Source organism: Sander vitreus, chromosome 21, assembly GCF_031162955.1.
Source record: "Sander vitreus isolate 19-12246 chromosome 21, sanVit1, whole genome shotgun sequence".
Lineage (NCBI taxonomy): Eukaryota > Metazoa > Chordata > Actinopteri > Perciformes > Percidae > Sander > Sander vitreus.
In genome coordinates, this window is record NC_135875.1 from 10,050,963 (window position 1) to 10,123,051 (window position 72,089).

Genomic DNA, 72,089 nt, shown 5'->3' on the forward strand with positions numbered 1-72,089 from the left:
CACCATAACTCTCCTGACAGAGCCCTCCCTTCAATCGAAAAGGATTAATATTCAACTTACAACCAGTGGTGTCAGCTCCCCTCTGCAGGGAAACTCAGATCGATTGGTGACGTTGGAATAACGCGAGACAACCAGCAGAGACTACACGGGAGGAGGAAGAAAAACAACAACATAAATGACACCTCTCCCACCTCGAGAAATAAAAGTTCTTTACCAGCACACAGACGCCTCCATCATCCTCAGTTGCCTGAAAGTGTGAGCTGATGTTAGGCGGGTGGAACTGCATGCTGGACCCTCGGTGCTGCTTCTTTCTTACCTCCTCCTCCTCCTCCTCCTCCTCCCCTCCATGCCACCTCTCCTCTCTGCACAGGCCATTAGGAAGCGGGGCAAAAGATAAATTGCTCTCTGTCAATACATAACACCTCTCCTAATGGGTGCACCCGGGCTCCAAAAACATTTTCCAAACTCTTGACATGCAATGGCATCGTCTTAAATACTGCAGTTATGTGTCAGAGTGGAAATGAGTCAGTCATTTTAGATTTCAGTTCTTTCAAAACAAACCTTAAGAAACGGATACATTTGGGCTGTTTTGTGGCTGCTGCGGTCAGGTGACTACAAGTATCACTATTTAATTATTAAAGGTAGAACTGCAAAAGAAAAGGTGATAATTGATTCAGCTTTTGTGTTGTTTAAATGTCTTTTTAGGAGCTCTCTGACCCCGTGTTGTAGCAGCTGAATGGAGCGGCCCCCCCTCCTAAAAAGAGAGGGGTTACAAGGCCCATCTGAGCCGTCAAACACACCGCACCGCACGTGCTGTTCAAACACAAACCAAACAAATCGTCAACAATGGTTCGGATATATGTTTAAAAAAAAACAATATCAGCATTTTGTTTGACCCCATCGCTCCTTCCCTCTGCTTAATTTTTGCACAGAGCTGATCAAATTGTGGGGAGCAGGAGGGCACGAGAGAGAAAACTGAGGGAGGGGGTGATGATGGTGGGGGTGAGGGTCTTATAGGGGGGAGAGGGAAAAAAAGAATGTAGCTTTAAGGGAAATGTGCAGCCGGGTGTGAAATTACAGCCTATAGTGCTACATATTGTACCAGAAGCTCACTCCAAAAACAGTAACAAAAAGAGAAATCATCCCCTAACCTGACCAGGAGGCAGAGCGCGAGATGTGGCCGTCTGCCCCTAAGAGATGCCCCCCCAACCCCACCTACCTACAAGAATATATATATACAAATATGTGGCGAGAGCGCACACATAAAAAAATAACAAGGAAAATTAGACAGTCACCTGAAATGAATGTTTTTTATTCTGAAATTGTATTATTATTATTATTATGATTTCATTATGGGTTTTATATTATTATTTTTTTCGTTGTCACTTCAGGCATGCAGAAATAAAAAATGAATGAATTGAAATTCGAGCAACATAAGATTTTAATTTATTAATTGTTAATATTTGTAGTGTATTTGTGTATTATTTTAAACTTTTTGCTTTTATTGCTATTGTGTTTCCCTTGTAAAACACGTTGTAACTTTGTTAAGGAAAAAGCTGCACAAATTGAGTGTATTATTGTATATTTATTTATTCTAATGCAGCTATTTATCTGGTGAATTAAACGGCGATATATATAAACACGTAAGAATAATTTGAGATTTTACAAATGTCTATGTAAAACGAAGCACTTTGACTTTCACATGACTCCATCATGCATTGTTTAGTTTAACTTCCCATGATGATAACTTCATACTGCAGCTGTGTTCCAAGTCGTATCTGCTGTTTAATTCTTTGCATCACCTTATATGGATCTATAGCGTATTGATTATTGTTTCAGAAGAATATTTTTGACCTCTCAGTTTGATCACAAGCACTCAAGTGCACCCCAAGTTTTACTTTTGGACTACTTTGACAGGGCCTTTAAATTTGAGAAACTAGGCTATACAGCGCCATCTACAGAAGCTAAGCGACACTGCTGCGTGCAGATCAGTTTCACCTCCAACCTCCAACCACCACCACTGTTCCCAGTTTGGACCACTGCAATCATCACACCATCAGCTGAATGTAAAAAGGTCAATACATCTGCATTAACATATATTAGCCACCAGTTTTAACATTGTATAGCCTAAAGCAAGAAATAAAGCTGTAAACAAATGATTTAGGCCTAATTGGGTTCCAAAGCGAACATAAAGACAGATGAGGAAACAAATGAAATAAAAAGATTAAATTCTAAGAAGGATCGAGCTAAATCCGGGTTGTGAGGGCACATAGATATACCTTGTATATTTCCAGAGACAGGCTGTTAGTCCGTGTGATAAAGTGAAAAAAAGATCAGAAAGATATACACAAATAAAAAATAAAAAAAGAATCTCTATTTCATTGATTCAAAACTTCCAGTTAGCGAGCATATAATTCACAGCTGTTATATCTAATAAACTGATATTTCTAACTCCAAATCCATTCCTTATTTATCTCCCTCCCCTTCCTGCCGGTGTGTCAGACCCAGGGACCTCCTCATTTGGACCCCCGTTTTTTTTTGTTTTTTCTTTGCGTTGGCGAATCACAAAGTGTTGGCATCTATTGCCTTTGTCATCCATATAAGCAAAAGGGGGGTCTGCAGAGGGGAGTGGGGGAGGGGGGGGAGGGAGGGGAGGTTTGCAGCTTTTAGAACCACAGACACACAGAGAGGCTTCATTCCCAGCCCAAAGACCCAGCCTAACGCATCCAGCGCTGAAGAGAAACCCGATGTGTGTGTGCGCATGTTTTCTCCGCCGGTTTGACGCGTGAATCAAGGCCACCAGGATTGAGGAGATACCGGGCCCTGCACGCTGGACCTCAACGTTTCATTTTCAAGAAAGCTGCTCGCTGGCATGCTGTGAGAATTACCTCTGCTCACCCAAGGCTTTTGCAAAACACCGATAAACTAAACACAGGTCGTATTACTGAAACAATCCTTCGGTCATGCTGCGCACCTGCCAGACCTCGGCTCCCGGACCGGACTGTTGAAGAAAAGACAGGCAACTTTTGGGGAAGAAGTTGCCATCAGATCGGTTGTTGAAGCAGGGGTGGAGGGGCAAACTAAGTCCCTCCATCGAGTAGGCTAGAAGCACCTTTTTTTCTTCACATTTTCATCCTTGATAGGAAGGCGAAACGGCGACTTCAGTTGATTATCTGTCTTTCCTTTGCTATCCAATGGATATTCACTGCAAAGCAGACCCCTTCACCGCGATGCACCGTAAGTAGCTCAACCCGAGTTTCTCTGCAGCTTTTACACGTATGCGGATAAAAAATAATAAGAATGTATAATTTCTACATTTTACAAAGGCCTGCAGCAGAGAGCATATAGCGAGTTGTATGTGCCAACAGCATTTTGGCGCATACAAGCAGGCTAATAAACTGACATGCGGGCAAACATGGAAACATAAGGATCAGTGGAGTAAATTGTCTCCTCATATCTTATGCGTGCACATTTCAGAAAATATTTTGCTTCAAAATTATTTAGAAATATAATAAATGACAACAATACTTCTGTGTACAAAGTAACGATGTGCAGGAATTAAACTTGTCATAGTAAACAAAGAACATGAGTTGGCAGGCACTTTGTAATTTACACGTGTATCACCCTCCAGCTTCCCGCGCAGTGTGTGTGTGTGTGTGTGTGTGTGTGTGTGTGTGTGTGTGTGTGTGTGTGTGCGTGTGTGTGTGTGTGTGTGTAGGCCTAATAAGTCAGTTACACATCTATTATTCAAATAATTCAAATGACATCTAGGTTTGTGACTCCAACTTAAGTCCACATACAGTGCTTGTAATTTGGTGAATGTGTGTAAATAATTGATGACCTCTTTGTTTACTAAATAATATGTAATATGAGTAATCAAAGCTCGTTCAATTATTTAAAATTACCGTGCAGGGAAAATGAGGGAGCTTGTAACTTAATAGCCATAACATGAGCCGTGGAGCTGCTAAGAAAACACGAGGTCTGTGTTTTGACTGTGACAAACTTTAAAGTAGCCTAGTCTAATAATTTCTTTCTTTTTTTTAATTGTTTTCAGAATTTAAATAGCAGTTATGACACAGACCGACATATTTATGGGTCAAGGCAGGTTGGACTTACTGTAATAATCTGCACAATAACAGTGTGACAGATGAACAATCATGTGTTCAGCACTTGAACCTTGTGTTTTATTTTATAATAAAAAATAGCCCTACAATAAAGACATTATTGTAGCTTCGTGATTTAAAAAAAGTTAAAGAGAAAATTGATTTAAACGGAAATAGGACATTTTAAGCTGCAATGTCCACTTTTGTTTCATTAAAAGAATATGTAGCCTATATTCATTATGGAAACTTGGTTTACAGTGTTGTGATGATCTACTCTTTGCTTTCTCCTAAATCACCAAAATATCCAAATCCTATTTTACCCATTCATTATTTGGAATAATAACTATATATTATTATTTGGTCAAATATTATTGTTTGGTCATTGTGCTGTATTTATAAAACAGAAAATGAAGGCGCCTCCATGATGGCAGTTAACAACTTTCAGATTCCATGCAATTCAAAAATAATAATATAGGCTATATGTTTTATATAAACAGGAATGTTTATGTGTAGCATTTGTGCAGCCTTAAAGGCTTCTTCATAATACCACGAATGCATGTAAATTCACCTGCTCCATATGAACAAGTAAAGGAAACTGTCCTTGTGTTATTTAACCTACTCCGTCATTTCTGTCTCCACTAGCTATTTCATTGCAAAGTAAACTCACCTGCGCCTTCCTGTCCATTACGACTTTATGTAATGTTACGGTTGTGTGTGTGCTGCTGTTGTATCCCACGTAGGGCACGGAGGTGTGAACCAGCTCGGCGGGGTGTTTGTGAACGGCAGACCCCTCCCGGACGTGGTGAGGCAGCGCATAGTGGAGCTGGCCCACCAGGGCGTCCGGCCCTGCGACATCTCCAGACAGCTGAGAGTCAGCCACGGCTGCGTCAGCAAGATCCTGGGCAGGTGGGTGAACACTCTCCGGACAAGCCCTGCAGCCAGGTACACTCTGCTGGGTGCGACGACGATGAATATATGCACGATGTATATACAGTGGTGGAGGTGGAGGAGAGAGCTCAACCTACAAAACTCACGCTACGTTTTTAATATCTTAAATAGGTTAAATTCTATTTTTAGTCGTCCTAAATTATAGATAAATAGCCTATTTTGAAGTTTACTAGAGTTCAGGTGGGCTTCTCCTCCATTTTTATATGTATATTGGTGTGTGTTGAAAGGATGCAATAGGGATTTTACGAAATGAAATCCTTGCCGTGCATTTATGCATGCGTTAATGCGTTTTTCTTGCATTTGTTTTTTAAAGCAAATATGTATTTGTTTTGAGACATCATGAATATTGCAAAACGACTCATAAAACCCTCAAGTTTGATGTACTGCTGAAAAGTTGGACTTTTGGAAACTTTCTTGTTAAAAAAGTAGTTCTCAGAAACAATAACTCTCCATGCTTGTAACATATCATTGCGTTTAAAATTAATTTAGGCAGAACTACGTCTTCAGTATTGCAAGCTATCATTGGGGAATACTATTGTTATTATTGCAGATACTACGAGACTGGCAGCATCAAACCAGGGGTGATTGGTGGCTCGAAACCTAAAGTGGCCACGCCAAAGGTGGTGGACAAAATCGCAGACTACAAGAGACAAAACCCAACCATGTTTGCTTGGGAGATCAGAGACAGACTGCTGGCAGAGGGCGTCTGCGACAACGACACTGTCCCCAGCGTCTCATCCATTAACAGGTAGGACATACAAATTAAAATATAACCGAAAGAAATAGATGCAAAATTTGAATTTTCAGGTTTTTTTTTCCTTTTGTAAATTGAGTTGGTTTAAACACCGGGGCTGCGGGATGTAAACACTTGTTTACTAATGTATTCACTAATGGATAAATCATGTATCACAGTGTATCTGTGCTAAGCGCACCACCCACAGCACAATATTGTTAGACCAACTTTGAGCTTCCCGGCACGCCGAGGCTGCCTGCGGTCTCAGAGGTGCAATTCAATCTTTCAGACCAAACTCCCTCAACAATCAGCAGTACATCCAGGACTGAGTGAATCTGTCGAGATGAAAACCGATCAATATTCGGTGACCAGATCCCGTGGCGCTATAAAGCAGGCCAATTTTCTTTAGCACATCTAATGTGCTGGAGTTGCTGCACAGACAGACAGAGAGAGAGAGAGAGAGAGAGAGAGAGAGAGAGAGAGAGAGAGAGAGAGAGAGAGAGAGAGAGAGACACTCATGGCTATGCAGGATTTTTTTTAAAGAAAACGCAATTAAGGGGAAACAGATTTGCTGTCATTTTTTTAAATATTGCATCACGTGAAAATAAGGTGATAAATAAAAAATAAAAACATATTGTAGCAAAAACAAAAAAAACCTTAAAAACCACTTCCTGTTTACAAATAAGGCTCCTGATTTAAATCCTAGCATTACAATTCGAGCTGATCTGTTGCTGTAGCCTAATTATTATTGACGTAACATTATGGCAATGCATAAAAGTGCAGCATCAATTTTGCCTTGATTGTGGCTTTAAAACGTGACTATGACAAACGATCTGGAAAAATACCCATATTTAACATTTCAAGAATCATTATTTATGCCACAAATCTTCAGTTTCCTTGACGAAATTCTTTAGCACCACCACAGTCATAGAGTGGCAGATACAGGAGGACCCAGGACACCCCACCCTCAACCCTTCTCACCCCCACCAGAGATCCCTGGTGATGAACTTTGGTTAAGAGGCACTGTTCCATAGAGCCAGCATCAGCATTACATTTTAATGAGCTGATGGGAGAGCATGGACAGCTCCACACAAGACATCTTTTAAATAGAGAAAAGGTTGAAGAAAATTCATTTCATGCTTCGTGGCTGCTTAAAAAGCCCCATTTAAGGAGGCTCAGACACATGTATGTGATAAATTCAAAATGTACATTAATATCATTAAAAGAGCTCTATAAAGTTTTTTTCAATTCCAATTAAAGCTTTCTATTTTGGACCCGAGGGGGGGGGGGGGGTCTTTATGTGTCTTTGTTTATGTGGGAAATTAAATTGTGAATACAAAGAACTGTAATTCTATCAGCCAAATATGAGAGCTACTTTGAATTTCTATTAAGGCTTAATGCTGAATATTTTCTTCTTTTTTCGAAGCAGAGGATTTCAATGACTTGCTCTGTGCCACACACACACACACACACACACACACACACACACACACACAATGGAGCACAAACACACAAATGAAACACATTTGTTTTGATTTAGCTGGAGGTTAATATTTCAATACATTTCAATGAATTTCTGAAGGAGCAGTCCGCAAAAAAAAAAATCTATGAAAACATCCTTAGTGCTTCAATCACTACAGCAGACTTTGCTCCAGATCATCTAATGCTACTTCAAGTTGTCTGAAAATCCCTAGAAAAAGCATCTTAAAATGTCAAAGACAAGTTTTAACTCCAGGTGTTAAAACAGGGGTTTCCCCAGTTAAGACAATTCACAAGAAAAATAAAATGAAAGACTGGAGCCAAAGTCTTTTCCACTTGAGTGATTCAGTCGTGGGTTTCTGTGGCAGACAGTCTGACCTCAGGACTGTTGACAAAAGAGGATGCTCTATTTAAACACCTTTCGCCTGCATGCATTATTAAATGCTACACAGATAGTGTTGTACTACGAGTCAGGGCCACCACAACCAACAAGTAACGCTACCCTGTTGGTAGACATTTAAACCCCAAAAAAAAAAAGATCCTCAATGGCGCTCGATATTATTGATTCAGAAGGAAAGCAATTTTAATATTTCTTCAGGGGATTTTCAGCAACAGCCAGGTCATTAATTCATTCTCCCAAATTGCTTATTCAATATCAAGAACATGGATACCAAATAAAGTCTTTGAATTTATGTAGCACACACAAGTCAAGGGGTCGAATAACTGTTATGGGGAGAAGTGAAAAAAATTAAAACGTCAATATGCGCTCTCTGGAAAAGCTTGTTGTTAGGTAGCTTTGCCTCCAAGGGGAGTTTTCTTTCTTTTCTTTTTTTAATTTGTGACAGTGTTGTATTTATTCCTCTGAAGCCTTCTGGCACCTACAGTAACATCAATATCCAAATCAGCTGATGCATTTCTGAATAATGTGGAGAAAATATATAGTATTTCGGTTCAAAATTGTTATCTGTGGAGCTTTATCTGAGCGGGTGAATATTTCCATTCTGAAATTAAATATGCAAAGGAATTAGGAATTCAATCTTGAATTGTGCAAAGAAATTAACCCTTAAAGGCTCCATAGTCCTTGCCCAACCTTTTCTCTTTGTGCTTTAACATATCTCACGTGGCATACATGATAAATAGTCTTAAAGTTTACAAATTATTGTGACAGCTCCCATTCTCCCCAAGTGCCATTCAGATTAAAGGAATCTAATGCTGGCGTAAGCTTGTGCAAGGCAATAAGGAACTATTGCTTTCCTGTCACATATAATTTATAGCTTTCTATTTGCATCTGTTTGCCTGTGTGACTAATCCCCAACTTTTTCTCCCAAAGCCCCGATCAATACAACCTCATCCGCATTGGCACATGGGGGCCGCTGGTTCTACAGAGATGTTTGATCTGGGAAGCAAAGGGCTACTATAGGGCTGCGTTCAGCCCCAGTGAAACCCCCTCCACAGTGGGGGAGAGGGAGCGAGGGGGGAGAGAGCTGATTAGTGTGGGCCAGGTAGAGTCAGTGAAGCTGATCATTGAGGTGAATTGATGTGATTTCATGCTTTGTTTGCAATATCACTCAGACCAAAAGTGCAATGAAGACTTTTCTCCAGACCTCACCTTTAAGGTAGAACCACTGATCCCTTCTTGCGTATGAGTTACGTTTGATATCTTAATCACACAATATCTCCATAGTAGCTGCTGTGAGGGGCAGTTTAGAAATCTCCAGGCAGGAAAGTCGGTTATAGAAAATCAGCAGTGACATCTGCTTTTCCCTTTGTTCCCCAGGATCATCCGTACAAAAGTCCAGCAGCCTTTCCATCCATCTCCTGATGGGTCATCCTTGACACCAGGCCATACTATAGGTAATACTGCAGCTCACAGCATCAGCTTCAGCAGGGGCATCATTTGGCATCACAGCACGTATTGTACTGTAACATGCATGTATTCATTTTTTGTGTCATTTTTTCCCAGTACCAAGCACGGCCTCTCCGCCTGTAACCAGCGCCTCCAACGACCCTGCAGGATCCTACTCCATCAATGGGATTCTGGGAATTCCACGATCCAACGGTGAAAAGAGGAAAAGAGATGAAGGTAAGAGATTTTTTCTGTCTTGAGGAGAGAGAAAAAAAAACATAATCTCAGCTCAGGATTAACATGCAGAAAATATATAAAATCCTACAAAAAAAAGCTACAAAATTGAATAGATTTCTGTACAGCGTTATGCTATAAAACCCACTTTGCTGAACTTGCAATTACAGTATTAAAACCTGCTTCAGTTCCAGTAGATGACCCTTATAAAACACCTATGTCTGAACTCTGTTACACCGCTGTGTCAATCTGCCAAAGAGTCTTTTGATTTGAAGACACGACCTCCACTGTTGTCTCCTGCAATTAATCTTTATGGAAGTGATTAAAGGGCTTTAGATAATTACATGTCAAGATGATGTAGCCAACCACCCAGGTCAGTCAAGAAAGCCGCTGTAGCTCTGTGGAGGGCTTTTTTTTTCTTCTCCCTTTAACAAAAGTGGCTCCACTTCTGCTGCTGAAGTAGTAGTTTAGTGGATATAAGGGGGCTTGAGGCGATATAGATTATTGGTTCTGTAAGCAATAGGCTTCCTTAATGTCACTACATATGTCTGATGAGAATAGCTAAACAGATGCACTCATGGTACAAAGCATGTATAGGTATGGAGGGATGATGTGGCTGCTGAAAAGGGGCAGTTATCTCAAACAGGGTGGGGAATAAGTGCCTTATTTCTGCAGTGCTCTGGAATGAGAGCTAATCAGAGCACGGAAGCAGTTTACATAGCGTCTTCTTTGTTATGGCGTTTGTTGAGAAGCACGGGGGTTTGCGGGATATTGAGTGGAATTGATGTTTTATGTGCGTGCAGGGAGGGAGGGATGACTAATGACCTGTCAGAGGTAGATTTCCTGGCAAAGATATAAAAACCAGCATGATGTGGACATGGCAAATGACATAATCAAGTCTTTCCCTGTAAGAGATGCAATCGCGGAGGCATAATGCAAACGTCTGGTATTTTCAAGGGTTCATTTTCTGTCGTTCGAGGACCTCTCGTATTAGCCAGGGTGTAATGTCTAGTCCCTGAATGATAGAATGCACACATTTCTATGCAGATTGCTACTGAAGGGCAAAGAGGTATTAAAGGGCATGGAGAGGAATAAGGTATGTGTGTGTGAGGAGGAGAGCTGGCCTGTTTTGTGGAGGTCTTCCAGGTGACAGCGCCATGTTTCTATGGCTATTCAGTCTCAAATGATTCCCCTGATGTGCTGCCATTTCTGTGATTTAGGTGCTCGGCCAGCATTACGGTGAAAGAGAAGAAAGCTGTGTGGGCGTGTGTGTGAGGATGTGTGCGCTTGTGTGTGTGTGTGTGTGTTTGCATCAGGGTAGGACTTGTACTGAGGGTGACGGAGGGAGCTGTGGTTCTTATATACTCTCTCAACAGCCAGCTGGTGCCTACCTGGAACCACAGGGTCAGGGATACTTTATCTTTCCAAAACATAAACCCCAGGGCTTGGCCGCACACACACGGTTGCAAAAGCAATGTCTCGCCTCGAGCCACAGTTTGTGAGAATAGTATATTACATACGATGTTACCCTGTAGACACTATTGTCCTGTTGCTGTCTTCTCTTAAAGTGCACCTTACCCCACCAAAATAAACTAATGAATTTCAAGATTTTGCAGCTGGTAGGCTAAAGTGTGCTTAAAAAAAAAAAAGGGGTGTCGATGTCATTCAGGACTCTTTTATGTCCTCAGTATTTTGGATGTGAGGTTGTTGCAACCGTGAGTAACTTCAATTTTGGTGGAAATTTTGGGATGCATTGTTGAAAGAAAATCATCACAGATGCCATATTTTGCCATAATTGCCATCAACTGTTTTAAGGGGTCTTCTTTCTTTGCTTCCATTCATGCATTTGTTTTGTAACATTTACATTGAAAACCCATCACATTCAGTCACACAAGAAATATGTCTGGAAATGATCAAATGCTATAACCATTAGCCTACTGTTAGTCTTTTTTTCTAACCAAACAAGGCAATTGATTTCCAAGAATCTACAGACAAACCTTAGTATTGGGAAAATCCTGGCTCTGAAATCAAACAAATAGAAGTGAGAAGCATGTGTGTGTTGCCATTGTGGTGTTTTATAGTCATTTAGGTTAAAGCAGTGTTTTTTTAAAGTGCTCATATTATGCTCATGTTCAGGTTTATAATTGTATTTAGAGGTTATATCAGAATAGGTTTACATGGTTACATTGTTTTTAAAACACCATATTTTTGTTGTACTGCACATTGCTGCAGCTCCTCTTTTCACCCTGTGTGTTGCGCTCTCTGTTTTAGCTACCAAGTGAGGCATCACACTTCTATTCCATCTTTGTTGTGAGTCGCACATGCGCAGCAGCTAGGTGAGCATTATAACGTGTGTTACAAAGTGACGCACGTTTGTCACGGAAGTAAAGGCTGGACTACAATAGAGCTGTTTGGAGCAGTTTGTGAACAGTGTTTTCTGTTAGAGATGGTAAATCCCTTTGGGGTGGACTTTGGGCTTTTTCACTTTGTAAACCTATAAACGTGCACAAAAAAAAGATATATAACACAATAAAAGAAAGGGGTAAAGCCAAAAAGCATAATATGAGCACTTTAAGTCAAGGTCTATGTTTCAGCGTTGCCTTGTTTGCTATTCAGACGTATTTTGCTTCCCTCAGTAGGCAGTAGTCTATAGTCAGTTAATGCTTGGATTAAATTTCCTCACAGCACAGTAGCTTGCCTGAGCCCTATTTAACTTGGTAAGCCCCATAATGATTGTGGCACAAACAGTCATTATCAAGGGTTGAAAACATGAAAAAAATGAGCGAAGGAAAGGAGGGGAAGGGTTACAGAAGAGAGAGCGGTGTGCTGAAATGGATTGGCTGTGTAGCCCAGAGTATTTGTTTTAGGCAGTAGTTGTGGCTCTCTGCCAAGAAGGCAGACAGCTCCTAAGTTTCCAAGTCAGCAGTGCCCTTAAAAAAAGGCCCCCCATTACAGGAGGGATGTAGAGATAATGTAGTGTGACACACGTTATGTACACTGGGTCTCGGCAAGAGGAGCTTCAGGGACACAGGTGTCATAAGACCCATTAATCTGCTATTGTCACGTGTTATTGCAAATTAAAAGTAGCATGTTACACTTGGCAGCCATTGTTGCAGACGGACAGAGTTGGGGAGAGCGAGAGAGAGAGAGACCCCTGGAGATGGTGTCTTTGGTGACCAAGGCTGTCCGCACCTTTTACAAAGTGACATATATTAGAATTTGCAATTCTGCAGAGAAAAGCTATTACCTCACAGATTAACATCCAAGTACCTCACATCCCAACTCCTCCACCCCCACTACTTCTGACACTGAAAAGACAAAAGGAGAAACTGCTTCTCTCAGGGTCAAATAAAAATCTGCCATACAGTGTCTTATGTTAAAGTACAACTCTGCTTTCATGGATGTTTTTGTTCACCTTCTTGTTATTAGTGAGCGTTTGAGTGAGCTGAATTGACCCGAGCAGACAGCTTGGAGGTCTGTTGAGAACATGCAGCGTCCGTGAAGTGTGTCCGGTTTTTAAAGTCATATCACAAGTCCTTTCAGAGCGGATTGAACAATCAGACCTGTAGATGATTCTTAATTTCAGCCATTCTGGTCGCTTTCTTGCTTTGAGTCGGGCTTTCTTCTTGATTTATGAGAGAAATACAGAGAGAGAAATATCATGATAAGATGATCATCATATATTTCAAAAGCCAACAACAATAGCCAGTGGCAGTCAGAATGGATGTGATTCTGTGCTTCAGTAGCTGTTGAATTAATTATTTCTCATCTCTGAGCGTCATGAGGACTGAACCGATGTGTGTGGATGGAGATGAGTGATGGAGCGGGCCGCTGTCACACCCTGCTTTGTGTATCAGCATCTGTTATAGGGGGAGAGGAAGAATCAACACAGGAACTCAGAGCGCAACAAAATGTCAGCATCTATGTGCAACCTCCACATTAGATTAATAAAGCCTTTAAAAGCTTAGGAACATCAACACAGTGATGGCCGTCAGTAAGCAATGTTCCGAAATGTTCCCCTCTGAGTATTATGCGGGATCAGACGCTGCAAATAAGAAATATCTTAATTAGTTTAATTCATTGTTTGGCCTATTAAATGTCAGAAAATGTGAATACCACTTCTAATTTCTTGGTTTTGTTTGACCAACACCCATAAACCGTCAAACATTACAATTTACAATTAAATACAACTGAAATTATCACATTTAACAAGCTGCAAACGGAGAACGTTTGGGCATTTTTAAATTGATCGATTATCAAAAATGCTGTTGGTTATTTTTCATCAATTTACCATCCAATCCCTTTCAACACTAATCACAGATCTTTGGTGATGCAGAACAAACGTATCACAGTATTTCATTTATGTTTACATAATCAAAACATTTAATTAGAGAAAACAAAATGCAGCTGAGTTCATCCAATTTGTTTTAATTTGATTTCATTTAACCGAGAATTGAATCAGGCGGGAAATTATAACGGTGTATTATTGTGACATACATAACAATGTGTTAAGGGAACGAGAGTGTATGTATGTTGACATGTTATTTAAACAAGGAGCAGACTGAGACGGGGAGGGGTGGGGGGGGGTAAGCTCATTCATTTGAGGGTGGCTTTCATGACCTCAAGGTGCCAGCTCACCTCCCCGTGCCTCAACAGGAATTTAGAAACTCTATTTTATAGCATGAAAAACTTTACATTTTTATTCTGAAATCATTCTGTTCCTCTATTAAAGTCAGACTATTATTAAAGCTATACTATCCATACTCAACCTGCTCTTCAATCATGATAATGATTCTGTTTTCGTTTGGCGGGCAGTCAGACTCAGACTCCAAGTCCCAGAGTTGCTTTGGCTAAAGCCTCCTGCTAGGGGTTGTGACCTCTGGGTGCCAAACCCGCAGAGAGGAGTCTGCTTTATAGAGCCGGTTATCTGATCTGATAGAGGCTGCTCCCTCGTTACCGGAGTGTTAATACAGACCGATGTCAAGATGAATACTCAACTCCAGCGATGATCAATAAACGACCATGGAGCGGGACAAGCGTGTAACGCACCGACAAAGCCACTGTGGTCAAAGATTAGTATCACCGCCGCTGCATAATGGGCAGAATTCAAAATGTCCAAATGCTGACTCTGACTTCTTGTAGTGACGAGAAGTGCTTATAGATATCTAACAGCACCTGAAAACTTTTTCAAATTGTAAATATTTCTATTTAACATAGAACAACATTTAAGCAAAAAATCAAAGTGAAAGTTGGAAAAAAAAACATAATTAGGTACAAATGAATAAGAATGTAATGCCCAAAAACTAATCTGCTTTATCAGGTCTGTTGTTTATTATTGAATTCTGATTTGTGCATGAAAATACCATAGCAACAGGTTTTTCTGCCAAGTTCGAGCAGAATCATCAGAGTCATGAAATAACCAGTATTCTTCTGAATATGGAAAAAAAAACATTGTTTTTTTATGTGTTAATGTAAGAAAATGACAACAAGTCCTTCAAATTGAAGGAAAAAGTACGCTGTTTGGAACTACATAGAAGCGTTTTCGGAAGACAAATGGGAAAGGAAGGAAAAGAAAAGAGCATGGTTTGGGTTCAATTGAGTACTTGGTTAAGGTTACTATGGTAGTCATGGTTGAAAGACACAAACGTTGACTGTCGGACGAAAACGGAAACAGTTGACTCGTTTTGTTGACACTACGTGGCTCTATAATAACATCACTACTTCCTCCTTTGCTCCCGACAGAGAAAAGAGTCATAACTTCTACACGTTTTTTTGGGCGACTGATGCTATGGCTTTGAAAATGATTAATGATAATTCACTTGATTTATGCTTGACGTAGCGTACGGCAACATAAACTTTCTAATTGTCACCAGATTCAGCGTCATTACCAAAACACATGTTGTTTCTGATTTGTCAGCTGGGAGTAAGTAGCTGGGAGGGAAGATGGGACTGTCCTCAGTCTGAGTGGGAGGACGAGTATGTAGGTTGACCCAGGATGGTTTGTCTTGTGTGTGGGAAGTGTATTCCACAGTGGTGAATGAAAAATATGGTGGTGGTGGTGGGGAGGGGGTATTGATTAGGTGTTGTGGCTTGGGCCGGCTGATGGAAAGTAATTAATGACTCTATTTGCTTTGGTAGCAAAGAGAACAATGGAGTTTGATAAAGTGACAAGCACCAGCTATAGTCGGTGAGGGCCTGAAAAAACATGCTGAATATTCACCTGAATGGACCAAATGTGTTTTTATTTAAATGTAGCAAGGAAAAGTTTAACCTATTTGCTTTCTTCCAAAGAGTTGGATGAGTCATTTCTGTGAATTAAATATTAAGCTACAGTCAGGAGACGGCTAGTTTAGCTTAGCTTAGCATAAACTAGAAGCTGGGGGGGAAAGTGAGCTTTAGAGGTGCTGGAAGGAATATGCAGAGAGCCAGGCTAGCTGTCTCACCCTGTTTCCAGTCTTAATGCTAAGCTAAGCATCTCCTGACCGCCGCTTCATATCTGACAAACATGATTGGTATTGATCTTCTCATCAAACTCAAGAAAGCAAATACGTGTATCTCCCAAAATGTCAAACTTTTTTTTTTTTTTTTTACATTCTAATGAACCCACCAGTGTCCATTTTATGAAGAATAAAAACCTATTTAAGCTAGATGAAGTTTTGAGATAACATGGTGGATTTTTAAAAAGTTAAGGAGCAACCAGCTCCGACAAAATGTAAGAGTTAATTGGTTTTCACTGGAGAGTGAAATACTTTCATACAGTGTGGAAAATGTTTGGGTTTCAACCCCCATATATATAGAGACATAAGAGGAAATGTTGAGGTAAAATCAAGCGTTTCACAAGCTTAACGACATTACAGATGACACTGTGAGGGGGAAATGATTGTGATGCACCGATCCAACTTTTCTCTCCCAATACTGATACCTCAACTCAGTGTATCTCTCGATAGCAGACCAGTGATCTCTTTTTCCCATATTTAAGACATGTTTACCTCACCTGTTTATATTACCTTTATACCCTTATGTAAGGTACCATGAGGACAGGAATTACTGTGCCACTAAAAACTGATTCGGCAACTCGCTATGACTGAATGAAATGATAGCAAAAGCCTTTGATTTTTATAATGAAATCTGTCACATCGTGGCCAAAACCCAGTCGACCTAATGAGATCAGTATCGGCACCGATAACGATCCAACATACTGTATCACATCGGTGCATCGCTTGTAAATAAGTCCTACATTCATCTGTGCAGTGAAAATAGAATAGTTAACAAGATATTGTTAGCAAACTCGTGATATTTATTGCTTGACATTTTCGCAGCCATCAGCACAATTCCAGGTTACACACACACACACACGCACACACACACACACACACACTCCCACTCTCTTTTATAGCTCAGAGTCGGGTTCATCCTCTGGCCTCTGCCGGTAAAAAAAAGGTCAAGCAGCAGAATAGAATGGCAATAACCCTCCCAAATGGTACTATCACACAGACATGATTGATCAATTGAATTCCATGGCAGAGAAAAATGTGGGATTAAGTAGAGTATTATACGCACAATGAGGTGAGGCATGATGTTCATTTCAAGTTCATTTCAGCTCCCTCTTGCCACCAGATCAGGCAATCAATAGGGGCCTTGCATATCATATATCACCACTCTCCCACTGAGGGGAGAACATAATCTGCCACAAATTTAGAATGACAGATTTGTAAGGGAGCTGAAGCTTTCTGGATCCAGGGAGGAGACACAGCCACTGCAGCCAGGATACGTGGGGGGGGGGGGGTGATGATGGAGGGAGGAAAAAGGGAGAGGGAAGGAGGTATGGTAGGTTGGTCTGTAAAGGCTTTAAAGCGTCGCACACAAGTGACAACGGGAAAAGCTAAGGCATCCTTCTCCCAACTGCCGGCTAATCAGGTCAGGAGTCAGGAGAAAATTCCTGTGTTTGGAGAGCAGGATGATTGAACCAGACTGCACGATTTTATTCAGCCTCTTGTCCTCCGCCGCTGTTTCCAAATGAAACCACCACACTCGCAGAAAATGAAAGCAGTATTGAATTGTGAAAGGGAAATTGTGTTAAAAAAAAAAACTGCTCTTGATTTCAGCGAGCACCAAGAGGGTTTTGGCGAGGAAAGGAGGGGGAAAAAGGCACTATAATGGGCTAGCTCCTGCTTTCATTAATATACATGCTTGCCACAACATGTATATATTTGCAAGTGATGGTAATCCATCAATTACTAGAGGGCTTTCAGATCATGATGGTGTTACTACTGTGGCGGGGGGTGGGGGGTGTAGGGATGTAGCCAGTGGCTCACTACAGCCATTAAGGAGTGGGAAAACCTGCACTCCATCCCTTTCTGTCCTCCTCAGATCCCCCACAGTAGGTGGTGCAGAAAATACATGAGGAGAATATAAAGTGCATAGCTTGAAGTAAAGGCCAGCTTCCCGGGGTCAGTGTCTCGATTGTTGCTCTTTCTTCTTGTAGATGGTTCAGATGGTTCTGGCCCAAACAGTGATTCTCAGGGTAGTGTGGAGAGTTTACGGAAACACCTTAGGGCAGATGCCTTCACCCAGCAGCAGCTGGAAGCTCTGGACCGGGTCTTTGAACGCCCCTCGTACCCTGACGTCTTCCCCACATCGGAGCACATCAAACCTGAACAGGTTAGTAGCACTGCAACTCACCACTTCTGCTCTTTCTCCACATACTGTACAAGTAAATACACCCAAAGTGTGCATGCGATGCTGATTCAAGCTCAAAAAGAAAAACACCTTTGTCACAAATATTCCCAAACCTATACCTAGAAAGCTAATTAAACAAACGTCTGAGGTGTCCAAGCACTGGATTACAACCCAGCATGTATAATGCTGGAGGGATCACCAGGAAAACTCCCACACATTATTGATTTTCTGATGAAAAACACATTCCCTGTATCCCCTATAATTGAGAATAACAGTAAGGCAACATGAAATTAATCAATACCGAGATTTTTCTTCCATTTTTGCTGTGTTATTCAATGGCTGCTTCTTGCCTTTGTTGTTCATTTTCCATTTCAGTGTCATATTTTGATGTTTAATGACTGATGCAGTCTCGAAGGCTGCCTTTATTGTAACATGTATTCATGAAATGGATGTATGAAAATGTGTAGTATTCCTGCTCCTTCCTTCTGATATTTGAGCCACACTGGCCATCCATCCTCATTTCAAAAATTAAGAGGCATTTGGGGACCAGCCACCCCCCACGCCAGAACGACAGCAAGAAACCACCGCTTATTAAAAGCTCTGGGCTTATTACAATGGATAACCTTTATTTACTTTCATTATACTATTAAACAACAAGAGACTATTAATTTTTCCCACCGAACTACAAATCGGACCCATAAAGCAAAAGCACTCGCCTAATTGAGTTCATTTTAATTTCTCTCCAATCGGGGCGAATTACGCAGGTGATAAATCAGTGGGACAGGCCTCACCTCCAGAAGAGGGCCTAATTTGCAGCTAATTACAAAACTGATTTCTACTGGAAGATCAATACCAAAACGAATTGGAAATGACTTGCAATCACAAAGAACGTCAGGGAGAGTATTAAAAGGCAGAGGGAAAAGGGTAAGACTAAAAAAGAGGGCAAGTAAAGAAAAAAGAAAAAAGGAGGCCAGGAACAGTCTAGAAAAATCAGGTTTAATTTAATGCAGTATTAATCAGAGCACTTTCCCTTTCATGGGTGCCTCATGTTTTTTTTTTTTTTTGTGGCCCTATTAGCCAGTGTCTGGGTTCTGTAGCGAGACATTAAAAACCCATTCTGGAGATGCAAAACTCAATGGATTCACCCCTCCCACACTTCTGCTAGCCATTTGGTCATCCCTTTCAGACCTATCTTTTCAGTTTTCCCCCTTCTGCCCTTTATCTGCATGATAAAACGTCTGTTTGGCGTCTGAAGCCTCCGAGAATAGAGGAAAACATCCGACATTGTGCCAGTGAACAGTTGTAGCAGACAATTAGAGTTTGTCTGTGATAGTGGCAGACAAGAGTGGGGTCACGGGCGTCCCCCTGTGGGAGCGCAGCCCACTGAGCCACTCAGGCTCACACTGGGCTTTGGACAAACATTGTCAACACTCAGACTCCGGAAGTCTCATCTCATTAAAAGAACCTGCTAACATCTGCCATGAGTGTCTTCTAGTGGATTAACAAAAAGAAACCTGACAATGAGAGACAAGCTGGAAAGAGATTATTTTTAGATTTAGTATTTTTTGTTAAAGGGTCAGTTCACCAAAATTACAAAAATACACATCTGGTTTTATTTCCATCCAGATAGACTTGGCTGTGAATTCTTTTTACTGGAACTACTTTCTACTCAGGAAGCAGTCCGTATTAAATCAGTTTTTTGTTGATTATCCAGAGTAACCAGGACATTGTTTCTGGAAAGACATACTTTTTGGCACCAACTGGCCCTGGGTATTAAAAATCTCAACTACACCGAAAGTTGGCATCAAATGCCTGGCTTACTTTAAATCCATAATCTTACTTTAAATCACACACACACATATATATATATATATACACATATATACACACACAATTTAGGGCTTCAGCTGTGTTTTGAAAACATCCAACATTTGAGTAGTTTGTCTTAAATGTAGTTTTTTTTTTAAGCATTCTTTTGGTATTGGTACTCCGGTAACTCAGGTATCACATTGCCTCCAGTATAGAACATTTTCAAATGGCACCAAGTTTTTTTAATTAAAAACATAAATGTTTTTTGGAAGAAAAAAAAAAGCAGCACTAACGCACTGATTCCCCTTACCACCTTTAAAGTGGGGTTGAGATGGAATTTTCAAAAGGTGGACATTTCAAAATCTGAGCACATAAAATTATTTGCATCGCAAGATACTACTAGCATTAAAAACGGGTGTTTTGCTAGTGACATGGGTGAACTAGTCCTTTAATACAACGTCTGAATGCACACAAGAAGCAAAAACTCAAACAACTAAATGTTAACAAAAAGTGCAAGTTCTACATGTGATTCTATTCAGAGATAAGTGGTAATGAAATTTAAAGGTGGTTTAGACTCCAAATTAAAAGCAAAAAGCAAAAAAAAAATAGGTGAATGGTGTCTCTCAAACAGGGCCACATGGTGAGCCTGTAACAAAGCAGAACTGCTTTCTCCCTTGGCTGATCAGGGGTAGGACTGCAGTCAAGCACAAAGGGCCAGCTGACGCCTTGGCTTTTCACTCATCTCAAAATCCCACTTCCTCTCAGACAATACCAAAATACATTCATGATATGCTTGAACTGCCACCCTGCAGCAACACACACACAAACACACACACAAACACACACACACACACACACACAATGCTCTCATACAAATTTATAGTTGCACAGGCCTGTGTGGAGCGCTTAATGGAGGAGGAGAAGGGAGGATTTCCATCTTGGTATTGTTTGGTTGTGTAATGATTCAACTGTCCTTTTCCCAGGCTAATGAGTACTCGCTCCCTGCCCTGAATTCCAGCCTGGATGAAGTCAAGCCCAGTTTATCCTCTAGCGTCCACCCAGACCTGGGCCCCAGTGTGTCGCAAAGCTACCCTGTAGGTAAGATCAAGTGCCATACAGTACGCCTTTATGCTGCCGCGCCACAGCTTCAGCTGAGGGGGTTTGAACAATGTAAAAGAACAAGAAAAACAACTAAGAATGCTTGTGCAATTGACAAAAAAAATGAAATGTGTGAAAATAAAAGCAAACCAAAAAGTTAAGTGTGAAGACTTTTTTAATACCATTTCACTCTGAGCTGAAAAGGTGGTACAGTGATGCGATAAAAGCTTAGCAGCTGTCCTCTGCCTGGTTGTTTGCTGAGCAAGCAGGGTGATAAGAGAGATTGTGGGGTGGGGCAAGGGGGGGTGAGCTGTTCAGTCACCGCTGGACAGACAAGGACCTTTGGGTGTCAGCACATCACAACTATGACTGTGTATCAGAGCAAGGTCTCGCAAAAAGGCCACCATGCAGGACTGACTGCTTGTTGGCTGCTGCTGTGTTGCTCCTGTGATTTGTTCGCCGGGAGACAGTTTGTGTGTCTCAAAGCACGAGTAATGTGCCTCTGTAAATACGTTCTGGCATTTCTGCCGCCTAACTCTAACACCATGATCATTTATTTCACCCTCCTATTTCTCCCCCCCCTCCCTCGGTGTCTCCTCTCCTTGTCACAGTTAATGACTGCCTTGCTAATTGAAATATTGTTTCGTTGTTGCCGTGTTATTACCAAGAAGAAGGTTAAGTTTACTGAAAGTTTACTATGACTGTCAGGGCCTGAGATTTATATACAGAGCTTTTATTAAAATTCATATAATTATGCAGCAGCCATCAAAGGCAACGAGTTCTGCGTGGGGGAGGACAGGGTGATTGAAAATTGCTGCAGCCCCCCTTCTCAAATGATAGCCAAGCAGTCTTATGAGAAAAGAAAGGGCCCTTTTCTCATTAATATGTGGGAGGTAGATTTCCCCTGTAAGGCAGGCCTCCTGAGAAGAAAGGTGTGTGTTTGTCCTTTGTGGACTGATGGCCCCGTAGAATGCAGGCGGCTTTGTTTGCACCTGGGATATTTTAGATGGTCTCTGAAGAGAGGGTCTCCTTACTGCTTTACAGGTGCAAAGAGACATGTAGAGGAAGAAAGATGGGATTGTATGCATTTCAGCGTGTGTGTGTGTGTGTGTGTGTGTGTGTGTGTGTGTGCTTATGAAAAGCGCATTACTTGCTTTTGTGTTAGTAAATAAGTTTATTCCATGCCCTTTTCTGGTGGCAGATCTCACTGGAGGCAGAGGAATAAAGCATGCGGAGGTCAAACTAATGACACAAACATCACTCTGACTTCCACTTGGTAATTAGTATTTGGTTAGTGGCTCCTCTGCTTGGTTTTCCCTCAGTGGCTGCCTGTGTGGATATTAGGTGATATTCAGGTGTGTGGTCTCTCTAATGGCTGAGCATTACAGTTTACTTGCAAGCGATAAGCCTACCAGAGGAATTTTAAGCCATGCAAAAAGTAGTAAATTATCTGCAGTATTTAGGCCGAGATCCAATTTCAAATTAATTGTGTCTTTACGGGAGAAAGAACTGGAGATTATGTTCATCCTTAAAATGTTTTCCAACACCAATTAAAACACTGCAGTTATTGATCTTGTTGATTTTATGTCCTGGAATTTGCATAATCTATTAAAAATGAATGATTCATGAAGTGCTCATTGCCAGAGATCGGGATTCTCAGTGAACTGAAAGACTTGAGAGATAGAAATCTTTTGTGTCCTCTGCTTATCCTATTAAGGCTCAAAAGTATCTGAAAAGCAGGCTCAAATAAGAAAGGGATTTAAGGGCATTGTGCACATCATCGAAATTCAGCAGCAAGAAGCCACTTCCATTAAAACAGCTTTTTTCTCTCTCCCTCTCCTCCACATTAATGCTGTACTACCTGCTAAATAGTCCCTCTTACCCCATAAAAACACCAAAGGGTTCCATGAATATGTGGATAGGACAATTGCATATTGTGAGGTAATTTCTATTGTTGATATGGGAAGTCATTTCTTTGATGAATTCCCTTCGAGAGATGGATTTCATCTCAAGTGCTTCGTATTCTTGTTCATTCAAACTGCTTAAAATTCAAATAGTGTGAGTCGTCGCTGAATTCATGAATAGCAGAAGGAGGAGCTCTGAACTTTTTTGTGTATTTTGAGAAATAAATGGAGAGATGGCCTTGATACAGCCAATTGTCCAATATTTCTATATAGAGTTTCTGTATTTCCTGAAATTAGTCAGAGCCCACCTGTTTTCTTGATGGTGCTTCAGGCTGAAGAGCCGTCTTTGAGCGCTGAGCGGATTCCCTTGAGCACTCAGTGGGAGTTTTACACATCTCCACTCAGTGACTGCATACTGAAGACTCTTTAAACATATTCCCTGCTGGGCCTGTTAATGGAGGCCTCCAAAGGCTTAAAGCCCCCGTGTCAATGACACTTCTCCTCCTCAAGCAGCTGCTCCAGTACGCTCCTGTCAATTCTCTAAACAAAACTCCATCCACCAAATACAACAATCCACATTCAATTAAGGTGAGTGAGTGCTCTCAGGGTGAACTACACAGAAAGTATCAGGACCTGCCGTTGTCCAGTGAGCAGCGAGCAAAGATCAGACAGCGAACCTGCCGTAAGTGATGTGTGGACTCATGACAAACCGCTCGCCCGTCTCCCCACAGGGGGGACAGGCAGGCCCAGGCTCCAAAATTAATGCTTATTTCGTCTTTACAAAAGCAAACTAACCTTTGAGCACACATTTGATAATGAATGACTTTCAGCCAGTGTTTGGGGAATTAAAGCAATTTGGCTCTCCAAACATTCTTTACTTAGTTGTAATTAATTAGGGTGCTGAGATTTTTTGGCTTGTGATAAATTGCCCCATTCTGCATATAGCCTAGAAAACGGAGGTCAAAAGATTTTTGGTTGTTGTTGTAGCAAACATGAAGGTGTCCCTGTCATGCTAAATTTAATACTCTTGCAAGCAAAAGAGTCATTCACAAATGACTTTGTTCCCATGCCAAATAAAGAGAAGGTCATCTTGCTTTTTCGTTTGTGTTTTAAGGAACTGAGTTGACGTCAATGAAAAAAAAACACACAATAGTTTCTTGTCACGTTGTTGTGGGTTGATCTTTGTCTTCTCACAGTGTTGACAAAATAATTTAAAACTGTATGATGTTTTCAGTCACTCTGTGTAGTTCATATCGAGAAAATCACCAGTAGTGCTGTCAGTATGCTGTCATTTGTTCCGTTTGTCGAAGACTCAAACAATCTTGTCTGTAAAAATCTGATATTTCACGGCAAACCAAAAGCAGGAACTACTGTATTCCCAGCTCAGCAGCGACCATTACAAGCCACTACTCAAATTAAGACAGAATCAACAGGCTTTTGTAACAGCAAACCAAAAAAAAATCTTTGAATTGATTTTCGCAGGGAAAGAAAAAGAGGGCAGAGGAAAATAAATAGCTTGATTTGCTGGCGTTCAATCTAAGGGGACTGTCAAAGGAAGCAGCAATATACAGAAGCCCATCTTTTAATGAGAATCTGGACACACATCTCTGTTGTAAAAACAACAAAGGCTAGGAAGCAGCTAATGAGGCTATCATTGCTGTACAGAGAGTTCTCCGAATTGGCGCCTCTCAGAAAGAGGGCTTTAAAGGGGACATAGAGCAACAGTCACAGAGCTGCTGGCAATTACTGCCAACTGTATCCTGGAATACACAAAAGCAGGATTCAACAGAGGCTGTGATTATTATTATTATTATTATTATTATTATTATTATTATAGGAGTCAACATGTGATGGAAAAAAGACTGAAGTTGATGGCAATAGACTCTTGTTAGCATTCATTACAAACCTTTAAGAAAACATATTCTCCACATCTCCAATCTTTTGCTTTCGTACATTTGCACATTAAGATAATAACTCCTACTCTTACCAAAACACTCGTCTACTCCCAAAAATGAAACAAAAAAACCCCACCAAAATGTGTGTTTTATTGTTACCATTTAGATTAGGTTAGAATTAAGATTAGGTCAGAATGAAGTGTCCACTGAAATTAAGTTGAAAGTATTGATGCCCTGATTCGATACACTGGATCAGTATCAGGGCTAATATCGATCAGGTATCGGCTACAAAGTACCGGCCCACATTAAGTGCAAGCCTTAGAACCATTCACTGATGTTATAAAATTGCAATAACAATAAATTGAAATTTGGTGTTTTTATTTGGGTATATATATGATATTTGGGTTTTCATTTACAACCTAAAAATTGCTCAGTTCCACCACTGAAACAAACCAAATCTGATTCAGAATCTGAAGAGGAAAAAGCATGATTGGCATCTCTAGTTACAATAACTGCATTTCTTGCATTGCAGTTTTGCTATATCTTAAAGAAATTAAACTGTTCCCCCATCAGACTGAACAGTAAGGCAGGGATCTGGTGCTCATAATGTATTTCATCTCTTTGAAGCGAGATAATAAAGAGATAAGAGTATTTACTTTTATTAAACATGTACGACTGCTGTAGCTGCTGAAATAATAATGAAGAAAAGATTGGGTCAGTGTTTGCTGAAACAGTTAAGACAATAGTAACCAATGTCTACACAGACACACACACACACACACACACACACACACACACACACACACAATGGCCTCACCCCTGCTGGACCCCCCACCTACAGTACTCCCACAGCTCCTTTTGACGTATGTGCACTGGCTTGTGGCTAACTAATTCTTATTATAAATGAAAGGTCCGGCATGACCTCACTCTTCTCTGTAAAGCTCTTTAACTCCGCAGCCCTCCAGCCTCGGCGCTTTAACCAAAAGTCACATCTCAGCAGGCCTCATACAATACAGCAATCAGTGCTGAGATTTGCAAATAATAGAGAGCAGTAAGACCGAATCTTTTCTTTACTGTACAATTCATGATTACATTTTGGCTTTTTACAGAGAATCCAGTTCAAAATAGATCTCCCATTTGTATTTTCTGTAATATTGTGTAATATAGTGACTTTGAACAAATCTCTCTTTGGTTGAGCAACAGACTGAGAAACTTGGAGCTGCTCCACAGCCATCCAATAACAACTCCTAGGACTCTATGACAACAGTATGGTATTTTTTATTAAGATACAACTACATTTTGTAATGCAGAAGTGGAAGCTCTGCATTAAAAACAAAGTGTTTTAAATTAGCTCCATCCTGACATGCTACCTCATTAAAATGCTATAGTTTGTAGTTTAGTATTGACGTAAATCTAGGAATTTTAATGAGGTAGCATGTCAGGATGGAGCTAATTTAAAACACTTTAAATTCTGTTCAGTAGTTTAATCTATAGCAATGCATCATATTATATAGCAAATCATACAGTCTGCAAAGTAGCTATAGCTGTAAATTGGAATAAGTGGAGTAAAAAGTGCAATTGCTTTCTGCCACTGGGAATCTAAAACAAACTGCTAAAAGTGTCATGACAATATCCTTGAAAACAAGTCCTGTTACTCTAATTTCAGTATTTGTGCACGTGTTTGAGATTATTTTATTGTCCAAGATCAGTGTAATAGCCATACGAGGCTCCCATGGCTCCTTCCACCCCATTCTCTCATCCTCCTTCTCCCTGGCAGGCCTGAGTCTCGTAGCCCTCCAGGCCTCTTCACCAGCCATTTCACTCCCCGGCCCCCTGTGGCCCCCACTGTAGCCAGTATGCCTGCCAGCCTGCAGTAGCAGGTACTTCAATACCCAGAGGGCCCATTTGCTCACCCTCAATTAAACAAATAAGTTGCTCATGATATTTCACATGTATGAATTGGATTTTTTGATCCAATATCTACATGTGCCTTTGGTTTATGCCCTCATTAGCAATGCTAATTGGCAGCAAGAGTCAGTTTTCAATATTTGGACAGATAAATGGGTGTTGTCAATGGGAGGTAAAGTGTTGCAATAGTTGTATCGTCTGTATGAAGAACGGTATTTATTTTTGCAGATTATTTTATATTTTTCTTTGCATAAACTGAGACCTTTCAGGTGTGCTGCAGTGTACCAAACTATATATCCCGGAAGATCCACCTAATGTCCCTCATTTTCGGCCGGATCTACGTTACCTTCCACTTTCTTTGTGTTGGAATTTTAAACTCTGGTCGATTTATGAGGACTATGGTTAACTGCTCCTCAGATCTCTGTAGGGTAAATCCAGACTAGCTAGCTAGAGCTATCTGTCCAATCTGTGTTTTCTGTTGCACAACGAAAACAACTTTTGAAAGTACGTCTTCCACCAAAACAAGTTTCGAGGCTATTTTGCAGGTACCGTTGCTCCGTCCAGCGCTTGGTTGGTTTGGTTTAAAGAAATAGCAATAAACCAGAGCACGTTTTTCTCCCATCCCGGAATGCTGTGTGGACTAGCTAGACCCTCCTCTGCAGAAAACAGCATAAAAAGATTGTTACAACAATAAATACAAACAACATAAATAGACTAAGGCAACTGTCACAAAGTACAAACAAGTACACACAATATCCAATGAAGATGAATAAACAGGTATTATTTTTCCAAACTATAAAGTATTTTATAGCAGTATAAAATAAAGTAACAATCACATTGGCCATCCTGATATTGAAACTGTATGTCATGAAAAAAGCTGTACTATAGTCTACACCGATGTTAAAGGATGCAAAAAGTATCTGTAGATTCCACCAGGCTGTGAATTGACTATAAAGAACAAGAAAAATGCAAAATCATTTTGCCCCATCATGATAAAAAGTTTTCCTTTGGGTAGTCAAGAGTTTGTTTGTAAAGGCAGCAACATAGACTAGCATGCATTTTGTCCACTAGTGCCTCATTAAAGCTCCATTGAGTCCAAGTGGCCCTCACAGCTGACAATATAACAGGGGCCCCGTGTGCAGATTGGGGTTACGTGCAGTTTTGTCCAAAGCGAGGACAACCCAACCGTCACTCTCAATTACAGAGCTGAATATCTGCAGCCGGACGGGTGAAGCTGTGCAGAGAGGCCAATGTGCTTGAACTTTACAGCCGCATAGGAAGAGAGAGGCTGCCATATTTGGAAAAGTTGGAATTGTGTAATGAGGAGACATATTTATGTGACCAGTATTGAGTTGGCTCAAAGCAGCAGCTGCTATCTTGTTTTCAGTTCAACTGTTAGAGCGGCAGACTGATGTTTTCTGGTGTTTAAATGACACTATGTTCTTTGAAACTATCTCTAAACTACACTGAAAATCGAGTTGTGGTGCTGACTGACTTGCGGTGGTGGTGATGAGTCATGATGTCTAAAGTAACATATTTACTGTGTGTGTTATATAACTGCAGTAGCTGGTTTGCTTTTTGAAATTGAACACTAAAAGCAGAGATAGAAAGTAAAGAACATATACTCAAGTACTGTTTTTAAGCAGTTTTGAGATAGTTGTACGAATTCATCTTTATGACATTTCAGAGCGCAACATTTCAACATTGTACTTTTTACTTGACTACTTTTATTTGACAGAGCAGTTACACGCTTATATTTACTTAGATTTAGATTTTTTTATATAAAATAGGTATGACAATTTTGTATTTCTTCAACAAACCAACAATATATTCAGTATCGTATATAGAAATAGCTCCAACTCGGCCTGCTACATCATTAAATGCATAAGTAATAATATCCCAGTAACTCAATATATATATAACCCTAAGAATCAGAAAGGGACCAATCTGCAATGTGAGTATTTTTGATATTTACAGTAAGCACATTTTGATTTGATGCAAAACTGTTACTTGTAATAGAGTATTTCTTTCAGTGCTATATTGCTGATCTGAAGACTTCATCCACTACAACATTCATTCCAAAAAGTTGTATTTTAATGCAGTTTCTAGTCACAGATTAAAACTGGAAAGCACTGATGAAGTGTTTTTTTTTTTTTTGTTGTCGTTTCATTTTGTCTCTTCAGGTCGGGATATGGCCAACACAACCTTACCTGGGTACCCCCCTCACGTTCCCCCCACAGGCCAGGGCAGCTACCCGACCTCCACGCTCGCTGGAATGGTTCCTGGTGAGTGAGAGACGACGTCCCCGCTTCATATTGTCATTAGGGGTCTATTTAACAGGTAGCACTGTCCTAAAAATGAACAGGTGTGAAGCTAAAGAAGCAGAGTGAAGAGACTTTAGTGCCAAATTACGTAGATAGGCGGTAAATATTGACCTGCAGAGCAAGAGGCACACCCATCCTTATATTAGCTCTGTGTGTATGATGGGATTAGACGGGCTGAATAAGTGATCAGAGACAGGAGAGAGGACAGTTGATCTCCCTTCCTTCCCTGCTTTTCTCTCTGCCTTATTGACTCATTATCTCCCAGCGTGGCCATTCACACCGGCCGTCGATAAACGGCACTACCAGCCCTCCCCAGCCTCTGGGCTCCAGAGCATATCCCTTTCCCCTCCTCTACTTAACCTGCAGTTCAGGTTCATAGCAAACAGTTAAGGGTCAAAAGGCAGAGGCATGGGAGCCCGGTAAATATTCAAATCGTTGTCTCTCTGAGGAGGTCAGGCTTGTGTTTCACTGCCAGGGATGCAGTTTTGGTGCTGGGCTTATACGCTTTTTCAGCTCCTGCATCACCTCACACATTTTCACCAAACCACAGCCGGCATTTTGCTTCAATGTGATTAAACCACACGGATGGGGAAACCAGTGGAGTGTGTCATGTGTTTGCATATAATTTACCAATCACACAACCCATCACAGGCTCTGGCTGTTCCTCTCTTCTCCTTTATGAAGGGCTATGATGACGAGCTTCGTTATCACCTCAGCCAAGAGGGTTATGATAACCGTACCATTTGTTTAAATCTGTTAGTCAGCAGGTAATCTGAAAAAAACTTTATTTTACATCATTGAAACTTGAAAATTAGGTAATGGAAGAACAAGGATTGTAAATGTTTTCTTAAAGTGTCAAACCAAAATTACAAATATACACATTTCTTCATACCTCTAGTGGCATGTTACAGTGCAGATAGTTTTATTTGTCCAGATTTTAAGAAATCTTATTTTCCTGCCACTGACAATACAATGAAGGTGAACTGAATTTTGTTTGTGGTGTTCAAAGTAAAAGTTAGATTTGTTTAAATGTTTTTTTGGGGTAAACCGACCTTTTAAAAAAACAAAATCAATCATTTTTGCTAAATGACAACACTTACACAACACTTGATATGAATAAAGAAAATCTGCCACATGTATCCCACGATGCTTCGACACTATGTATTTTGAGGCAAATCGGCTTTCTGAACATGTATTATTATTTAAATGATTAGTCTTTAATCTAAATAAACTTTGTCGTGCACTCTTTAAGTGCTTTATAGTTTTTCTCTCTGCCTCTGTTATGAAAAGCTATTTTGAAAATATAGAGACTTTACATTTTTTTGACATACCATTGCTGTATGCTATAGTTGAGTCCATTTAACAGCTACCAGTAAAAACAGGGGGGGGGGGGGATGTGGTAGCACTCAGTGGCAGTGCAGTCTGGATTTACTTTTGGACTTTGACTAATAAAACTGTTAAATCATGTCGGTGGAAAACTGTCAAGTCAAACATACTTTTACTTTCCATTTGTTCTTATGTGGCACAAAGCAAAAGATGAGGGCCTTAATCCCATGGCTTGTGGTTTTGTGTTACAACCCATTCATCCTATACACAACCACTAAGATTTAGTGACAGGCGCAAAACACTGTTAAAGCAAAGCCATTTCTCACCAGCTTTATATAAAATCTAGCCTTTATTGTGTCATAAAAGAAAGAAACGTGTTGAATCAACAGCAGTGTTCACTGACATGCTCCAAGTTAGTTCCCCTGCAATGAAATCCCATCGCTGCAAACACCAGAGCCCAGACCGGAGGGGGTTCAGATTGGAGGTGTTAAAAAAATCTTCCAAGAAAGGCTGCAGGATTTATTGCAGCATATCAAAAATGTATGCATGAAACTGTTTATTACCACTCTGTATTTATTAAACCGGTTTGGAATATAGTGGAGGAAGAAGAATGGGTAGATATCCATAAATGGGACAGGGAAAGCCGCCTTCAGTGTCACATCCTGTATTGTTCAGTGTTGCATAACTTAAGTGAAATGAAAAAGAAATAAATTACTTGCTTGACTGGTCGCACATCGATGACTATCATTTTCCCCCTCCAATTGCATCCTGTTTTGAATGACGAGAAATGACTGCATGTGAACGGGGTAATGGTTTGATGCCTTGAAATGCTAATTGATTTGTTGTTTTGTTTTGCAGGGAGTGAGTTTTCGGGGAACCCCTACAGTCACCCACAGTACACAACCTACAATGACGCCTGGCGATTCAGCAACCCAGCATTACTAAGTGAGTAGAGAGTAAGAAACTGGATTAGTTGACCATTCGCTTCACCCCTCCCCCGAACAACGATCGTCCAATTGTAGCCTTAGCAACTGTTAGTAACCACAGCAGCTTTGGATTTCTCCACATGCCAAAACAATGTGCATGGGGCTGTAATAAGAGACATACTCTGCCTTTACATACGAGTTTTGAGGGTGTTGTCTTTTTTCTCAGCTTCCCAAAACCAAAAACACAAAAGCAAAAGTGTAAGGAACGGATTAAACAGTGTGTTTATCTGCTCTATCCTGAGCTGTAATCGTTAGCATGCCCTGAAAACTAGCTTACTATTTACAGTAGTAAATTCTAAAGCCAGCAGCACATCATTAACTAACTGCATTAGTATGTGAGGTTACAGGTTACATTTAAAAAAGCCCTGTTTAGATGAGCAGACCCACTGTGTGAAAGCTGGTCGCAGATGTTATAAGTGTTATAATTTCTCACTGAGTCCGGTCCTCCCGTCAGGTTCGTATGGATCTATAATATTCTCTACCACAAGAGTCGTTCATGGGGCGTGTCGCTAGTCGTGAGTGAACTAAACGAACCCCTTGTTCAAAATTAACAAATCCGCAACCGAATAAAAGAACAAGATAAAATAAAATAAAAATCACAAAAAAAACAGTCTGACCTCATCGTACAATCAGTCTTTAAGCACGATACCATGTACTGTATGTAGCCCTCAAGTGCATAAGACCAGATTCTTTTTTTTAAACCAGTTAGCTAGAAACATTAACATGAGTCAGATGAATATGACGTTTTCAGCCTAGTCATAGACCTAACGTTAGCATTTTTAGCTTCTTATTTTTTTATACAGGTGATAAAAAGGTTATGTTAACTGTCCCACGCTGGCTAGAAATTAGAAACCTGCTTTTGTCTATCTCGGTCTGCAATAATCATACATTATTAAAATTTAAAAAAAGTAAATAGTCGTCATTGTAAACTGCATTATGTGCCTATAAAAGAGTGAATAGCTTGACAGGCATAACAACAGTAAATATGAGGTTGGGGCTTAGCGGACGGTCAATTAACCATTAACATTTTGAGTAAAAGAGCTTTTCAGTGTGGAACAATGTGTAAAACAACAGCTCATTAACAATTGCACTACTAATAATGGTAATACATCTGGTAAATGGCATTTTGTTGTTGTTTGAAATGGTTCGTTCTTCTGTTAACTTTCAGGTTCCCCTTATTATTATAGTGCCGCATCGAGAGGCTCCGCCCCTCCCACTGCTGCCACTGCCTATGACCGTCACTAGTTACCATGGAAACCAAATCAACCTGCAGGACCACGGCCTTAGCCTCTATATTGCCCCGGTGTAAGCGGCATGGTCCACTGGACACTGAGCAACTGCGCATAAAATGTTCCCAGCTCACACAATGAGAAACTTAACGTTTTTTTGGGGGACTCCAGACGACTTCTCTCTCCTCTCAGCTTTTTTGGACACTCAAAGCCCAAACAAAAAAAAAAAAAACTACAAGAAGATCATCAGAGACATTGAAAGTCACTTCACACACACGATGAAAACTGTGGCTAATTGCAGTAAAAAAAAAAATTAAAAAAAAAAAAAAATGGAAAAAAGAAAAAGACTAAAAACTAAAATATCTGAATTTATTTCCCCCCTGTGGCAGTGTCACAGTTTCATTCCATCACGGATCAATACTGTACATTCCTTTTCTTGACAGCTCTCAGCAGGGACGCTGTCCGGAGCTTAAAATGTAGCAGCAGCCTTTTTTTCCTGTTTCTTTTCGTCTCCCACTCCGATTCAGATGGCAGCGCAGTGAGATCAGAGGAGATTAGCAGCAGCACATGCATGCTGTGGCAGGCTAACGTTGTTTTTATCCATCTGAACAGTCACCAACCAAACATCCAGCATGAGTAAATCGATCGCTTTTGATGCCATGAGAAGATTAGGACATGTTCTCTGTGAAACACAATCAAGATGTAAAAATGAAAATAAAATAAATAAAGAAACATCCGTTTGAAAATAGAGGGAGCCATGACAATATATCACCATGGCCCACTATTTGCAAGATTTCAAGAAACTAGTAAATATATTCTTAAAATGATTTTTTTATTTAATTTTTTATAATTCGTAACAACTAAACTGCAGACTGCTTGGCTAGTGTTTTACTATTTCTTATTTGTCAGGATACAAGAGGTCATCAGGCAAAACCTTTTTGTGTTTTTTTGTTTATTTTGCACTATGTTGGAGGTTTGCAACACTGGAGCGTTATTATGCAGAAAAATGATGATGCATATTTGCTTTATTTCATGAAACTGAGTGTAATTCTAATAAGTCTCAGTCGGAAAAGGCACTTACAGTTTCACACTTTTTCCTGTAATTCAAGGCCCATTATGTCACTGCCTTGACATGCACTACTATGTTCTCACAGCTTACATTTTTATTTAAGTTGATTAAGTCTTTGGCATTCAACCACAGAAAAATAGGATATAACAGCCATCCCAAGTCAAACCAGTATCATTTGTCTAGTTTGATGCCAGAAGCATCCAGATTCACTCTGATTCTGACGACACCAATAACGTCAAAAAGCAGGGCCACGATTTCAGCTAAATGCCTTAAACATGTTCCCTCCTAACTTCAGCTCCCACACATGTTTCAGGCCGAGTTATTACTTTGAATCAAGCTGGAATGATGGTTTCTTCATCTGTCAAGTGAATGTATTTGTATTTGCCAAAGACTTAGTTATTGTTAATGTTTATTTACAGGCCACCTATATGCATCATGAGAGCAGTATTATTGTTGTTATTAGGGAGAAAAAAAAACACATCATTCATGAGGAAAAGTATATGTATAAATTCTATGCAGTGCAGAGATGGTCATCATATGCATATTCAGCTGTAAACCTAAAGGTAGGTGAAGTTTATTTAATTGTTATGTTATTTACAAATTGTTCATTTTGTAGAAGGATTTTTTTGTGTGTGATGTGAAGACACTTCTCTGTAAATACAGTAAGACAAAATGTCTTTCATGTTCATGAGTATTATCACTTTCATTATGCTGGTCTCACTTGTACAATAATAAAAGTGTCTGAAATCTTTTACGCAAAAGGGGCTTAATGGTGTTTCTGACAATCTGGAGTAGAGCTGAAATGATAGAAAAAAAGATTGACTTTACGACATTTCTGAAATTTGATCAATTACATAAGGAAAATGTACTGGTTTCAGCTTCTCAAGTGTGAGGATTAGCTGCTTTTCTCTGTTTTATATCATTGTAAATTGAATATCCGTGGGTTTTGGACTGTTGGGGTCGGACAAAAAAGCAACTTCAAGACATCAGCTTGTAAATTGTGATAGGCGTTTTTCACTATTAATAAAAATAATATTATTAAACATAAATAAAAGCATTATAGCTGTTTAATATTATATTATATAACTGGTAATATATCCATTACAGACGCTTGATAGAAGGAGTTTAAGTTTTTATTGGGGTTTCTTTACGAAAGGGTTGGTACATGGCAGTAAGAAAATCTAATTTCAGCATTAGACACTATCACAAGATATGGTGCAAATAATGGATATAAAAAAGTCACAGAAGTTCTTTATAAAAAAGGTTCAAAAAAAGGTCCCAGGAGACAATCCTATCTTCCGAACTACCTTTTAAATCTATTGAGCATTAGTCTCAAATCTCCACAGCGCTGTATCAGCGCGGTAGTATGTTCTGGCTACACTGCGTCAACATGGGATAGGAGAAGAAAACGTTGTTTGTATTTCTTTTAACCAATCACAACCATCCTGGGCGGCGCTTAGCCCGGATGCAGCGGCGGTGCCCTTGCAAAATAATGTGCTACATAAATGCCGGATCAGGCTTTATCCCAGCAATGTACATCCGTTGAGCGAGACTAATTGAGCACAGACTCACAGATGTTATCTCTACCATTGTATTTACCCGATCTTTCAAATCTGGAGCTTTTATTTCCAATGCCTCAAAAAGATTCTCATAATAACTATAACAATAACTATATTCTGAATTGTAGATCTGTTCCCCAATAAACATAAAGCAGCAAAAGAACAAAACCAACAAACCAGGATTTCCTTAACTTTGACCCAGAATGGTCTCACTAATGTACAATGTAGGAAAGATCCCACCTGACAAACACATAACAATTAAAATGTCCTTATTATTGCTAACAACTATATTATGTGTGTGAAAATTATTATATACTGCTTATATAAATGCTAGAAATGGGTAAAGATAAATAATGTAATGTGAAGTAGGCCTATTTGATGAAGACAAATAACTTGATGGGTAAACAAAAGTTGAAACAAACAATGGCAGATTGAATTCAGGTTACTAATGAGACTATTTTGAGATAAATGTGTTTATTTTTCAAGTATAAAAGATCACACAGTGCACGGGGGCTACGGTGAGAATGCCTCTAAATGTTTTTTTTTTCCATGATTCGGATCACTGAGCAGCACATAAAGTGTTTAACCTCTCCTCGCTTTGTAAAGCTGAATTAATTTTTCTTGCAGTGTGCCTGAATTCAATTTGTGCTAAGTTGCAGGGAGAGATTTATGCATGAAATCCCTCTTAGAGCTTATTTCACTCTTTCTTTGCTCCATAATCCCTCCACCGCTGCCGCCTTGTATGACTTAGTTATATCATTATTGATTTACAACAAGTGGACACTGTCCTGATTAGCACTGTGCGATTTGCAAAGGATTTGGACTGCAGGAGCACACGATAAAGCTGCATGTACATTTGAAATGATGTCAGACAGAATGGGAGCATATAATACAGTTGTAGAGCTTTTCAGTTGTTATGCAGACTCATTTCTTGATCCAAACACTATTTTTAATCTTGTTTTAATGGGGAAAAAAAAGTAAGTTCTACTAGGGCTGCACGATTATGGCCAAAATGATAATCACGATTATTTTGATCAATACTGAGATCGCGATTAATTATCACGATTATTTGTTGGTTTTAACCAAAACAAATTTTATTGTCACATAGGCTAATTATAACTGCTTTCACATCCATATTGTGCTACATTCCTGCTAATGTACAAATATGTGCATCACCACGGTAAGATTTTCTCTGGCTGTTTGGATTTTTGGACGGTGTAACACCTCCATGACAACGCCTCGTTGTACTTCCGTTCTACTTCTGACTTCCAGGCTTTTTGTAGCTGGATATCTCTTTTGTTTCGTCTATGTATGAATGTGGATAACGTTAGTGATAGTAAGATGCTTGCTACAGTTAAACTACTTGTGATGAATCGGCGAAAACACATCATGTTCTAACGTTATTTTTTTATTAACGAATTTCTTGGCCCTCATACATTCATCGTATTGAACTTTATGGTGTTTTTTTTTAAGTGGTTAAAGCGGTTCGTTGTGTTGCTTTGTGGCGCCAACACAACTTTACGCCACTCTTTGCATATGACCTGTTCTTGTTTTGTGTCACTTGCCTTGAACCCAAAATGCTTCCACACAATGGATGACGATCCGATTCTCGGGACAAGCTCCTCGGCCTCGCCCTCTGCTACGTTAGACATTTTTTTGGTTTCTTTGCCAGCCCTAAGTTCTACCCTCTGGTCCTGCATGAATAGCAGTGATATAATATCAAATGAAAATATTATGACGTTTTTCTTTTAGGTAGAATACTCCAGTTTCCAGTGTTCAATCGCATATTTTTATCCAGTGTAAAAAGATAAAATAAGCTCCTTTGAAATGTACTGAGCTGAGCTGTTTTATTTCTGTGCACTGTGATGTGTCTGGGTCCACAAGGAGAGGCCCCCTTTTTGCTTTGTAATTCAATTTCTCTGCCTGTTGTTTATTTCATAGCTCCCCTGTGAAGCATCAAACGCGGATGTTCTGTCAGCCCCTAACTGTCGTATATGTTTGTCTTTCACAGCCCTTGTTATAAGAGGAGGGAGAAAAAAAGGGAGCATGACTCTTTCCTTTCCCCAGCTGAGAATTCCCAGAAGCAGAATTATTCTATTTAGATGGAAACTTTTTTGTCACTTTCCTGTCTAAATTGGCATATCTGTCTCTCTCCTCTGAAACCAATAAACTGTGAACCTGGATGTAACTGTCAATCAAGCTCAAATTGACTGCAGCATGCCAGATGACAACAGCATCCTCTGGAATATAAATATACAGTATATATTATTTACTGTATATAAGTGCGATGGGATGATAGGATTGGCTCTAATCAGCACCTGTCACTGTCATCGCTCATCAAAGGACACAGAATTTACTTCATATAACAAATCTACAGTAAAAGCACAAAAATGACGTCTCAGATAGACTGACTCCAAGTGCAAGCTTACATATAAAATTGTGCAAGGAAACTTTAAAAACTTATTGCATGAAGACTAGTTCAGTAATCAAGTTAATGCACGAGTGCTGAAATCTTGATCTACTGCACATTTTATACATGAAACAGGCCATTGCAGCTGTGATTTGTTATACTCAACCCCTTGCTCCATATCTAACTGTGACGTTAAAGTTATTACTCCTCATTGGATATGCAGTAATTATCTTAATGTGTATAGGCCTCATTCTGTAGATTGTTGAATTAGTATGCCTCAAAAGTTGCAAAACAAAAAATCTATTTTATTCTATTCTATTACAACTTATGGATTTATGATCTGTTAAATACTGTTCATCTATCTTTTTTTTTTTTTTAAAGAAACAGGTCTGAGCTCCACATGGTAGGATGTGTATTAACATATAGTTCTGACAGCAATCAGAAACCTCTTCTATTTCAGGTATTACAGTATAACAGTGAACCTCGTCATGCATATCTTCAAACTACAGTGTCAGATCTAACTGTTGACCTTTCGAGCTGCTCCACACTAATAAATGCTGACTGAACACTCTCTCTGTGCGATTTGTACAGTAGTTCTATGAATATGCCGCAGCAACTGAATTATAATTTGGTTACTGGTGTGTCAAATGTACAATAAATCCTCAGGATGTTATCATTTGCAGTGACACACCAAGACGAGGGGAGGGGGTGTGGAGAAAATATGAAAATGCATTTCACGTCTTTATATCTGCGCAGTGGTTTGGACGATACGAAAAGAGGGAATGGATCTGCTGCTTTATGTGCTGTATCTAATTGGATATGGCAATATATAATACGATTCTTCAGTATCCATCAATTCCTGTGTTAGACCTGTTTGTATGGCCGTGTCACTGGGGCAGCCTAGCTTGTTATGATGCCTGAGGAGCAATTATGAGGTAATTTTTGACTCTTGCTGTGTGAGGCCATCCAGAGGATACTTGAGGGGAGGTTCTTAATGAGTGAGCATTGATTGATTGGACATAATAAGTGTGCTGCTTGACTGAAAGAGAGTGTAAGAAAAGAGGGGGGGGGGGGGAGAGAGCAGAGAGATTTGGATGACAGGATATTTCCAAATGAAGCAAATGACCAGCGATTAGATTTGTGTTAGCGTATAGGTGAGCGCCACACCTCTGCCAAAACAAGGCTAGCTGCCTGGCTGGCTCAGCCCAGCGCCAAACCTCATTTACCTTTCACCAGTAAATAATTACCCTAATGGCTATTGTGTGATACATGATGCAATTAAAGCCTAATGCAATGCACCTCTCTTAGTGAACAGGTGAACAGGTGCTGGTGGTCCTGGGCTAACGGGGCTCGCTACCTGACTGGCCAGTAATGAGGATATCCTCCAAAGCAGAGAGAAGAGATCCCTAATCAGCTGGATCTGTCAGCCAGGCGTGTTTGTTTACAACCGGGGGGAGATGGGAAATATTCAGAGAGAAGTGAGGAGGGAAAGCAGAATTTGATGCAGGCTATTCATGTTCGCAGAAGAGGGAATAATAGAAGCGGGTAGAAGAGAGGGCAGAAGCATCAGCCCCCATCCCTTTACCCTCTATAACCCCAGCTTCTCCTGTCGCTCCCCTCACCCTCACCTCCCCCACCACCACACTCCCAACACCCCAGTCACTGTCAGGCCAAACACATGATGAATTGCCCTGTCAACAGAATTCATTCAGGGACCAATTAATTCAGCAGAAATGAACTAGAGCCATCAGTCGCTGAAAAACTCCGAGCAAAGAGAGCAAAGTAGCTCTCTTTGGAAGAAAGAGAGACACTGTGTGTGTGTGTGTGTGTGTGTGTGTGTGTGTGTGTGTGTGTGTGTGTGTGTGTGTGTGTGTGTGTGTGTGTGTGTGTGAGGGAGAGAGAGAGGGAGAATGAGAGTGAGGGTGCCAAGGGAGTGCAGTGGAAGTTAGCCTGACAGGAATTGGTCATTTAATGCTTTAGCGCACTGGAGACAGCCCCTGTCATAGAGGAAGCCATGACAGGACTCCCCTGGTACTTTATTTATTAATTATCCAGAGCAGCAAGGGGCATTTAACTGTCTCACTCCAGGCCTGTCAACTCGACTTCTTGTCATTTCCCCCATAAACAGGTCCTTTAGAAACAAACCCAAATCAAAGCAGGAGAAAATGTAATTATTCACAGAGCAGACAAATATTTGTGTTGTGACGGCTGTTGCATTTTGAAAGAAAATAAATCAATTGTCATGCCCAGGGTTGTTCTGAAGTGTGATCTCGCTTTGAAAATGTAAACACTTAATAGTCGCAGAGGAAACAATATCTGGCATTGTGTTACTGTATGTCAGATGATCAGCTGTCAGCAGTGAAAGGGGAGTCAGGTCACTCTCACGACCTCTTGACACAAAAACAACACAAACATAAACACCCCTCCAAGAACGCATTCTCCTGTTAGAAAAAATGCATCTAATACAGTGTTGTTGTTCTTTACATCTTTTTTGTGGCCCTTGCACATATATAAGCAGTTCACTCAAAGGGTGGAACTTGGATAGGTAACAATGTAAGGTATTTCACAAAAAAGAAAAGATTGTAGAAATGTGTGACAAATAAAAATGGTTTTATGTAGCACAATTTAGTTATTTTATCTTTTCTACCTGGGTGATCAGCTTGTGACCATTTAGAGTCATCTCGGGGGAGTCAGACGTCAGGCTGCATGCTAGCAGCAAACTACATATACAGGTGTTGGTCATATAATTAGAATATCATGAAAAAGTTGATTTATTTCAGTAATTCCATTCAAAAAGTGAAACTTGTACAATGTATACATTCATTCCACACAGACTGATATATTTCAAGTGTTTATTTCTTTTAATTTTGATGATTATAACTGACAACTAATGAAAACCCCAAATTCAGTATTTCAGAAAATTTGAATATTGTGACAAGGTTCAATATTGAAGACACCTGGTGCCACACTCTAACCAGCTAATTAACTCAAAACACCTGCAAAGGCCTTTAAATGGTCTCTCAGTCTAGTTCTGGAGGCTACACAATCACGGGGAAGACTGCTGACTGGACAGCTGTCCAAAAGACGACCATTGACACCTTGCACAAGGAGGGCAAGACACAACAGGTCATTGCTAAAGAGGCTGGCTGTTCACAGAGCTCTGTGTCCAAGCACATTAATAGAGAGGCGAAGGGATGGAAAAGATGTGGTAGAAAAACGTGTACAAGCAATAGGGATAACCGCACCCTGGAGAGGATTGTGAAACAAAACCCATTCAAAAATGTGGAGGAGATTCACAAAGAGTGGACTGCAGCTGGAGTCAGTGCTTCAAGAACCACCACGCACAGACGTATGCAAGACATGGGTTTCAGCTGTCGCATTCCTTGTGTCAAGCCACTCCTGAACAAGACACAGCGTCAGAAGCGTCTCGCCTGGGCTAAAGACAAAAAGGACTGGACTGCTGCTGAGTGGTCCAAAGTTATGTTCGCTGATGAAAGTAAATTTTGCATGTCCTTTGGAAATCAAGGTCCCAGAGTCTGGAGGAAGAGAGGAGAGGCACAGAATCCACGTTGCTTGAAGTCCAGTGTGAAGGACCAGGAAATGCAACTACCAGAAGTTTTAGAGCACTTCATGCTTCCTGCTGCTGACCAACTTTATGGAGATGCAGATTTAATTTTCCAACAGGACTTGGCACCTGCACACAGTGCCAAAGCTACCAGTACCTGGTTTAAGGACCATGGTATCCCTGTTCTTAATTGGCCAGCAAACTTGCCTGACCTTAACCCTATAGAAAATCTATGGGGTATTGTGAAGAGGATGATGCGATGCGCCAGACCCAACAATGCAGAAGAGCTGAAGGCCACTATCAGAGCAACCTGGGCTCTCATAACACCTGAGCAGTGCCACAGACTGATCGACTCCATGCCACGCCGCATTGCTGCAGTAATTCAGGCAAAAGGAGCCCCAACTAAGTATTGAGTGCTGTACATGCTCATACTTCTCATGTTCATACTTTTCAGTTGGCCAACATTTCTAAAAATCCTTTTTTGTATTGGTCTTAAGTAATATTCTAATTTTCAGAGATACTGAATTTGGGATTTTCATTAGTTGTCAGTTATAATCATCACAATTAAAAGAAATGAACATTTGAAATATATCACCCTGTGTGTGATGAATGAATATAATATACAAATTTCACTTTTAGAATGGAATTACTGACATAAATCAACTTTTTCATGATATTCTAATTATATGACCAGCACCTGTAACTAACAGCACAACTGTACAGACCAACACTTTGGTCTCATCCTTCTTCAAGCGGGAGGATGACTCCATGCATAATAAAATAGCTGCTGCTGAGCTGATTTTTTTATTTGTATTTTCGGGTTTACATGACAGAATTCCTGAATAAAAATAATAAATCATTTTGGTGCGGAGTTCTCATCTGGTCACCCTAATACACAAAATATATACACACACACAATACAACTATTGGGCTAATGATTATCAATTATACAACAGCCTTTCTCAGTGTAGCCTTACATTAATTAACCAGAAACAAAGAACTAGACCAGATAAATAAACAATAAAACTCATTAATAATAACAAATGGAACAATATTAAGCTACATCAATTAAATAACCTGATTTATAGACAGAACAGCAGAATAAAAGGCAAGGCAACAACATGTAGACTATCAACAATATTAAACCATAGACTGCATACTCCACTGTAGAGTCTGTGCCACAAGCACACATATTACAGCAAAAAGAGTGCAGTTTTAGCGCACTGTGTAGTGCGCACACACGCGCACACGACGATATGTTGCTTAGCAACATCGACATATGCTACTCGAGTTACATCACTATTAGTGTGTTGGTGTACTTACCTGTCTAAACGGATTTGTGAGTGTTGAGCACCAAATCCTCCTCAATCTGCTCCAGGTTCAATCCTCTGCACGTTCATTCTCAACACACACCAGTCCATTCGGCCTCTGTCCCAGTATAACCAGTCCACTCGGGCTCCCTGTCCCAGTGCTCTCCTAAAGTTGTCAAACATTTTGAGCTAAATGAAGCTCTGCAGTCACTATGACAGAGATTAACAGCCACGAACAGAAAGTCCTCACACACCTCACTGAAGGTAAAAGTTCCTAACTGAAGCAGAAATCACCTGGAAAATCCATCACGAGCATGTTAGCATGTTAGCATAAGCCACACCCAGCATGCACCTGTTCAGGTAACGTCATGGGTGTATTTGATTTGAGTCACTTAGCGTTCTGATGGTGCATTAAATCACTGCTAAATAAAGATAAAGGCCCCTTATTTTAGTCATTCAGAGGTACAATGTTGCTAACCTTAACCCATTATGACGTAATTCTTCATTATATTCTTTATTGTGAAAAGGATGCAACTTGAAAAGATGCAAAGTAGCCTATAGTACTTGAGATTAAAAAATGGGCTATCAAGAAGAATAAGGCCTACTGATTTTTAAATTACTCAAAAAAGTACACAAAAAAAGATTTTGTTAAATGTTTACTTCTACTGAAAGGCATGGATGACCTTTCAGTAAAGGGACATTAATCCCCAAATCATAACAACACAACAATTCAGAGAGGGCTAACTAATGGTGTTGTATTGTAGACTGATATAATTATTAATTTTAATGATCTTAATATGAAATCTACTGATCTATTTGAACAATAGGCCTACATATTGGCAGGGTAATAGCAAATGTTTTTATTTGTGAGAAAGATTTTAAATAGTTTGTAACGTTGTAGACTTTTTTGGCCTAAATGGATTAAAGGTGGGGAAAATTAGACATTGCATCATTGTCCAGCATGTGCGCAACAGGCCTATTTTCTTTATTACAATATGCTGTGTGTGTTCTCACTTCAACTAAGGAACTCATCAATACAATTGCCCTACACCTCAGTGTTCATTTCAGCCCTTTACTTTTCTAATGATTTCCTTTCTTTTATCTCCTTTAAAGTCACAAACCATTGACTTCTGGACTATAGGGCTGATTGTAATGATCTGCAAATGGTGGCTTATTGCACTCTAGCATCAAATGTAAGTCACTTTGTAAAAGATAATCTGTGAAATGAATGACTGACTGATCAAACTGTTACAGGACAGCGCTTCCTTTCTAAATGTGGAACACAGGGTCAATATGAAAGAAAGCTGCTTTGAGGGATGACATCAACCCCAGGTACATGGAAAACTGTAGCGAGATTTTTGAATGCAAAAGAAACTTTTGGAAAAGAAAAAAATAATAATACCCAATGAGGATTTCCAATGAAGGTAACAGTGCAACTGTTGTCTTCCTCTGGCTGATACGGTTCTGTTTTCTCTGCTGGAAACTCAATGAGTGTGGTTGACCTATTCAGTCAAAGGTTTGATCTTTCACTATTGTGTCGTGTCGATCAGGTGGTAAATATTTGATGAAACCTTTTCTTTCGCACGTCATGCATCCCGGTGTAACAGGAGGATGAAGTGGCAGCTGGGAAGCTACTTATGCCATCAGGTATTCCTTACCAAGATGACACAGCAACCACTAGCCAAACAACAACTTCACCTGCCCTAACAGCTTTACAAAGCACTTTTACGAAAAGGAACAAACTTCCTCTCAATGTTAAAGTCTCATCCAATCATCCCTTCATAGTGGAAGTCACAATACTTTATATAAAGACCTTGTACTGACTCATTATCCAAAGGTATAGGCCTATGTTTAATCCACACACTTTCACAGTTGTTTCAACCCTAAACTAAGCACCAACACTTTTTTCTGAGAGCTGATCTTCTCTGCAAGTTTAAAACAAAGGCAATGAAATCCAGAGGAAGCCAAAAAAAAAGGAGATGTGCTGCAGTATATAATTAATTAAATGAGACTAATTAGGAACATGAGAGCAGGTGCCAGGCTATGGGCTGACAGCACCGACAGCCAGACAACAGGAAGGGGGAAAAAACTATGGGTAAGGGGTGTAACGTGACAAGAGGAGGGACAAAGCAACTTTCTGTGTTTTGTCACATGAAACCTCCAAGGAATATATATGTGACAGAAACTGTAGACCCAGACGCCATGGGGGTCTTTCCCTTTGTTTAAGACAGATTTTCATTTCGCCAATTTGAGGTTGATGTAAGCAAGAGATTTTCCTCCTCATTATTTCCCAGCGTGGATTGAAAAAGAACTGTACAACTGAGGGACTAGTATATGAACATGTGCAGTAGCTCACCAGAGACAGCATAGAGATGCCATGCATTTAGAAATACTATGCATATAAATGGTAGCGCAAGGCTTCTATCACAGACTGCACAGCAGCCTCTGGTTAAATAGAGAATTCCTGCATTATAGATCCCAAAGAACTCAACGTTATTTTCTGTCATTTTTAGGTGATAAAAGTAATTTCACTTTACTAGTTCCTGTTCCAGATTGACATCAGGAGCCCTAACATCACAGTTATTCATATGAAGCATTCTGTTACATTAATAGTGTACAAGATAGAACAAAACCTGTATTTTTGCCACACAAAGCACCTCTCATCCTCTTTTTTCTTCCATACTGATGTGGTTCCCAACATTATGGAAAGTCCAGCGTGTGCAGCCAGAGACGCTCAGAAGGGGCATCAGCCTATTTTATCACAATTTGCTCGCTAACCAGTTACAAATGTGGCATGTGATGACAATAATGAGGCTTGATGTCACTTAGCCTTTGGGCAGTGTGTGTGGAATAGCAAAGCAGGATGTCAGGGTGCTGCAGGTCCTCCACTCTGGCACTGAGAGGCCTCCTGCATGCGAGGTGACAGACACCACGGTTAGAGAGAGAGCCGCCTCTCTAACAGCATTATAAATTACTGTAGATCCTATTTGTGTCAGTGAAGGCAAGTGAGGGGAAAATTCAACATCAGCCTATTTATCCATTTACTTATTCCCTGGCTCGGTCAGGCTCAGTGCTGCTGGAGAGGAGCTCTGCAGTGCCACTCTGCCTCAGAACAAATGCTGTGTGTTTACAGGGACACATGGGCATTTTATTTTAGAGGCAGTGGTGATATCAGAGTCTATCAGGCCATAGACGGGAAAGCATTACAGTACAGTTGATTTTTCTTTTCCTTATATAGATGGAGCCTGAATTTCTAAACAACCATAAGTGTAAATAAACCTGCAAGCATAGACAGCATGTCCACCATTGGAAAAAAGTCCTTCCTGAGACGTGACAGAAATGCTGAGAAGAATTCACTCACAGATCTTTTGAAAAAATATTTATTTACAAGTCTGCATACTTTAATGACAAAATGTATGTGGAAATGTATATGTGGAAACATGCTATGTGTAGGTTGTTTTATAACAGAATACAACCCAACCAAAACCAATAGGTTATTTGTCCAAAATGATCCATTTGATTATCACAAAAACTATTAAGATGGCCGTTTTCCAAATTTTCCTAAAACATTGACAGCCAAAATGTGGTAAATGAAAGTCTTGGTAAGTGAGAGATTTTTTGCTACGTGCTCAATTAACAGGCTCACTGAACGTTCAAAACAAGAATGTTAACAGTTCTTACTTTGCGTAATCAATAACAAGCGACAGAGAATGGATTCACAAAAAAAGTCATTTCCCAGCTAACAATGCCACAAGTGATTTAAAGTAACAAAGTGGCCGCAGCTCGATATGTTTTGGCGTGCACTTGTTAATTCACCAAGCTAATACAGAAAAAGAGATGGAGCTTTCGTTTAATTATCAAGGGATGGCTTGGACTGTGCATCATCATTAGTTTGACTAAATAGCGTCGGTCAGTGACTCAAGTAGTGGTAAATGGTACAATTAGCAGGCTGAGCAGGGAGAGGTATATTCAATTAGAAAGCCTTCTTTCTTGATCCATCTCCTATGATCATGAGAAATGCTGAGCTATGGGCTTTTACGCTTAATGACATTAATCAGGTTAATTCCAAGTAAAATGTCAACATTGTAATCAAGAACTAGCACACTCCAGCAAAACGTAAATGCATGGACAGTAAATTGAAACATCCCACAGCTTTTATCTTCCCCATCTCCATCTTGTCTTTTTGCAGAGATTCCTCTGTTAGAAAGTTGGCACATTTCCTCTTCAGCTGGGCATATTTGATTAACAGCTAAGAAGAAAAGAAGCACAGATTAGTTTGAAACCTACGTAGCAACCAGCAATGAATAGCTTAAGTACAGACACCAGGGAGGTGTTGACATGCTTCCTTAACATGAATCTGTTGTTCCTTGTTCTCCTCCCAGTGCCCCAGTGCTTAATCCCTCAGTGCACTTGCTCTGTAACCCCAGCAGGTGCAGTGGGAATCTATAAACACAGCTGGTGCGTCTCAGTGTCGAAACTCTCAGATCTTCCCTAACCTCGCACCTCACCCCACCGAAAAACCCACAGTTTACCCTGAACACCATGCATAACCCAGATTCATGATGCTGGCTGATTCTTTTATCAGGGCTGCAGGCAAGAGTTCATGTCAACTAATTACAAGTACTCAGTGTTTCCGTCAGGATTCTTAGAAATCTGTCAGGGTGGAAAAGCCACTGAAACAGCTTAAAGACCAGTATGGGACACTAAAGCTCTAAGAATTAAATCAATTCAATCAAATTAGAGAAAGTTGTAATCCTTTATATTTCTGTTCTGATTCATTTATCTACAATTGTGGTCAAGAACATTTTTTATTACAGCCATGATGAAAATGTGATGTCTTCTTTATAAATCTCGACTGTACATGTGCAAATATGTTTTATCTACAATATGCCTAGGACCGTCTGTTCTGCTATTTCGGATCACGTCATTACTCAACAGATATCCGCGCAAAATTTGTACAATATAGTACACACATGCCCCGGCTATTGTCTTCCGAAGTTTGTCCAGTGCATGCATGCATCAGTGTTGTTGAGAGAGCTGTGGCATTAAAACAACGTCACACTACTTTCAACTCAAAGTCAGTCTAAAAGAAGTTACATTTATTGGAAAAGTAGAGGCCGAGACTGGAAAAAAAAACTTTATACAGTATGTTTAATACTGTGCACTGCACCTGCTTCCCTGTGTTGTATTTATGTATGACATGTCACCCACTGTCTTTTGTCTTTTGCCTGATGACTCTGGGTATCGGTTGTCTCATTCACTCTGATTTAATGTTCTACTTGGCTTTGCATTTTACCTCGTTAAAGTGTCGTAGTCTATACCTGCCCGGGAACGTTAGTCCTGATTGCTTAGGAAATTCACCGCTGCCTGTCTGTAATGAGAGTGGACAGAGGTTAGAACAGCTCAATAGAAGAGATAACCAGTCTTTGATCCAAACAGCCATGCAGAACATACAGGCAATACCATCAGAAAATGTACTTTCAGGAATTTTGGATTTTAAATTACACCTGATTAACTGGAAGGGAAGTGGAAGACAGTTTAGTAGACTTGGACATGCTGGAAAGAAACATGTGGACACAAATACGGTCAACTTTCCTGAAGACTGAAAGCGTTAAAGGTTGAGACAAAGAAATAATTCATGCTAAAACATATACAGTTGCCACGTTTAAAAGTAAAATGCAAGCTCTTGGTGATGAGGGATTTTATTTCATGCACCTGTCATTCACTTCCATCTCAAGTGCTGCAGAAGTGTGAGAACAGCCCTTGATGATCAAGATCAGTGAACAGTCTCACGTCTGCAGATGTCTGCTGTGCTATTATCAGAAAACAGCTACACATCAGACTGCTGCAATGAAACATGCATCCTAGAGAGGTTTGATTCAGTCTAACTGACATTTGAATTATCCTCACTTTTTATAAGGAAATATTGATACTTCAGCTATTGTGCATGCTTTTTTTCTCCAGTTTTTGGACATTTTTGTGGAAACCCTTCTCATGGCAGCTGTTGACTGACATCTGAGGGCCAGTGTTGCTACACATATTGAAACATGTTTATAGAAAGCCTTTTCCCCCTTTTTTTAACCATCCTACATGACATCAGCTATCAACCAACAACGATTTAAGCCATACCTTTACAACAGTCAACATTTAGGAGGGACCCATCATATTGTTAAGTTTGTATTCCACTCAGAAAGTGGAAGCTAGCAAGCTAGGCTTACTAGCTTCCAGTCTAAAAGTGGAAGCCAATTAGGTTAGCTCGCTAACATTAGCACTGATTCCTACTGTAGAAACAATTCTAATTGCCATTACTAGACATTATTTTCCAGCATTACTGTAAATGTAATGTATTATGAGTCACCTTTCTATTTGAAAATGTTATTTACTATTCTATTTTTGTTATTCTTGTTTATAATGTAGGCTCTTATATTAATTTTCCCCCTGGTACCTACTCCCCTCTGCTTGGCCCCTGCAGCCCAAAATTCAGTTACCAGTCTGCTGTAATAAGCTCCATTAAAATACCTTAACAGGTTGGTTTTTTTTGTATTACATGTTAAAAGGGCTTCCAATTACCACAGCGGATGCTTTTGTGACGTATTGGTTGTGTGTAATTTACAAATTACAAATTACAAACGCTATCAATGACTTTTACACCTTGATTGTAACGTATCAATACGAAATCTCTGTGATGTAACTTGCTAACCAGCAGTGAGCTTAATTATTTAATTCTTTATTTTAGTATTTTCTGGTTACCATGAGCTTGGCTATGAGAGACCTAACATTATGATGTTGTTATCAGGTACATGTACTTTGGTTTACATTTAAAATGAATTAGCAATATACTGTATCCTGATCTTGTGTATTTTCTGGAGCATTGTTGTCATGAAGTTTGCTGTGGGAGACAACTGAAACACTACTAGATATTACTTTTCCTTCATTTCAAATTCACTCACTTAGCAATAAACCTGTATAAAACTACCAGTATAAACTGAGTTAATAAGGATAATAATTATAAAGAGGAAAGTGATTTGTTCTTCTCTATGAGATAAAAGTGTCCCAAAGTAGTATTTCCCAGTAGACTGGCATGAAAAGCATATCTGTTGATGAGATACCTCCTTTAATTAATATTTTTTTTCTCTAATCAGGATTATGTTTTGACAAATCTCCTTGTCTGACTTTTATTAAAACTGTAAATTGATACTAAAACATTGTCTCAAATCCCTCAGCTCCTGAATATTCACGAGGGTCAGCTAAAAAAAAGATGCAGATCACCCAGAGTTGCCACAGTCTGACGGTGGCATCCAAAACACCTGAGGGGGGAAAATGATTTCCTCATCGCCAGGCTAATGGTGTTCATTTCTATTAATCTATGGTCCAGTGTTTTCCAATTTGGAGGGTGTATCCTCACTCTCCACTGTCTATTATGCTCCAGGGCCGGGGAGAGGCCACTTTCTCCCCATCTTGGTGGCACTTGAATTAAATAGAAGTCACTTGATCGCTGGGAAGCACACGGCTAAGCGATAAAGCAATTAAGATCGTCCAATTCTTAGCCAAAGGATGGGGCAGCTACAGCTCAGGAGATAATTAATTTGTATATAATGATATCCTCTAGTCTTTTTATCACATTTTTGTTTCATGGCTCTTTTGGACTCTTTTGTGTGGTAAGCACACCCCTCTCTTGGCTTGTCAGAGAGATGAAAACAAATCTGTGGTTAATAGGTCCTCCGTAGACAGAAGAGGTCTATTAGAGAGTTGTTTGGGAATGAATGGGAGGACCAGCCTGAAGAGACCAGAAGAAAGGGTGTAGACACGGATAACAAGCTGATGACTGCTGCTCCTCTGCAGTTTGATTACTGCTTAGATTCATTTATTTCAAATCATATTATTAAAAAAAAATTTTGAAGGAGATACGGTTGTTTAAAATGAAATCCCGTTCATCTCCATTGTATAAGGGTGGAGGAAATATGAAACAGGTATCTCAAAACCTGAGCAAACAAAGCTAAAACTATCACATGTATAGATACCATATGGGGTAAGTGAGAAAATGTGTTTGTTTTTTTTGTAATTTGGGTTCATTTAACTTAATTCAGTTGGTTGTAGCCAATTAACTTTGCACAAGGATGTAACTATACTTGTTCCAGAAAAAAAACAAAGGAGATCAAAGGGTGGTAATCATTTTCTAATCACGAGTGTGATGGCTTATAGACACTAAATGTTTGAGAGCAAACAATTTTCTCTCCAGCTGGCCTCTTTATAGATCATGAAAATATACTACTTAAATCAATGGGAGACATCCCACACACAATGGCAGCCCTGCTGTTCAATGATGGCTTTTGTATTGGGGATAATCTGCTAAGGTCATCAATCATGTCATGCTTCCTCCACTCTGAAAAGAAAAGAAAAAAACGCTGGCGGATGTAATGGATTGAAACATACGTTTTATAAAACAACTCCCTTCTTCCATTGTTCACAAAAAGAAGATGTGAAATATCTGTAAAGAATATATACGTTTAGCTTAGCACCACGCAAGAAGAATACTTTACACTAAACACCAAGAGAGTCAATAAAGCAAATTGTTGCAAATTCACTGTCAGGCATGTGGCGAGACACACATTTTCACAGTAAAAGACTCCCTAGTTGAGCTGGAAATGTACAATTGACCCTGTCTGCCTTTTCAAAATGGTGCAGCATTATAACCTCGGGGAATGTGTTGTCATCCAAATGAGATAAGTTTATTTTCTGCGATGTAGCATTTGTTCATCAGGCAGGGAGGCTATAAAGCTAGAAGGATCAGCGGGGAGTCAAGCTCGGCACATGTGGCGTGAACGAGGAGCCCGACGAAAAGGCTTGGCCACCGCCCAAATCTCTGCCTCTGCCGTCTGTGCGGGCCCAGCCTTGGAAAGCAGGAGGCCACAATATTGTGGAACAAATTTCCTCTAATCTGAGCGTGCTGGTCTGGGGCTCCGGTGGGAAGGCTGCTCTCCTGTGCCCTCCCCGCCTGTCCCAGAGATCAGCCCAGTTTACCCTTCACAGTGCCAACACACTGCAAGACGGATGAGATGTCGGCGGGGGGGTTAGAGCTGCCGGGATCTCGGCCCCTTCCGTGGACCGCTCATGTGTGCTCTCAGCAGGCCAGCGCTTTGCCCTGGAGAAAGGAGCTGAGTGGAGAAGAGCTGGCACAGGATTGGTCAGCTCCCACCTGCATCCTCACTGCCAACACTGATACAACTTCAAAGCATGTCACTGTTAGTCTGAGAGTAATAACATAATAAACACTAAAACCTGAACGGATGTTTGGTTTTTCTTCCTCTCTGGATGCTCAAATTAAACCATTCCATCCAAGCTGACAGAAAACAGATGGTGTGAACTGGTCATTTTCATAATAAAAACCTTAAGTAAGAACATACAGTGTATATAATACATTTCCAACTGGAAAGATCCCACACAGCAAAGTGAGGATCCTGCCGTTGTCAAGGACTACATTTAGATTAAATGTGGTGCCATAAGACAGGTCACGTGTTCTGCTGGGGACTGTATCCATCAGCTCCCAGTCATTTTGCAGCAGCATGCAAGGCTCCTCGGCTCAGGATTGATCGAGACAGGAAAGGAGTGGGAGTGATGAAATGTATAGCAGATAATTATTTATGGTGCCGATGCTACGGAGCTCCTCCAGCACTTTTTTTCAGGCAGTTTCTCGGGGAATAAACAGTGTTTATACCCCAAGTTTGAGTGGGGAAAACTTTAAATTTAAAGCTTTAAGATGAATCCTAAAAACACATCTTTGTGACTTGTGGTTGAAGTCTTAGTCTTGATTTGGGGAGTAGTGTTGAAAGGATCATCATGACATTACAGCAATTTGAAAAGGTTTAAATGTGTTTAAATTTAAAGCCGTCATCCTGTTGGTATAACCTGAAAGATTTGCATTAACAAAAGCTTTTTCATCATAAACATGTTTTTTTTATTAGACTTCATGCTATGTTTACAAAAAAAGCAGGTGAAAGATGTCAAAATTATACATATCCCTCCTGCAGTTATCAACATGAGTTGGATAACCATTTTTTTTCCTAGTCAGCAGTTCATATTTACAGAACAAGAGACATGATGTGAAGGCAGCAACTAAGTACCAATTACCTCATGATAGTTCAAATAATATATCTAATCCTCTTGAGGTGAAATCAGTGTGATTGTCATTGGCACGTGGTTAGGATGTCATTATGCTAGAGTGCAGCTCCCTTCAAAATAAAAGGTATCCCTGGCACTAAAAAAACAGATATGCAACAATGCAACCCAGTTTCACACAATGGCAACCAGTTATATTTGTATCTATTTCTTTGTTTGGTTGGTCTTTTGTGTTTGTTTGGTTGGTTGTTATGATTGTCTATGTATGAATATGTATGTGTGTGCTTATATGAATGCATATACAGCATATGTGCATGTATAAACTGTATATGTGTGCATATGTCAGTATATGTAGATTTATAAAGGATATATCTAACATGTTGGTAAAAAAAGAAAAACGAGCTGGGTTGGGTTTAAAAAAAAAAACGTATTTGCATACAATATACTTTTTCAGGCTTATTTAGCTGGAAACAACAATATAAAAATCATTAATCTAAAATAACAGGTGTCATGTCTTCCAACACAGGTTGATGTCTTACACATCCTGTCCAAAATGTGCATGCATATGCATTGTTACCTGTGAATCGCATGTACAGGATTTAACTCCTACAGTGACAATGCAACCTGCCAGAGGGGCAATTATTATATCAAAATCCAAAAACATCAAACGGCTATTGCTGAACATAAATAGTATCAAAAAATATTTGCTATGATGAAAAACATAAGGATTATAACTTTTGATATAATCAAAACTATCCCGATAGAATAGATATTTATCATATTAATGATATATAAAAGAAAATATCTTACCAATAAACAGTATGTGCCTGCATTACATTCCTATCATGGTTATTTAAAAATGAGGAAGACTGTTAAGCAAGCAATTTTTCAGTATCCATCTCTAGCCAGCTTACTGGAGCCCATTCTAGGAAATTTTCCAGCTGTAAAGCTGAGCCGAGCACTGTTAAGCACCCGAGTGCACCCCGAGCCATTTTCCATTTGCAATAAACCCCGTTTGAAACAGGGCAGAACAACAGAAAAGTTGACTTGTTAACACAGGGAGAAGGAGGATGACTTGTATGGTCTCAAAAGAGCAGTCTGGGGCATTTTCATGCACTCAGGGGGGTGGAATGGGGGGGGACAGGAGGGGACAGGCAGGGAAGAAGGGGAGCAGGGGGGGAGACAGGCAGGGAGAAAGGGTGGGGGGGGTGGATTTCCATAGCAACAGTCAAGTCCCCAGCTGTCATGTTTGGGCTGAGATAGGTGCTGTGAGCATAGGGACCACTTAACCCCAGCCACACTTCAACTTAGGAAGTTAAGATGCTGCTGAGTGTCTGTGCTGTGCCTCACTTAAAATGCAAACTCTATACCCCTGGGAAGATAAGGGAATGCTGCTGAATTAACCCGGGGATACAGGAGCTATGCAAAAATCCTCCTCAGAAATAATTAACCATCAATGTTTTTGGATTTCATTGAATGAAGTGTAAAGAAAAAAAACTCACAGTGGGAGCATTGAGCCAGGAACAAACACAATCAATTCCCAGTTTATCGTCATGTGTCACTTGAAACATTTTGACAATTATAGAAGCTATAGGGTCTATTGTTTAGTAACCCACCTCAAAAGTAACCCCATGAGGAGAATCTTTTTTTACAAAAAGTGATTTGTCAACGCTGATGAAATCCACCTTATACTACACTCATGAATACTAATTCAAACCTTTTAAATGGCAGCTTTAACATTGTGTAAAAACAACTCTAGTTTATTAAGATGGAATGTCAAAATAAAAGCTGTGACAATTGCTTATTTAGCTATTTATGACCTGCACTATTCTCTCTGTAAGAAACTATACTCACCTTACTTCTTATTCTCTGCCACTGTCCAGATCACAGGGTTCATCTCTCCAATTACAAGCATCTGAGAACCCTTAAGTGAGCCAAAATTAATTCATATTATGTCTGAAGCTTAGACAGAGAACATGGTGTGGTTACATTGTTTAAAGTGAGGCTCTTTAGCTGCTGAAACACACTGTTTACCAGTGTAAGCGCACAAGCATGAGAAGCAGTGAAAAGGAGGGTAAAATGTAGAGAAAGTGTATAATGGATAAACTACAACTGAGGTATTTTTTCAATAAACAGCAATTGTTGACAGGACATTTATTTTGACTTTCTCAACCAATAAGTTAGCTAGGAAGATCAATACCACTGTCATCATGTCAGTACAGTTAACAGTTAATGTTAATGTAAAGAGCGTATTTCCCAAAAATATTTAATTTGTGCTCTAGAATTAAGATTATCCTGACCCTAACCTTTAAAGAAAGAGTCGAGAACCTGTTTAATAGCAGACTGTACAACCAGGATGTTGCTTTTCATGTTATCTATGGTACATTCTTCACATATCCATATACTACAGTGTTATATCAATATACTGATATCCATCAATATTTAGGATGATATTAAATTATTTATATATTATAATTATTAAATCAAACAGGGAATTATGTAAATGTGCTCCCTTCCAAACCCACCAGGATACGTGCACTTTTGTTTAAACGAAGGAGACTGCAGTTTGAGCAAGCAGTCATCTCTCCATGCAGGATCACTCAGTCTCCTCTGAGCTTTTCAAACAGCCTCCCACAACATAACAGATATTACTCGCGACAGGCCAGACAAAATGTCCCTGTTGTTTTGCAAGGGAAAATGTGGCATTGTCCCTCCACTGCGGTCCCCTTCTGGGTGTGAATGGCCATCTAATCAAGCTCTCCCTTTCACTGCAGCTGGTTTACTGCGAGCAGCGGGGCTGACCTCTGAGGGTCCCGCCTCCCCCCTCCCCGTCCTCTGGGACCCTTCAACAAGCTTTAGGGGCCAAATGAGGTGTAAGTCTATTAAAAGGGAGTTTGTGTGTAGATCACAGTCCCTCTGGGGGTGGGAGCCTTTGCCTTGTCATTCAGGTGCGGCTAATTTCCTTCTGCTCCACACGCAGACACGAGGTCTGCCCATGGTCCTCATCGCAACTTAGACGAGACCCGCTGCTAGAAATTCAAATGACAGCTTCTTGCAGAGGCAGCAGGTGATATATTAAAACAGAAGAGTGAAACAAAGAAACACTGCCTTTATGTTGTGGATTATATTCACAATGAATAGTGTGTAATGTTCACAAACCATGATCCAATTAATGTACGAGGCTTATAACTAACAGTGCAAATATCCCTGAATGCAAATAAGATGGGAAATCAATCATTCATTCAATCAAATCATTTTTAAAGCTCATATTTAAAGAAAAAAAGAAGCCAAATTTGGTCAGATTGTTGTCAGGATGTGATAAATAACTGCTGCTTATTGAACTAACTGAGAAAGGGAGAGGCTGGAGAAGCCAACAAGGGAAAGAGGAATGAAGGAACAAGGCCACAGGCCTTGTTCTTGATTGTTCTTGAGTGAATGTGAGTCAGAATTTGTGGCATAAATTAAGTGAGGGTTGTCAGAATAACACAATGTTCTACCAATCAGGGTTCTATCTAGAGATCTGTTTATCACAGCACCCAGAGAGGCACCTTAAACCTCTCAGCCCCAAAAACAGAGACAATCACAGTAGAGTGTAGTCACGTAGTACCTGACAGGTACAGTGCAGTCAGGACAGTGATGTGGTTTTCCTTGTCTTAACTGTGTACTCCAGCCGATAGATTTGAAAGGAAACTATGACTGTGAGGTTAAAGTGCTGACACTTAGCTTTAATTTGAGGCTATTTACATCTATATGCAGCTATAGGACAATGATCCAAAGAGTTTTATGATCAAACAGTTAAGTGTTATTTACTGGCCAACTTCATTCCAGCTGATCATGTGATTCATTTACTGAAGACCAGAATTAAGGCAAAAAATAGCGAGAAGCAAGTGTCCGCTGATGTCTGTGTGTCATAGACTTCAGACAGTTATGGATGACAAAGAATTTGACACAAAATATTAAATATGATGACTTTGTTTTAGTTGTATAGGTTATCTAGTCCAGTTATTTTCTGTGTCCTAAAATTAGGTACTACTGTATGTATTAAAAGGGCTACAATTCCTGCACGGTTCATCCAATGTGAATGTAAACTGATGTTAACACCCTCAAATTGAAGATAATTCTATATTTTTTTATTACACGGCTTGGTTGAATACTTGATTCTGATTGATCAATCACAGCATTCATGCTATTTCTGTATAACAGACCGTTGCTTAGTATATAAGAGACCATTGCCATGGACTGAGTTCTGATCATAGACTCTGGCGGACCATTTTTAAATTAATAAAAATCGTTTTTAAATCAATCAATATTTGTGCTAATACAAACCTTATAGCGCTGATTAGCAGATCACAAAGGGAGTGAGAGGGTGGAGAAAACGGGGATTGCTAGCAGCGTTAATGGCTACAGTGCAAACAGAGCATAGTTCCATGGTTAGCTCACTCACCAGGGCGACCTTGCTTCCGCCAGAGAGCCGTGCTGATCAGCGGTAAAGTTAACCGTCCCAACCGGGACACAGGCACCATCAGCAGGTAACCTCTGTAAGAGTAGCTGTTTAATAAGCTGTGTAATAAACTGTGTAATAAGCGGGATAATGTAGAGCAAGCCAGTCATTATTGCGAATTGAACCCCTTCAGTCCTGCATCACCCTGTCGTGGTTCGAATTTGCAATAATGACTGGCTCGCTCTACATTATGCCTTACATAATGTGTATTTGTTATGATAACAGATCTAAGATCTAAGATGATCGGACATGTTGTAAACAAGCCAACAGTTTAGTAGCCAGATTATCTCAGCCACTTTATTTGGAGGTGAACCAAAAGTGAGTGCACACTAACTATCCGTTGCAGTTCACCTTTTTGTTTTCTCTTCCAACTTAGGCAACCTGGGGGGTTATCTGATCATCTGATTAGTTTTGTTTCATGCCCCATCTGCCTCTTCTTTTGAGAGTTGCATTCAGGCGCCCCTGGTAAATCACAGTAGAGAGTTCACTCCAAAATAACTTTTAGTCACCACTTTCTAATAAGATAAGGGCTTTTCATGGTTAATAAATAATTTAGTAATGCTTTATAGAACCGTTTTAAGGCATTAATGTAAAGTGTCATGCTGGACATGAGGACAAACACCAGCCACAACCCAAAAGTAGTTTTTCTTAATGGCTTATAACTGTTCTAAACAGCATTAGTAAATGTTTTATTGACTGTTAATAAAGATGTTGTGTGAAAGTGGTGCCTAAGTTGTTTGTCTTGTACAGAAATAAAGAATCAGTTGTGCATGTATGTTAAGGAAGATGGCTGGATCATCTCTGTACCATGAAAGCAAATGTATTTGGCACTTAGCTTTACTGCTATATTACTGGACTGTTGGACTTACATGTGAATCCTTGAACACCCCTAAAGCAACCTTCGGAGTGGACCATCCTGATATTTGTCCGAGGAAGAGCTTTTCCAAATCGAGAATTGACAGTGTTTGTCAGAGGGGACCAGGGTCAGCCGAGCTGCATTAACCTCTGGGAGACCATCTCTGTGCAGTGCATTAGTCACATAGAGGAGGAGGAGGGATGTCCTGTAATAGATTATTGACCAGCGGGCAGCGGCCTGCACCGCGCCATGTGGTCCTAGCCAGCGACTGACCTCTTCATCACAGATGGAGCAGCCCACCTGCAGTCCACACACACACACACTCACGCACACACACATAAAAATAAACACACACTCACACACTCACAGCAGTATAACCCCAACGACTAATGAGAAACACAAAAGTAATATTCTCTGTTTGGTTGCAAGACAGTTAGCAGGACAAGGAACCTGAGGGGTATGAAACCATATTCATAGCTATAAAATGGGAGTCCTTGGCTCATCAAATTGAAAGTGCTGGGGAAACAACAATTGCTTCCATGAACTTAGACTACCTAATTAAAGGCAGGCAATTTCTCTCCGAGAGTCACACTCAGGATCTTTAATTGAAATCAAAATGAATATCGCTGGAACACAGGGAGCAGGGTGGAGCAAGAGTGGGGGTGGGGATGGACACATCCTTTGCTATTTCACTAGTCTCACTGTCAGCTAATGTGTCTTCATGTTTGATTTGTTGATCGCTGAGAAACAGATTTTAAAATAAACCATTCGTATTCCTGCTCTTTAGGCTTTAAACAAGTCATGACTCGCTGCATTACAGCACCCAAAAGCATGAAAATAAGAGAATAAAACATATCAGAAAACAGCTTGTCTTAACCCAGAAAGACAAGAACATCTCCAAAACCATTGAGAATATCATCTGTGCTCTGTTTCCCTTTGGCTCAGCCCCGTTTTTTTTTTAAATTGTTTGATAATTCATCTCCGAGCTCTAATTTACCCCCCATCGTCAGCACTGTATGTTCGACCATTGTGTGAGACATTCAGCCGAATTCCAAATGAGCTCGTAGCATATAAAGTCTTTCTTCCAGGGAAAGCACCTATTTATGGACATGTTTGTTTGTTTTCCATCAACATTAACCCTTTGGGCGATGAACGTCCGTATGCCGTCTTTTCAAGAACGGTCCCGGGAACGTCCTTGGGCAGGAAGTCACACTGTTTTAGTTAGTCTGGTTTCTCAGTGACTCCTGGGGTGAAAATTCACAATAATTAATTTTGTTTTTTCAGCATCAGAACACATGACCTATAGAATGGTGTCTTTAAGCTCTTATCTTATAGCTCTCCATGAAAATCACCTTACAAATTTTCTCTAAAGCGCATCATACATAGTTTTCTTTTGCGATAGGACATCCAGATGGGTTAGAACACAAGGAGAGACTATTCTAAGGTGTAAAATAATAATATATCATTATCAAAATGAGTTGTATGATAAGAATGAGTATGCGTGTATAAAGTCATGTCAAGTCCAAAGGTAACAACAAAATATAACCCTTAAACAGTGAGCTTTAAAGGTGCTGGAAGGCAGGTTTTGTTACTGTTGGACAGAGAAAGGTTTCCCACTGTTACCAGTCTTTGTGCTAAGCTAAGCTAACCCACTGCAGGGTAGCCTTAGCTGTAGGCCTTATATCCAACAGACAGGTATGAAAGTGGTATTGCTCTTCTCGTCTAACTTGCAGCACTAAAGCAAATAAGTGCATTTCCCCAAATGTCAAACTATTCCTTTAAGGGTTGGCAATGGCTGCATAAACTGCAGGATGTAAAGGTAAAATGATTTTGCAATAATAATAATAATAATAGGATTAGAATTTTGTTTCGGACATGGGAGTTTAACTTGCAAATGTTTTATTTTTTATGGAAACGTCACACCATGATCATTAACTAATAAATGATCTCTGACAAGATGAAACCTTCGTTGGTTTCTTGTTTTTCTCAGTTGTGATTAGAGATCAAATATGAAAAACCTAAAACATATCAAGCGTTAAAAAAACGTGTTCCCTAAAAACACAACAAACCTTGCTACACACACACACACACACACACACACACACACACGCACACACTCAAACAAACACACACTCAAACAGGACTGAGAATATGAGGCTATCAGAGCCTTGCACATTACATTGACTGGTGGAGGTCTTCACTGTTTAAGTGGAGCTGCCTGCTGAGGTTTTCCTCCCCGGCAGCAGGCCTATAAGAGTGGTAAGTGTCGGTGATGAGACACTGTCCCCTGTGCCTCCTTCAGCTGCCATTCCCTTTAAATTGAAACAGAGTCTTGCAAATAAATGCCACATTCTGAGCAGGGAGAACGCCTGAAAGTTGAATTTCATATAAGCACCCGTTGGGGAATTGGCCCCGGCACAGTCTGCTTTATTCGCTCTGCTTTTTGTTATTTATATGATTAAGGAACAGGGCTACGTCAGGGTCATTCAGTGTTCATTTATCTTTTAATGTTGTGTTCTGAGGCAAGCTACTAATAGCCAGGCTGCCTATAGCGACAAATTCTCTCCTACTTCCCTCCTACGCCTCTGAATATTACAGACAATCTTATTCTGATGCTTTCACCTCTTGGTATCAATATGCATTAGTTTTACCCCCTGTTCATTAGCTTTAAATGGTATCTCTCTTTAAGATTAATTGAAGCTGAGATAAAAGAAGATGGCTCCCAAGAGTGGCCCACTGTTTGTTATTCATGTTGGCCTAAAAACGGCAACAGTAAATCCTCTAAGTTGTTGTTAAGCTGGCTGTATTACCGTATGTGTGCCATTTCCATGGTGTGACAGACCCCCCCTGGATCAAATGGGGACTATTGATCCTGAAGCACTCCATTTCAAGTTAATTGTGCTTGAAATGAGGTGCACACACTCAAGCATACCTGCATTGGGAAGGCTTTATTTATTTATATTTGTCAGGGAACCCGTGTCAGATAAACAGAAAATATTCAATTCACGTCTTATTCAATTTTGCTCAAAAAAGCCAGTTGTGCTGAAGTATGCTGAAAGGGTTGAACCAGATTGAACCAGACTTTGATCCTCAGTAAGGTTGGTGCTCCATGAGACTACAGGCTGCAAGGGAACACGTTTAGGCAATACAATGCAGGAAACTGAAATTAAAGTTGTAGAGCAATGATTTAACCTCATCAGTGGAAAAACCCTAATAAGATTCTGACAATACTCTCACTAACCCCCTGCCAGATTCCTCCTAGGGCTTCCCAGCTCTATCCCCAGCTGGAGACGTATGCAAACCTGGCTGTAATATTTCAGAAGGGGTCAGGTGAAATCTGGCCTCTCCCTGACCCCTATTCCCTCTGACACTAACAAAGCAGGCTCTAAGGTAACCAGGCATGAAGAGCCTGGCAGAACTGAAGAGGCTGGAAGCGCCGGAGTTCCTCAGCAGACATCCCGCTCAGCCTTCAGTGTGATCATGTGCCAGATTAGGACTTTGAATACACTCTGCACACAGCCTACAAATCATTTATCTCCCCACAGCACGGTGGGCTGAAAGTGGTGAACCTGGAGTGAAAAAGAGGCACAGGGAATTTAATGTGTCAAACACAATCAAATCGGAAACAGATCAAATCTCAACATATTCTCATCGTGCATTATATAACCTCACTAAAAAAGCTAAAATGTCCCGCAGAAAATGTTATTATAAAAGAAAACGTTTGTAGGAAAACTTACTGTAAGGTGAAATTAAATGAAGTTATAACTAAAAGTGGACTGAACAGTTATAGTTTAAGGTAGCTGTGAGGGTAATTCCATATTTTCTACACCACAGCATATGCTCCCTCCATCGGCCCCAGAGCCACTGAATAAAGAAACAAGCCAGCACAGCACCATTTGTAGAACAAACCCCTCCCTCAGTTTGTTTATAAGCCTATTCTTTTATAATGGTATATATAAATAAGTGAAAGTGTGTAATGGATCGCATTAAACAGGCAGGCATATTGAGGCAGGATTTAATTTGCATGCCAGATTAGCTTGCTATTGGCATGGGCAGTGCCGTAGGGCAGCCTATTCATTAATAGGATCTAGTCTCTTCAAATCCATTAAGTCAATTGAACCCATACATAATCTGATTTCAGAGGCACCATGTAAATGTTGTACTGGTACGCCTGTTGTAGGACAGGCCTTTGGGAGCGCAAGTAGTGTGGTGGTATTTGCAGAAGTGAGGGAGCGCATGTAAGCAAATAAAAAGGTTAAATAAATAAAAAATGTTAACATAAAAATCAGCTAACGCAAAGTGCAGTGTGTGTTGTTAGGCCTTCCATAGTCTATATCCTTCATGTTCCACTTCCGGGATTGCTCCGGTGCTGGTTTCCGTTTCCTTCTGCTTTCTTTGTGTTGGAATTTTAAATTTGGTGGATTTATGAGGACTGTTGTTGACTGCTCCTCAGATCTCTGCAGAGTAAATTGAGACAGCTAGCTAGACTATCTGTCTAATCTGAGTTTTCTCTTGCAATACTATTTTGAGCCGACTCTGTGCGGAGATTTGAGCCGACTCTGTGCGGAGATTTGAGCCGACTCTGTGCGGAGATTTGCGCCGCCCACGACGATGCTGATTGGTTTAACAAAAATGCCATTAAACCAGAGCACGTTTTCCTCCCATCCCCGAATGCTATGTGGAGTAGCCAGACCCTCCTTCAGCGCGCTTTGGAGGAGGGTCTGGCAAAGCGAGACTAGGCCCTCCCTAATCCCTTCATCTGTAATTTGAAAAATGTCATTTAGTTTTAAGACTAAACCTATAACCCTAACCCTCGAACAAGTATTATCCTTCAAACAAAACATCACAAGAAAAACAGCTGAACTTGAGATGCTTCCTGAGTTGCCTCTGCCACTAGCAGCACAAAGGTGATGAAAAGCAATAACTTCTTTTATTCTTTTACCCGTCACTGAGGATGGAGGATAGATTCTGGAGATGTGACTGCACTCCTAACAGCACCACAGCTAGATCAGGAACTGCATATAAAACATGTTGTTGTCTCTTGCCCTCATCCTTTGTGAAATCTGGACTGACTTTGTCCATCATAAGGAGTATATGATAAGGAGTAATGTCAGCCGCTCATTAAAGACTCACAGCTACAACAAAGACATTTCAGTATACGTCCAAGCAAGCAATTCTGAATGATTCTGCAAAACCCTGGAATATATTTAATGACAATGGGTTTTAGTTTTTTTCATCCAATGCTAACGTTTGTACAGTTCTCACTTTCCCCAGTATCTGCTCATGGCAGCTATGGTTAAGGTCAAGGATATATTTTTTATGGTTCAGGTTTCATGTATCATAAACAAAGAAAGAGACATTGTTGAAATATGTTTGGGTTTCGCTCTTCATTTTTTTCCTGGTGTAATTTGAGTATTTGCAGTGTGTAGATTTAGTTACGTGATGGTATGTTGCTCAAAAAATGTTGTTTATAGAGAAATCAATTCCAATCCATCCTAGTGAAAATGATATCGTCGACGTATTGTTTACAGTCTGTGTCCCCAGGTTGGATCCGGGAGCAGCATGGTTTCTGTATGCTACTTGATACTATGACCAAATGTTGCCAAAGTAAGGCACTTTTAAATCAAAATATATATATAAAAAAATGTGTTGGCAGCCAATATGCCAATTTTTTTAATTTGGGGGTGTTACAACAAAACTAGTTACTATCATATATGTGGCATGTACAGTATGAAATTAGGTACATAAAAAGTAAAAAGTCCAGCCAGCTCCAGCAAACATTTCACAAGCCTAAAAGAACCAAAGTACTTACTCACATGAAACTAAAAGGTGCAATCAGTACGGTTATGTTATGGTAAACATCTTAAACTTCACGTCCACAGATCATCAGAGGCAGTGACTCCCAGTCATGGGTGATGCAGGGGGTTGGGGGGGGGTAAAGATGACCTAAATCCTTGTTTGTGAGGCTGGCTGGTTGGAGCTGAGGAGGGGAACTGTGCTGGAGGCATTCAGAAGACAAGGCCCGACGTAGTCCAGGTCATGCCTGAGCGACCCGACTAGCCCCAGATTTATACACTGTACACACCCCAGCATCTGGGCCAACAGGGAGCCACACATAAACGCACACGCAACCAGCTCACAGATACACACACATGCACACACTGTAGATGTGAAGAGAGGACAGGGACTCACCATGGGGAAATCTATACAGTTTATAATTGGGGGAGGCTACAGAAGGAAGAAGAGAACCATAACAAATCTACACAAGGGTGCATAAGGCTAAATAGACCCGAATGTCTAAAAGGAGACTCAAAAAGTGGGACAATTTCAGGAGAAGAGGTGCAATAGATACATTTGAAGCAGTGCTATCCGTGCAAACAGACAGATATCTAACTAACCAGCACACTGTATTCAAATATTATCAGTTTCCAGTTCCTCCAGTAAGTTTGTTTTGTATTTTTTTGTATTCGTTTTGGTCCATTTTGATAAAGAATTTAATAAGAAAGTAGCTTCTGCCTTCATTTAAAACATCCATATTTCTGTATATTGGCATACACATAAAGAAAGAAATCTAGCAGCATTATGTAATTGGCTGGTTGTAGGTAAATACTGCAAACTCTTAAATAAAGAATCACAGTAAGAGGCAATTAATTACACCTCACCTGAAGACTCAAAGACTTCATTTACAGTCCTTAAACTGTACCACAGTAATTTCTATGTCAGAGGATTTGTCACCTCTGCTGTGAGGTCTTCCTGCTTTTGAAAACACACAATGGGGGAAAAATTAAATCCCTGGAGGAGGATTTAGACACTTATATAACTCCCCAATTATAAAGTTTTTTTTTTCTTCATGAAGCCTCAGTGCCCTCCCTTCTGTTTATATGACTCACAAATATCTAATACTGAACTGTGTATAATGCCAGTATGCCCACATGACTGCAGAAAACGCTCTTTTGCTTTCTGCCCGACTGAGTCAGGCATAATGGGAGGCTTGAAAAGCTGCAAGCTTAAACCAGCGCGGTCTTGACAAAGCCTTGTTGGCTTGCTGGGAGACTGTGCATCCTAGGAAGTTGCCAAAAACTAATTTTCAAGAGCACTCAGCATGGTCTTAAAGCTATCTAATGGAACTACACCCAGACTGGACCTTAAATACCTCACTCCTGCATGGGCAATTTGCTGACAATGATGAAGGAAATGACTCCGTAGGCTACTATAACCGCCAATAACATTTAAGAGAAAAAATGAGAAATAATGCAAATGACTGTACATTTTAATGAAATTCAACACTCTATTGCCATATTAACATGTCATCTGCAAGAAATAATTAAAAAATAAAGATAGGCAAAAATATAGACACTTCAACGTTACACCCACACATGTGACTACGTGCATTAATATGCTGCTATAACATCCTCCTTTCCAAAAATGTTGGAAGCTGGCTGCATTCAGCCACAAGAGAATCAGTGACGTACTGATGTTCTGGCGCTGGATGGTGCTGGAGTTGATTTCAGGGCTCTGTGCCTGTGCAGTCAACATCTTACACACTCAGGCTGCAACTAATGATTATTTTCATTATCGATTAGTCTGCCGATCATTTTATGAATTTATCAATTAATCGTTTAGTCTAAGAAATGTTTTTTTAAAAAAAGCCCAAAGTGGTTTTGGACCTTTGTTCAAGAAACAGTCCAAAACCAAAACATATATAATTTATTATCATATATTATATATTATTAGTATTTCACACAAAAATAAATCTTTTTTGTTTGTCTGAAATATTTTATTGCTTTTGTATCACCTTAATAATCTTGTGACCCCTTCGATTTATCTTGGGAAACCTTGGGGTGTCCTGACCTAGAGGTTGGGAACCACTGTTCTAGTAGCATTACGATTTTCCTGGCCCAAAAAAAAACAGCCCCAGATTATACTCTATGGTATAATGTGTCCACTTACTTTTGCCCATATAATGTACTACATATATCCTATCCAATGGAACCAGACCTAGACTGGACATTTAACCTTGAAATAATGCAAACGGTCTAATAAGTTAAACAAAACTGTAATTTACAGCGCAGAACATTTACATCACTCGATAGCTTGTGGAGGTGTGATTATAAGAAATTATATATACAGTATTCAAACTTATGACACATCCCAGAGATATGAAACAGGAGCAAAAAATCATGAGATCGCACCAACCTGATAAACTTACACATCCTATACATTTGTTCTCTACAGTCTAAGTTAGAAATGCATCTGATACAGGTGAGAGAAGCTTGTAAAAAGCAACATTTTTCTCCTACAAGACATATTTTATGATAAACCAGGACGCCAAGTCATCGAGAGGTCCCAGTCCCCTCTGATCCCCCTACCTGCCAGCCTCTAACCTCCCCTTCCCCCTTTACTTAAATTTCAACCCACCTTGATGTACCTGTTCACTTGGCCGTGGGTGGTCTGGCTGATACTAAAACAAATTTCCTTCCACCCACACTGGCAGATCCAGGAATAGAGTATACCTGTACATGCAATTTTAGGAAACAGCTAAAGCTGCCTGCTTGTTTTGCAGTTTACGGGTATGAAAGAGGCAGAAAAGGATCGAGGGTGGGCACATAGAAGGAGGGGGATCATTCAGCGAAAGAGTCCCCTGGCCAGGCCTCAGGACCACCTAACCTGTAGCTGCTATTCCTGACCCCATAATGTGTGTGTGGGAGGGGGGATATTACCTTTTCTCCGACAGTGCTTCCCCATATTCCCTGACCCCACAGAGACATTACAGTGGGCAAATATAAAGCAAGGCTTCATGAAGCCTGAGCTTATCTGGACTCTGAAAGTATGTGAGACATGCCTGGGAACAAAAGGCCGTCTCTCAGCCTGGGAGCAGGCCAAGGGGATCTCTTTCAGCAGCCACAGATTGCCCTGTGTTTTCTTAATTGACAGACCCTGGCCACATTTGATAGAAATGACATGCAGCTGGCAGGGAGCCCCGGCCTTCCAGGTAGACCACCTTTCAACAAGAAAATTGTCCTCAATCTAGTTCATAAAGAAAGTTCGATGGAGGTCTCTCAGTCTGCGTCATAAACATATTGTGCTGTGGTGGGTTCAGGTCATTGTGGATTAGGCTATACACCTGCGTGGGAAAAGTTGGTTAATTCAGAGTGTGGGGTCAGCTTTCCAAAGCTCTCATCTATACCCACTGATGAGCTGGGTGGCAATTACTTCACAAAAGCTACTTTGAAAATATCATAAAGCAACATCTATTTAAGGTCTACGGATCCAAATGTATTGGCTGAAAGTGTTCTAATTATCAAGGAAACACCCACATTTAACAATAAGTGCTTATTAATATATATATATTACTGATTGTATTAAACTCTGACCTTTTTCAACTCTATACTGTCCTCTACACTGTACATATTACAAGCCTGCTTGCTGTTTATAACATAACCAAACTAATTCTACTGTATATAGTTTGTATTGGTTTCTGTTCACACATATTATCCCATCTCCTTACTGTCCAATGTGTTTTTCTCTATATGGACATTTGCTACTGTTTGCATTATCTGGGTAGATGCTAAACTACATTTCATTGTATTGGTACTTACTATGTGCAATGACAATAAAGTTGAGTCTAATCTTATTGCTGGATTACAGGTTTTTTTAGGGGAGGCTACATAAAGCTATATGTTCCCTTTTCCCAGTCTGAGGAAAGCATGTCCTCCGCTGGCCAGATACAGTAGTGCACCCTTTTTCATTTTTCTTTAAATAGCCTTGTCAATTAATCCTGAGAGATGTAACCTTGCTTGATCTGTGTTTACACATTTAAGACCAAAATTGAATGTCCAGTAAAATACAAAGCTGGCTGCTGCTGATGTTTTGGGATATTTTAGAATGATGGTGTCTTGTTCTGTCTTTCTCTGTTCTCATGTCTCTCTTGATTTGATAAGACTACCGGATTTTAAAAAGTTACAAGAATCACTGAAAACACACAGTGATAATACTATTCCATTTGAATCTTAATAAGCTCAGTTTCATGCATTTGTGTCGACAGATACAGTCACCTCCTCAGTGCTGAAAAATGCAAATGAATCTCAGTAATGTGCCAGTAACCACAAACAACAACATGAACTGCCAAAATGCCTTTGTCACAGCACATATTGTCAAAATCTCTTGTGTACATTTAAATGCTGGGCATCCCAAAAGCCCAAACTCCACAGGGAATAAAAAGGGTCCATATGGCATCCATGTCTCAAGCCCCCCGTGATCCACCCAGGCTGATTTCCCATCCGGTGTAGGAAAAAGGATTTCAGGGTGCCAAACGCTGTTGCTCCCCTGTGGATATTAGTGGGCCATGGAAGATAAGAAACTAGCCATCCTAGACAGCCAGTTCCATCAGCAGATAAGAGCAGAAAAGGCCCCTCAGCTACACCTGAACCTCCAATGATCCACTTCAGGCCTGATGTGCTGCGACTTTAAAGCATTTATCCAATACCAGAGATTTAGTTTTTCCACAGGGTGTTGTTAAGAACATTCTGAGTGATTTGTTTACACATAATATATACATACATTATATTTAAGTAGTAAATATTTAAGTTTCAATATCTTGAATGGTGTTCAGGATCAATTACTTGTTAATTAAAACTAAATAATTCTCAATTCCAGGGGTGTCAACATGAAATACCACTTATAAATACATATATTTATAAGTGGTATTATATATATATATATATATATATTTCAACAGAGCCTCTGTTCAGACATATTACATATTTATTCCAAAGCATTTTACAGTTTGTCTCATATTTAGAGGTTCCCATCAAATATTGTTTCCTGACTTAAAATGACACTTGAACTGCTCTTCAACTGACATTATCATTCTTACCACTATTTCAATTACTTTCAATATTTGTATTCTTTGTACTTCACTTAAATTAAAAGCGCGTACAATTTTCAGTGTTTGAACTATTTCAAATGTCAACGTCCCATTTTCAGCAGCGAGCACATGTACATTTTCTCTAGCCTTTTCTAGCATCGTTTCAAAATGCTTTTTGGAAGCATGCAGCACATTTCTTAATCTTACATGATCTGAAACTCTATACTCCAAGGACTCTGACTCTAAAATAATCTGAAAAGGATTACACAGAGAAAATATCAGCATTGAGTTTATGCAATTGTGCCATGCTGATCCTCTCCCCAGCTGCCTTTCTGCACAGGGAACCCCTTTTTCTCAGAGGCCCAGTGAAGGCAGAGGAAGGATTTTTTTTTTAGGCAAAAGATGGGTCACAACTTCCCTCCCTTGCTCTGCAGATGCTGGTCGGTTAATGAAGTAACAACAAATTGGGCCGCAGGCTAATTTGGAGTGGCGTTTCCTGGCCCCTCTTGGCCCATAGAGATGTGTTTCATTTTCTCTTATCAGTGATTCAGTCATGTGGATTTACGCATGGACGCCTCTGTCTCCCCCGATCGCTGTGCTAATGGAAACTTCGTTAATGTCATTAATCTACGGGCCGAGACATGTACTAAACACATATTTTGCTGTTTGCTCTCCATTTGTCAAATAATACTAAGAGCTTCCTTTGTGTCAAAACAGAAGAAATGAGACAGAGGAAGACAACTATTGTCAGAGTAACTATTGGTTTAGAGTTTTTTAAATCGTTATTCATCTAATTATTGCTTCAGACATGTAGACTATATCCCACTACAAATGGTCATATTCACTACTATCCACAGACATTGATGGTCTATGATTTAAATTGCACAAGTAAGGAGCACAATGAAAGCCTATAATCGCTGTGCAGTGAATTATTTGTCTTGAATCAGATCTTAATCTCCATACAAAGTAAATGACGAGACGGCCTCTAGCATCTTTTAAGCATAACAAGATGTGATCTGTTATTACGGCAGAACGCTGAACTCTGATCTCTGCTGGCTGGAGGACACAAGTTCAACACTGTTACTTACAATTTAGCAGCACAGATTAGTCAGAGGGCAAAATGCTCCTGCCAGGACGAATCCTTGTCATGCTTATTGTATACATATTCTCCATTAGGTAAATCAGTGTGTTTATATTGCAGGCATACCTACAAAAACTTGGCCTCTGGGTGCTCAGAATTGGGCTGGACTGAAGCCTGGGTGGCAGAAGGCTTAAGGTTGGAGCGGGACACTGGCAGGAGGAAGGTCACCTCTTCAATAGCAGGACTAAAAGCTGAGAAAAGGGTGTAACAGAACCATGACTTGTAAAGAAAATGAAGTGACTCATTAACTGATCAGTGAGTGCCAGAACGCAAAGTGCTTATTTTCACAAGATGTAAAAGTAATAATAATAAGTTACACTATTATCACTTCACAGACTTCATAGTTCAAAATATCATACTGTACTCAGAATTGTATTGCAAAATAAATCTAGGCTACAAATGGAACGCACTATTTTGCACAGGAAATTTGAGTTGTGGGATTTGCATTGTGGGACTACTATACTGTAACTCTACAACAGTGATGTGATGGGTATTTTACTATAAAATCACTTTTATCAGTTCAATGCAAAAATACTACAGCAACAACTGCTACACCACATTCATTTGATTCAATAACTGACAGTGAAGTGACAGTATGAAACTGTAATTTTACTACAATTTACTGTAAAACGTCACAGTGGCTGGCTGTGAAAGTAATACAACTAGTATCAGTAGTACAGTCAAATATTTTCCAGTGTATGCTCCCTATAGACAATACTGTACTACAGTGATTCCCAAACAGGGGGTACAGAGTAATAGATAGTGGAGTAGCTCAGCTGAGTTGAAAAAGTAGAAATTATGATTTGATGAATGTGGAAAATGGACACACATATAGGATTACTAATTGGTGTGATCTTTAGTACAACCTCTTTTATAACCCCACATGCTGCAATTGGAAGTATGGAAACTAGTAGGCAACCAAGCGGTTGTCAAAATTGACAGAGAAAAATAATGGATTTATGGTTGAAATAGCAGCTTCTGCCACTCCAAGGGGCAGTACAAATGCAAACTTGACCAAGAAGAAACAAAGCCTGAACATCGACAATTCCAGGATCACTGTGTATTGTATGAAAACTCATTGAGACAATATTCACTTTTATGTAATAAATGGCATTAAATAACATCCAGTTTAAAATCACATGACAAAGTCTGCAACAAAGTGTCTCAATGCACAAGCAGCTCTTAAAGGGGAACTTCACCGAGTTTACACACCAAAGTCCGTTAACAGATCTTGGGGGTACAACTGCATGTGAAAAAGGTTGTATAAAGCTTTTTATGGTTCCAAAGGGATCTATGTGAAATCTGATAAACCATCTGAAGTGATTCACAAAATTCTCTTTATCAAATCTTGAAAGCATGGGAACAAGTTCACAAAATGACCCACAAAACAGAACTGGGCCAACACATTCTTCACCCAACCATTGAATATTTGTGAGTCACACGATGCTACGATGCTCTATTCATTCATAAACTATGTGAGTAACTAGCGGGGCCAGAGCTATCTGACCGTGTGTTTCCTGTCCAGTCTGGGATTAGGAGCACAGTAATTAGGAAGATGCTAATGGGTCTGACAGTTATGAGTCCTAGAAAAGATGCAAATGTCGCTTCAATTAGATGCCAACCTGAAGACATCTTGTGTGGCATCGTCATTCATTCCACTCAGAAAACAAAACTGCCCACGGCCTGAATCTCCTCATAATAGCCTTTTTTCATTAAAGCCTCACACCCATGGCACACATGTGAACCATGAGGAGGTAGTTTGTTCAGCAGTTCATCAACACCTTCCAAAATCTTCCTAAACATGTTTATTCATGCTGATGTTAAAATCCAACATTATTTCTTGCTTGGTTGATTGACATTTTGATGGCCGTGCTCGCAAAGCCACTTTAATGTTGTCATTAGTTATGCTTCTCTGGTGGCAAAAGGATGGATCCCTAAGTCGCAGGATCCAATAAGGTTGTACGTGAATGGTTGGAGGAGATAAACTACATCAAATAAAGGAAAGAAAGACTCATTCACTGATGGAAGACGGGAGGTAAAGTCAGTTAATTAAAAATATGAAAATGAACAAAATCTCTGACACAGTTTTGGGCCCATCAGAGGAGCCACAGTAATTCTCTCTCCACCTTATATGAACTTCATTTAATTAACAGGAAGCTGAAAAGTGGCCTAAACCGATTTCTGATTTTTTTTT

The 72,089-nt window shown here is 40.0% G+C and overlaps 1 protein-coding gene across 4 annotated transcripts; it reads left to right on the forward strand.

Moving 5' to 3' along the window:
- Nucleotides 1–2,668: 2,668 nt before the first annotated feature.
- On the forward strand, nucleotides 2,669–32,831 carry pax2b (paired box 2b). Of its 4 annotated transcripts, none has more exons than XM_078279482.1 (10): nucleotides 2,669–3,237; nucleotides 4,844–5,045; nucleotides 5,602–5,799; nucleotides 9,041–9,117; nucleotides 9,227–9,346; nucleotides 17,829–18,004; nucleotides 20,815–20,929; nucleotides 28,820–28,921; nucleotides 31,145–31,231; nucleotides 32,460–32,831. In XM_078279482.1, exons 1-10 carry the CDS (start codon nucleotides 3,195–3,197, stop codon nucleotides 32,579–32,581), a joined length of 1,242 nt encoding a protein of 413 aa, XP_078135608.1. In that variant the 5' UTR covers nucleotides 2,669–3,194; the 3' UTR covers nucleotides 32,582–32,831. The 4 variants fall into 4 exon arrangements, with proteins under 4 accessions (XP_078135608.1, XP_078135611.1, XP_078135609.1 ...); XM_078279485.1 differs by having other exon boundaries at nucleotides 2,670–3,237; nucleotides 32,441–32,831; XM_078279483.1 differs by having other exon boundaries at nucleotides 2,670–3,237; nucleotides 4,844–5,009.
- The last annotated feature ends 39,258 nt before the right edge of the window (nucleotides 32,832–72,089 follow it).

Bases quoted from the DNA above. Each gene is read 5' to 3' on its own strand.
- pax2b (XM_078279482.1), top strand. From the start codon at position 3,195: ATGGATATTCACTGCAAAGCAGACCCCTTCACCGCGATGCACC. The intron at 9,347-17,828 runs GTAAGAGATTTT...TTCTTCTTGTAG, and splicing joins AAAGAGGAAAAGAGATGAAG to ATGGTTCAGATGGTTCTGGC. The intron at 31,232-32,459 runs GTGAGTAGAGAG...TTATTATTATAG, and splicing joins CAGCAACCCAGCATTACTAA to TGCCGCATCGAGAGGCTCCG.